At 30.0% G+C, this 71,742-nt stretch overlaps 1 protein-coding gene and 1 pseudogene across 2 annotated transcripts; both read left to right on the top strand.

Moving 5' to 3' along the window:
• Positions 1 to 13,156: 13,156 nt before the first annotated feature.
• On the top strand, positions 13,157 to 46,693 carry LOC147816760 (beta-ureidopropionase-like; annotated as a pseudogene). The gene is made up of 10 exons (XR_015431378.1): positions 13,157 to 13,366; positions 15,502 to 15,630; positions 16,544 to 16,597; positions 25,521 to 25,780; positions 28,207 to 28,301; positions 29,547 to 29,708; positions 32,041 to 32,095; positions 34,463 to 34,577; positions 39,662 to 39,720; positions 46,563 to 46,693. The product of XR_015431378.1 is annotated as a beta-ureidopropionase-like (transcript).
• A 5,864-nt stretch (positions 46,694 to 52,557) lies between these two features.
• Positions 52,558 to 67,053, top strand: LOC147816759 (histone deacetylase 7-like). Its single transcript, XM_087149221.1, has 9 exons — positions 52,558 to 52,815; positions 56,101 to 56,210; positions 56,610 to 56,743; positions 58,066 to 58,116; positions 58,221 to 58,288; positions 58,975 to 59,132; positions 59,739 to 59,794; positions 60,979 to 61,066; positions 65,886 to 67,053. Exons 3-9 carry the CDS (start codon positions 56,661 to 56,663, stop codon positions 65,898 to 65,900), a joined length of 519 nt encoding a protein of 172 aa, XP_087005347.1. The 5' UTR covers positions 52,558 to 52,815; positions 56,101 to 56,210; positions 56,610 to 56,660; the 3' UTR covers positions 65,901 to 67,053.
• Positions 67,054 to 71,742: the final 4,689 nt, after the last annotated feature.

Below are 71,742 nucleotides of genomic sequence, written 5' to 3'. Positions count from 1 at the left end.
TACTTTATTTTAAAATTTTCAGTTTTAACTTTAATTATTAAGAAACGCATGTATCGACACTTTTTCATCTACATAATCTTTGATTTAGAATCTTGATTTTAAAATATGTCGTTAATAGCAATTTGTTCATACTTAGTCACTAGGAAACATCATCCTTAAACGCTAATTACTGAAACAAAATAATAATTTAGGTTTATAATGACATTAGAAATTTTACAATTGCTTATAGATATTTAAATTTACGATGATATAATTTATAGATATTTAAATTTAAGAGAATGTAATTTTTTAAAAACAAATCATAAATATTTAGAATAACTACATTAAAAAATATGTTATGAAATTAGGAGAATTTCAACTATATACTATATATTTTATTTATACTTTTTATTTACATTTTAATTTTCTGTGACTTTATCCATTTTTTGATTTTTTTCACCTGCCTTTCTTTTTGAAGTAACTAGGCGGTTTCTATTTAGATAATGAATTTTTTATGAAAGTTCTTAACGACAGAATAAACGCATTGCTGTTTTTTATTAACTGCGTCATTTCGGAATCCATTCCTTACATAGTTGTTAATTTACTTTAGGGAACACGCGGAAAATTATATTTTTTCCTTTTGTTTTTCTATCAGAATTTTTGCAAGTTGCAATCGCGCAAACTGGCATTTCGACAATAGTTTTAAATTCTTGTAAATTCACTGCAAAAACTGAGGAAAGTCATTATAGAAAATAACAAATGTCTTAGAATATCTCGCAAAAAGAAATGCTCCAATATTAGTTAGAGCTAGTAAGGCCGAACGCTCCGTTCTTGAAGTAAAAGAGCGAGCTTTGCGCCAAAGTGACGTCACTAGAGAAAATCGGAGGATTGGCGCGGCGAGAGTTTCTTCAATGGAGTGAACCAGCCCTTCCATTCTCTTTAGCACTGGGTTGGTAGGGCACTAGGCTCATGTCCAAGAGTTCGTATGCTCGATCCCTGCCTGCTGAAGGTTCCCCATTTTGTAAATGGTGACTGATGCACGTTAAATCTGACGAGTTGCAAAGTCCTCCATGTTCCCATAGCAAATCAATAACTCTGGTTGTACTGATCCAGGAATTTCCTTGTCTTCTGGATTGATTCAAAATTACAAGGCTACAGAGTTGAGCAGTAGTAGTCGTAAACCCGAAATCGAATAATAATTATTTAGGTTTGGTACTGTAAATAATGAAACACAGTTATTCAAACTGAACTCCAAAAACTAGAAAAAAATATCTAGCAGACGTAAAAATTATCAGGCAATTTAGCTGGATTATAAATTAATATTGTTTTCTTTCTCTCTGGAGTAACAACGTCTGAGTCATTTAGTAAACAAATCTAATTATAAATAATCATATTTCATTATCAAAAGGAATTAAGACATTTTATACGACTAAATGAAATTAACCATTTCACAAATCTTACCCCAATTAGGATTTATAATTTTACGTAAATTATTGTAAGAGGCAATTATAATATATTTATTTTATCAACATTGCAGCATTATAAAATCTCAGTTTTAATTGATCTACAAGAAAAATATAGATATTCGAAAAATTTGTGTTTTTTCCCTATCATCTAACATTACAATAAGAAAAATAGGGTAAAAGTTTAGTTTATAAAGAATTAATAATATAAAGCTAAAGGACCAGGACTCTCTATCTCTTTCTGGTGACAGGCAGACCAACACTTGCTTATCCCGTCTGGCCAGTGGACACCTGAAAAGTCTCACATTTTTTGCTAATCAAAAGATCTTTCCTCTTTGCCCTAAATGCCAGCAAAACCAGGCATCACCTGAGCATATCTTGAACTGTTTAGGGCTGGACTGGAACGACACTCATTCTTCTCCCCTTTTAGCTTCCGACTTCCTTATTTTCAACGGATTTATTGATCTGGTCTGGATGGGAATTAGCAACAACAATAACAACAGAATTAATAATTTTGTGCTAATGCTAGGCAGTTGTAATTAAAAATTTCTTTCGTCTATTTCAAAATATCATTTGATTCTATTTAGTAACCGAAAAGTTCATATCGTAGCTAACCTTGCCAAAAGTATTATATACTTCTGTAGTACCAAATTATTTTCAATTAAAATAATTGTTGGCACATTTTGTATTCTTATCTATAAAAGCAGAATGAAATATAATTCCCCATTTTAATTATTTAAGTGGCATGTATTAGATGTTTACCTCACATGCATATGCCATTTCTCAAAAATTACAAGACAAATAATTTCGTCATCTTTTCATTTTATACCTTCCTCCCATTTTATGATGAATTTATTGCATCTGTAAATGAATTAAATGTTTATGTCTTTTAATCAAATTCTGCAAAAATGTACATGATTTTTATTTAAATTAAAATGAAGTAAGAGCTTTAATTCGTAGATCAAACGTACATTCGGAAAAATAAATAAATAAATTTAGATTGAACAAATATTTAAATTTATAGATTTTAAATTAATATTTAAGTCAATTACTTTACTATTCTACCTTTTCAAAAGTATTTAGAGGAGTATGGGAAAAAATTGTCGATTCTGTCATTTCCTTGTCTTTATGTCTCTTTGGAGTTTATTTATGCAATTCGTCCTTTGGCTCTCTTGAATTCAAAATTCTTGGAAATAACAACTTGCATATGTGCATGTGTAGTTTTAAGTAAAGTTTATCATTATAAGTTTAGTATTTAAGCAAAATTTACCCTGACATCATTTTGGCTTTTGTTTCATATTGTTTTGCATTAAAATATCTAAGTTTCATTTGGCATTCTGGTTATCAAAATTATGTGTTCTGTAGTTATTTTGTTATTTTTATTTACATTGTTATTTGAATGTGGCAGAATTCATAGATCTACCCTGTAAGAATATATTTTCATGGAATGTACGGAATCAACGATTCTTTTACTCCTCGGGGGGCTGTTGTCCATGTTCTGGCTACTTATAAATGTGTCTGATAACCCTTTTGGGGAACTATTTTGATTGCTAAAACTAAGATCATAAGCAGAGATAATAAGACAAAGCGGCAACTTGCAACAACTGCAGCTTGTGCTTTGCTTTTTATCAAAGTTTTTTTTAAAAAAAACGAAGAACTAGCTTTTTTTCCTCTGTATATGCATTATTGTAAAATGTGGCTCTGCATTCTATGATGAAATTTAAAATATGGTAGATGCGTACAAACCACAAATAAAAAAAAATTAACCTTTTGTACATCATCAAATATTGATCTAACTGTTTTTGCAGTCAGATTAAAATAACCTCGCCTCCACGTTGGCGTTCGCTGGGCAACATTGCGATTAGAAAGAGGCATTATAAGGACCGATCACGGATCACAGTGGCTAAGAGGTTATATAGTAATAGCAGTAGTAGTACTTTAATTATATTGCACTGGAGCTGTATAATGGGTCCGGTCTGGGGAACATCCCCGAGTATGATCCGAAGGCATGCAATCACAATTTTGATCCTCTGCAGAGTGTTGGGCTCCCCCTCTTTGGTAGCTTGACGGTAGAACAGCTTAATGAAGACCGATACAACACACCCTCGGTTCTTTTGTAATTTGATCAACCTCCCTTTTACTGTCGGCAGCCAATGGTGCTTGACTTCGGTGATTTACTGGAAACAGTGTCTTAACACCGGACCACTGCAGATAACAGGTTATAATAAAGTGGAAGTTTGATAAATTTAGTTCAACAAAAGCAACTCAATAAATAAGCTTTTTGATCCAGCTATATTTATAATAGAGGCACCGTTATTACAGGGAAGTCCTCTCTTCGTATTTCTTCAATTTCTGTCAGTTTGAAAAATTTGCAAATTCGCTCTCCTTTACTTTGGGGGGGGGGAGCTGCTGAACAGCATAAATTGATTTAATGGCTCTTAAATTTTATTAAATCTGTTTGAACTTTTGCTAATACTAAATATTGGCGATCGTTTTTCTACGAGATAGCTATTGATTTTAATAAAAATACTTTCGGTTTCTGAGGTATTATGAACAATATTCATATAATATGTAGTGTGATAAAATTTATAAACAACATTTATTTCAAATAGGCGAATAATTAAATTTTTAATGCCAATAACGTCTGCAAAATGGCAATTTCAATTTTTCAAATAGTTTTACATGAGGCATTATAAAAGAAATAAGCCAACATGAGCTACGATGGCTCAGGGGATAGAGCGTTCGCTTTCTAATGCGGCGAACCGGGTTCGAATCCCAGGTCGATACGAATTGCGCATCCGGTTTGCACCGACCACAGTGCTGACGTGAATTATCCTCGGTGGTAGACGGATCATGGGTTAGAGTCCCTTTGCCGTCGGGCTAACCGTGGGAAGTTCTCGTGGTCTTCCTCTCCATGTACAGCAAATGCGAGTTAGCTCCATCAAAAAGTTCTCCACGAATGCAAAATTTCTCACAATACTCGATCCTGAAGTTCCCTTGTCTTCTAGAATGGGTTCAAAATTACAAGGCTACGGAATTGAACATTAGTAATCGTAAACCCAAAAAATTGGGTCGGCTGTTCGACGGTTATAAAAAAAAACATTTGCAATGTAAAAACATGCGCAACTATGAAGTTATGTAAAAAAGTGTGTACCTTACAATTCAAAATGTTTTAAGCGATTATTAAATAAAATAATTAAAAATAATAAATATTTATTAAAACTTATTTTTTGCTCAGAGTTATTTTTAGATAAATACATTTTTAATAGCGTGGAAAAATAGTCTGCATGTACGAATGTAAAATAACAGTCAACATGTTTTAAACGCTTCAAAAATAGGCGCCCATTTTCAAAACTTGAAAGAATCTTGAAAATGGTGCCTATTTTTGAAGGACTTGAAACGACTGTTATTTCATATTTGTATATTTTTGAAACGAATAAAGTTTTCAATCAAATAATATCTTACAGCTTCAATCTCTTGAAATTATTTATTTAAAATTTAATTAGTTTAATTCAAAAAAATCATTTGAATGTTGAACCATAAAACGCTCATTTAAACCATAATGTGATTTGAGGAGATTATCAAGTTGCAAAACATTCGCAACTTGGATAAGGTTTAAAATTGAACCATATTTCCTTTCAAACTGAACTATAGTTAAGAAGGGTGAAAATGTTAAGAAGGGCGATAATGTGGTTCAGATTAAAATCAGATTAAGGTTCCAAGCAAATATTGAGGATTATATGGTTTAACAAATTCCATTTGACAAATTAAGAGCATTAATAAAAGTGTTGAACAATAGCATTTACAAGAGAAAATATTGCGATATGTGCACGACACCATTATCTGAATCTAATATAAAACCATGACAATTTAGATGCCGAATGCATAATGTTAATAACTCATAGATTAATCAAGAAAACAATATTAAGGCTGACGGGTGGGAAAAAAATAGATGAAAGGTCAAGGGTTAACTTAAGTCTCTCGTTTATCTATTAAAAAAATACAATTCGATACTTCTCCATTTCGGCTTCCATTTCATTCCGGTGCAAGTGATAAAGTGGCCAATGAAAAGTCACCATGTTTTTGTAAATTTAATTTTTTTCTTTTTTTGGTGATGTCTGTTTAAAAAAGCAGTAAAGGATTGAAAAAAATAACTGAATTGACTTGCGCCGGTGAAATGGAAAAGTACCCGTGACATAATACGAATTAAGCTGTTACTTCCAAATAACTGTATCGCCACCTCGCTTATTTTTCAAATAATGCGCATAAAGCTATTTATTTCAATATTTAGTGATGTTTATATTTTAGACTATTTACTTTAATAGTTTTTTATGTGTAAAGTGCATGTTATGGTAATATATTGGGATCATAATATGTTATTTTATAACAGTCATCGAACAGCTGGCCCAATTTTTCTGGTTTTTTCGACTACCAATGTTCAACTCAGTAGCCTTGTAATTTTGAACCCATTCCTGAAGACAAGGAAATTCCTGGATCGTGTATTGGGAGAAATTTGTCTTCGTGGAAGAATATTTTTGATGGAACTAACCATTCTAAGTCATTTTATGAAGATGGATTCTAAGTCATTTTTATCTTTTTGATTATTTACTTACTTCTCCGTGTAGGGACCGTAGGAAACCTATTACCCCAGTAGGTGTTTTGCACCGTCCCAAGTCGAAACCACTCCAAAACAGTGGCCCTTGCAGCCCTACTGGAAATAGTCATACCTCGTTACCATAGTCTCCGCCACAGGTCCAGACGAATGCCTGGGGGAGTTCCTATTTTAGACAAACTATACTTCTTAATGCTTTTCTTTACTTAGTGCATATTTTGACAACTAATTAAAAGCTTTTTGCACACACCTATTATTCAAAGATAATTCCATATAAAAAATATTTTTTACAATTATTTATTTTTTTAATTATTTCTTTTAAATTATTTATTCTTTATTATATACGAAAATAAGTTTTTATATGAATTTTAACATCTTCTTAAAGAAGTTAATTTTTAGTGAAAAAATATAACATTTGGACGAAATCGGTTGTACAGTTCTTGATAAACAAAACTTTAAATATACGACTTTTTAAAAAAATTTTGATATCTCATAAAGAAGTTGACTGATTTCATTAAAATTGAAGTAAAAATTTGTATACCTTGCAATTCAAATATTTTTTCGACTGTTAATTGTAAAATAATAATAAATAATCATTAGAATAAATTTTTTACATGGTTATCTTTGAATCAGCGAATTTTATATGCACTTGCAAACATTTTTAGATTCCCTTAAAAAATTCGGGAGATATCGTGAAATAAACAAAGAGAAAAATTGACATTAAGAGTACCAAACTTTAGACGGCTCTCCTGACCTAATTATCGGGACCATATTTTCCAAATTGCAACTGCCTTCCCCCATACATTGGAGGCCAGGAATCTTATTTCATTTTATAACCGTCATTGAACAGCTGACACAATTTTAAGGTTTACGACTACTAATGTTCAACTCCGTAATCTTGTCATTTTGAACCTAATCCAGAAGACAAGTGAACACCTGAATCAAGTATTAGGAGAAATTTGCCTTCGTGGTGAACTTTTTTGATAGAACTAACCCGCATTTGCATCACATAGACTAATGAAGACCATCCTGCGAAGTAGGCGTGTTCAAATCGTAGTGGGCGTTTCTGCCAAGGTAGGCCTGTTCACATCACGTCCTAAGTTCATCGACAATGTCAACCTTCATCTATGAAAAAGTACCCCAACATAGATTCAAGTCAACATGTCTTGGAATTATATTTTTGTAGAGGTAGAGACACTACAGTGAACATTCAGGCATCTTCTGATACGAAAATATATCAAATTCAACGCTTTTGATTTTAATTCAAGCTTATATGAAAGCAACAGAAAATTTTCGCATTTTTTTCCAGCTTTACTCTTTATTCACCATAAACACCATTTTGAATAGACCATATTGTTGTTTATTTTTTATCATTTACAAATCAATATAAATGATGATGCTTCAAAAACATACATATCAGTCTATATACCAGAAATTTATATGAAAATGTAATTCATTGCTTTACAATATTTTAAACATAAAATTTTAATGCGGTAACAGAATTGTTTGTATTAAACATTCTACATTGTAATGGTTTTAATTAAGCTAAAAGCTGAGATGATTCTGCTCCGGAAAAAATCCGGATTGTTCGCTAACCACGATCCGGAAATTTTCGGAAATCAAAGATCCAGTAATTTCAAAAAAATCCTCGATCGCATTTGTGTATAAAAATTCGTGTATATTTTATTTAGAAATATTAGAGCTATAAGTTATACTTGGCAGCTCCTATATTTGTAAATAGTTTTTTCTCATATAATAATGTGATTAGACATATAAGTAAGCTTATACATAATTATCCATTTAAATTTTGCTGCATATAATTTATTTAAAATTTCATGTTTTGAAAACATCAAAAATTCGAATTTATAATGACGTTAATATTTTGAAATGGGTCATTAATGATTTTACTCAAGAAATTTTCAGGTTTTTTGAGTTGGGCTCGCAATCATCCCTGATTTCACAAGTTTGCATCGCAAGTTTGTTAAAAGACAATTATTTTTTATATTTTACATTGTTGCAGAAAAATTCTGTCACAGACGAATAACTAAGCAAACGTTGTTTTACTAACATATTCTGAACTAATTACAGTACTTATACTCAAACAATACGTTTAAGAAGAGACATCAACTACTACGTCGCTCAACTGCTCATTGTCAATAATGATCTCAATTCATAATATTTACTGACTTTATTAGATATATGATCGTTAAATTGATTCCTAAGCTTTGATTAAGCGGTCAAGATTATTAAATTTACTGAATGTTTCTACAACATCATCCTCATTAACAAATCGCAAAATTTTTCTGTGCTTGCAATTTTCTGCAACGAAGTAACGTTTTATGATAAAATTCAAACTTGTTTATGGTTAACAAAGACTTTGGCCATATTTTTCGATAAATTGATTTGCTAACAAAAATTTTTGGTTTAGCCTACAATTTCCTACTATGGGTTAACGTATAAAAGCGAAGGTCAAACTTGCAGTTTCTAAAACATAAACCTGGTAATATTATAACCCTGGTAAATCGGAACCTGTTTATCATTGACTGATTTCTAACAATGAGCTAACGTTGTAAGGAAAATTTTAAAGTTGCGATTTCTGTGATCTTTTGATTGGTAGTTTTGGGGTAACAGTTTCTTGCAACGGGCTTACATTTTAGGACAAAACCCAATTTTGTGATTTTTATATTTAGGTGGGGAAAAAAAGAGAAAATTTTTCATTTAGCATTTTTTTTTTAAAAATTGTTTTTAATTATTGGTAAAAGAAAATGTTTGTTGAACTCACGTGGCCTAATGGCATTTTTGTATAATCGACTAACGTCTGGTTTCAAAATTCTATTGTGCGGCTAATAGATTGAAAGTTAACTAAAACCTGTTTTGACCTAACGAAAATGTTTGTTTGGCTAACACCCAACGTTTTCTTATGATGAGTTAGTTAACATTTAAAAGCTAAATGAAAACTTGTGTTTGCTAGATCCTTAAGTTGTATGGGCGTTGTATGGTAGGATGACGAGTTGTTAAAATGAGTTCTGTGGTAAAAATTATGAGTTTTTCGGGTCAAAAGTTAGCTAAAGCTTGTTTCACAATAGTTACATCTTTGCTTAGCGGGATAACTTTGATAGACAGAAGTATGAGTTCGTAGAATGAAAGCTGTTCAGTATTTATTTTTTCTTTCAAATAAATAATACTTTTTGTTTTATTTTAATATGGTCCTTGAACAGCCATCCCAATTGTTTGCGTTTACGACTACTAATGTTCAACTCCGTAGCCTTGTAATTTTAAACCGAATCCAAAAGACAAGAGAACTGCTGGATTTGCCTTCGTTTAGGACTTTATAATGGAACTAGCCGGTATTTGCGTTTTATGAAGCGGAAAACCGCGAAAATCACCCACGGTTATTCTGACGGCAAGGGGAAAAATATTATTAATAAATTATACACATAATACATGAATAATGTTGTAAATTAAGCAGTATTATATTTAATTGTTCCTTTTGTAATGCTGATAAGCGTTGTTTGCATTTTTTAGGACGTGTCTTGATATGAAAAAGAAGAAAAGTATTTTCCGCTGCATGAGAGTTCTGGTAAGAATTTTAATTACGTTAATTTTCGTGCTGTTCAAATATAATGAAAAAGGCTTTGTGGTTTGCTTATTTTTTCTAACAATGGGGTAAGATGGTTATAAGTAGTGCTGACGTAGGACTCTAAAATTCGATCTATTTTTTTGTTCGGTCACAAATCACTACATTGAGCTAACATTTGGAAGTAGAATTCTGACTACTGTTTCCTGGGTATAAAAAGTTACGACTTTTTTTGTATTGGTAGGAGAATTAATGCAAATTTTTGCTAAGCTACCAGCTCTAAATATTTTGTAAAAAAAATTTGACGTTAGAAGGCGCACTTCAAATCTGTAGTGTTCAACACGTGCTAAAGAGAGTTTGAATAAACTCCGTGAACTTGAAACACAAAAAAAAATTCGGAGCAGTCCTCGTCTATAACTATTCAAATACCGTGGCAAAAGCAAATATGCAAAATCTGAAAGACAAAAAAAAACTTTAGACAATAAATTTTATCAAACCAACGTGGAACTATGATTTCCTACAGAGCAACTATGATTAGGATGAAACATTTTGCTTACTAGGCAAAACGAAAGCTAAAAATTGTTTTGTACGCTCATTTTTGGTTGGTTTGCCAACAAATTTATTTACAACTGTGGTTTATGGGAGGGGAAAGTTTGCGAAAGTTTGTTTTGGCCATAATTTTAATGGATTAATATATTAAATGAAATTTTTTTGCTGATGATGTTCAAAGACAAAGAAGAATAATGTTTGACGAAAGTTTGTTTCAGCCGTTTCCTTTTAATCGATGAAGGTAGAGCCGAAATTGTTTGTTGGGTTTACGAATTTCAACAGTGGTAAGATAGAAATTTGTAAATTGTTATATTAAATGCTATTGAGATCTTCAATGAGAAAATTTTGTTAGTAACTTGAGAATTTGTCGTAATAGTGAATTAGTTGTTGCATGCCGTATTTGTTGTATCTAACTTTCCCAGAACTTAACACTTTATTTACCAAATTATTATAAAAATTATCAAATGCGTGAGTAACTTTTTTGTCCAATTTATTATTGTTTCTTTTACACCTTTGACAAAAAAAATTAAAAAAATTAAATGTTATTTTCTAGTTTATATTACATTATAAAATTTAATTTAAGTCAAACATTTAATACCGAAAAATCTTTCGAATTTTTGCTGATTTCAGGGACTGACTAAACATTGTAAATGTTTTTTCTCTAATAGCAATAGATTTTTTTCTTTCTCTTCTTAATTTCATTGCTGGTGACTCGCCGTCATCTTCGTCACTGGCAAACAAATAAAACTGGATAAAACAATCAATTGTCAAAAACTTACCAACCCTAACTAATTATGATATTTTTTTAAGTGCTTAAGAATATTTTTTGAGTGCTTGAAAGGTGTTTATTTTTTGTTAAAGAATTTGTCTACGCATCCTGCAAAAGAGATAACTGAAATACATATTTATAAGTTCAGCCTGTAATCAAGTAACAGGGGGGCAGCAATCTTTAGTTATTGTTCTTTGTGGTATTCTCTCCATTCAGCCCTTTATTCACATTAAGTGATGTTTTTAAAAAAGGAGTCATCTCTGCTTACTTTTTAAAAACATAAAGAAATTTTAGATGAAAAATCATCTACTGGAAAGTTTCTACTACTGGGGGATATAACTGTAGAAAATTCTCCTTAAACGTAATGGCATAGTTAAATTTAATTATCATTTTAATTTATAATTTGTTACACGACATGAAGAAGAAAAGTTAATATCGCTAAGAATAATTGAGTAAAAATTTATTTTTACCTGTGAAATAAACATCAAGAAATTAAACTGGAAGATAAGTTTAATTAGGAATAATAAAAGATTGATTTAGCATATTGACTCATTTATTGTAATATAGTCCATTTAAGCAATTTAGTCTATTAAATGTCACTAATAATAGTTTTAAATTACTTTTTACTTTAGAAATAAAAATTGCACTAAAACATAAACAGAGGGACATTTTTTGAGCCAGCAGTGACTGCTAGTTTTCTTCTCCGACCCAGTTTGTAGTTCCAACAGTCTCAGCTCATTGGTTTGGCAAACTGCTGCTGCGCTCATTGAATTATGGAAAAACAGACAGCCTGTCTTCTGTGGCGCCATGGTCAGCCTATCAAACATTGTTTTGCTAGTGTGAGGGAGATTTGTCTTTAGGATTTACGAATTAAAAAGTGCCAAAAAAAAGAGTGCCAATTAATAAGTGTAGGTCATCATGGAATAAAGTGTTTGATACCTAACCATCACATTATTGTCTAACACAATAAGTGTTAGACAATGTTATTGAATATTGAAATGTTAACAACATTAGTTCTTTTATAATGCAATTTTTTCTTTCTTCATTTTCCTGAGCATTTTGTTTCTTAAAGTTTTTAATGTAAATGTAATTTTTTGTTCGTAGTTTTAGTCATTAAATATGCACATAGATAAATGCGATCCTTAAACAAATACAAATATTAGGTGTATCAAAAACATAAAATGTTTTTTTTGTGTGTGTGTGAGTGTTTATTGAAATTTAGTATAGATATGGCAACATTGCGAAACAAAATGGAGCAATAAAGACATTTATTTATATGGCGCATAATTTTAAGAAGAAAAGAAATATTGAAGAATTCGTTTCATTTATGAGCATGGTAGCCAGGTTGAGATATTCCATGTACATTAAAGCATAATAATATTTACAACTTAAACATAAAATACTTTTATAAACTTTTTTGAAAGGAAAAAAGTTTGAACAATCTTATTTAATAATCATATTTCTTTGTTCTCACTGCCCCCTAACTCTTGCGAAGCAAAGCGATATTTTCGAATTTTATTATTGCCATACCTGCCCAGTGTCCTGTTTTTTTAACGAAGACTCCTGTATTTTACTATTATTACCTGTTGACCCATATATTCTAAAATTTCTCTGTATTTTTTGAAGAAATGTATTTAAAATAAATTTTACCCAATAAAATATCCGCTAATGGCAAAAATAATTGTCTTATTCCTCAACAGATAGTGCTTTTGCTAGTACTGCAGCATGTTGAGTGTTATTAGTTTAAGTTCTCCTTGCAGTCAAGCTAACTGTGGGACATTTTCGTGGTTTTTCTCTCCGTGTAATGCAAATGCGGGTTAGTGCCTTCAAAAAGTCTTTCATGAAGGCCAATTTCGCCCAGTACTTGATTGATCCAGGAGTTCCCTTGTCTTCTGGATTGGGTTCAAAATGACAAAGCGACTGAATTGAACATTATTAGCCGTAAACCCAAATTTGGGTTGGCTGTTTAGCAACTTTTATAAAATAATTTAGAAATAATGGTTTAAAAAAATCTTCCTTAGATTAAGATTTATATACATATTATTTTACTAAATATAAGTGTTTATATTTTGAATTTCTCTTTTTGACTTGCATGATTATGCATGATGTATCAAAATTTTACTCGTCCCCTAGTAAATGTCGCTAGTAAAATCTCTGTAATTTTATTTCTTCAATATTGGCAGGTATGTATTACATTCATGTGATTGATCATTGTTTTGAAAGTATATACATTTATTTTGCAGCTGCTGTGAAGTGCTTGGCTAAGTTTGGCGCTCACTGTGAAGAACTTCTCCCAAATATTTTAGTTTTTCTGCAGAGGAACCTCCTGGATTGTAATGATTAAGTGAGAGCAACCTACTATTTAAATATCTTATATCAGAAGCAAAAAGGACTTTACTCCCAATTCATCATGAACGGTACATCTCTTTCGTTCATTAAATTTATAAATGAAGCTTTGAAATTTTTATTTACAATAGTTTAGTAAAAGTAGGTATGAAGTGATGTTTTAAAAAAACTTAATTTTTTAGCATACAATCAACTATGCCAGAGATGGTTTCCAAGTGGAAAATATGTGCAGTTTCCTAATTATCCATTATTTAAATATGTTCAGCTGTTCCTTTTTTTCCTCTTGGTTTTTGCCAGCAATTAAAACTAATATAGTTAGTCTAATATAGCTCACACAAGAGCACAGTAATTGTGTTTCCTTTTAATATATTGTGTATAATGAATGGTGGATATCGTTTTTAAAAAATGCTTAAAGGTGCTTATTTACGATTTTTGTTTTTAAAAGCAATTAAAACTGCCTTTTTCATGAGGCAATTTAAAAAGTGCTTAATTTTTCCTTTTCGAAGAGTTTTTTTCTTTACTGCTTTTCGCTGCGTTTTATGTAAAAGCATATAATCAAGAAAAGAATTCTTTGTCAGAAACTAGTTATTTTATCATGATCATGTAAAGTCTTTGCAAATTATTTTGCATTTTGTTAATGTGTTTAGTGCTTAAAAATATTTTTGAGTGCTTAAAAAAAGCACTTTAAAGATGCTTATTTTTTGTTGGAGATATGGCTAACGCACCCTACAATAGGTACAAGGAATTTTTGTTTTTCTAGATTTGAGTGGTAACCCGGGTAAAGTTTTGAAATTTATATTTGCAATAGTTTAGAGAAAGAATACTTGAATATATAGGGTTGTATTATCGAAAAAGCGCAAGTTTATAGTGTAAAGATGGTTTCTAATGTGAACAGTTTCCTATTTATGCTATATTGTTTTAAGCTGATGTTACTGAATTCACGTAAATGCTGATTGTCTTTTTTTCACTTATACATGAAGTACGCATCTGTACAGTTTCTATTAAAATGAAATAATTCTTAAATACAAAAGTATGGTTGAAGGCATTCTATAGGGTAAAAGCTAACTGTTGGTAGTTCAGTCCATGGGGGTTGAATAAGTCACATTAAGGTTCATTTAAACTAACAATGTGTGGATTTGTAGTTTAATGGTTAGGCTATCCGCTTTCCCCTGGAGAAGTTGTGAGTTCAAATTTCAAATGAGGCATTTGATTTTCATCTCTAGATTTCTGTTCTAAGAACTATTTGGTATATTTCATTCTGTTTACATAAATATATTTTAATTTAAATTATTTAAAAAAAATTTAAATTTTCAAAAGCAAAAAAGAAGCTAAGTATTCAATTTTTATTTTTTTTATCAAAATAAATTGATTACTTTTTTTACAAAAATATTGTCACTTAAAATTTTTTGATAAACTAACTGAATTTTTTTCAACTTTATAATAAATAATTTAAATTTCTTATTAAATCTAATTATGAAAATGTAAACAAAAGTATGTTAGACTAGTTAAAAAAAAAGAAAAACTATTTATTACATAACTAGAAAATCATTTTATTAAAAATACGAAATTTATTTCGAATGCATTCTGATTATTTGAAATTCAATGGATTATAGTTAAGTAATAGTTATTTTTTTCTTTTTTAAACAAGCCTGATAATATAGTTTTGTTTATATTTCCATAATTAAGTTTAATGGGAACTTAAATTTATTATAAATAAAAGAAAATTTAGTTATTAAAACATATTTATTATAACTTTCTTTTTAAAAAAAATAATCCTTATATTTTTATTAAAAATATTAAACATCGATTCATTTTTTTTGTTCTTACAAATTTAAAGTTTTAAAAAAAATTATTCAAATTCAAAAATAACTTATAAATTGAATAAAATATACTAAATAGTTTACCATTTGCAAAATAATATTTGATAAAATTCTATCTCCTCAGTTGGGACACGAACCCCCGACCTCTCTCGTATAACTTGAACAGAGTACCATTTACACTACAAACCATAATGAGCTGGAAAGTCCGTTAGTTTAAGAGTAACTGAAACTATAATGGGGTGTATTTTAACCTAAGGGCAGAGCTGGCAGCTAATTTTTACCCTGTCTAAGGTTTTCAACTATGCTCTTTAAATGTTCCAAATAATTACAATAACAAGATGACTAAAGTGCTCCCTTTCATTGCTCATTAACGTATTTCTTTTCAGGCTTGTCAGTTTCTATTGTTGGTTAGGAAGAAACTTTGCATTAGTGCACGATAGAACCTTCAGAATTGCCTGTCGATATCAAAATTGTGCCCGTGGCTACTCAACCATTGATAGAAGATAAGAAAGCTGGTAAGTTTCTTTTGACTAGAATTTAAGTTTATGTAGTATTATGTGTAAGTGTATGCAGGGTATCTGTGCACCTGGAAAATCATGAGAAATCATGGAAACTCATGAGGTTCGTTATTGAACAAAATTTGTCATGAAATGTCATGATTTTATCTATTTTTGGAGAAAAATCATGGAAAGTCATGGTTTTTGGTCGCCGAAAAATCTAACTTTTGAAATAGAATTTACCTCCATCCCCTCCAATTTCATGGTGTTGTGAATATCTGAATTTGTTACAAAATCCCCACTAACAGTCATTTTTTATTAAAATATAAGATGTTTTCATCATGTTCATTCAAAATTTTGGTGTTCTTTCAAAAAGAAAATGAAAGAAAAAATATTTCTAGAGCGAATTATCTTTCAAACTTCTGTGATTTCAGAATTTTTGTCATTCTTTAATTTTTTTATGTTATCAATTCAAAATTCTAACTGAAGCAAGCCAGTGATTGCCGAATTTTTTTAATTCCGAAGCGCGAACATAAAGAACAGAAATTAAGTCTTTCTTTTCTTTCCGATGAACAAGAAAAGTATCCTTAGAATATAATTATGCAGAGAAAAAGAAAAAAAAATCCTTATGTATTTTTTCAACTATTTTATTGCTTCAACTCTTTCTTTACTCTGTTTTTTAAATTTAAAATCTATATATATGTAAATGCAAAGTACAACAGTTTTGCTTATACCTACCATTTCAATTAAAGTTATTATAATGCTTTTTTAAATTTATTGTTGTGTTTTTGTCGGAGAAAATAGTAACATTAAGTTATGAAAAACTCTTCGAATTAGTCATGGAAAATCATGAATTTGAAAGTCTAAAGTGTTGCAGATATCCTGTGTATGTAAGTATTAATATTTGATATTGTTGATTTGTTATTTTCAGATGCTCCCGTCATTGGGAAAAAGATAAAGTTGTTACTTCACGTCAAGATATGAGGTATTTATCCTTCTCTTTATTTAGTTTAACACTATTTTTTGAAACTCTTGCTCCAAGAAAAATAAAGCTACAGTATCAGTTCCTTAAATTTTATACTGCATGTGACACGTTCTCCGGTTATTCCGACATTTGTGCCTTTATTGAATTATTATTTCCACTGCAAGCGATGTTGAAAAAGTCAATAACAATTAATAATTCTGCATACAGCCTGATGTTTATTTTGGAACCCTACTGTTTTGTAGGAAAATAGCTCTCTTGTTTGTTTTCCAGATAAAAATTGTGTTTTTGTAGAACGTCTGGAGTATACATAGTTTCTAAGCTCAATTTTATTTTTTATTTTATGACCGTCGTTAAACAGCCGACTCAATTTTATGGGTTTACGACAACTAATTTTCAGCTCCGTAGCCTTGTAATTTTGAACCCAATCCAGAAGACAAGGGAACTTCTGGATCGAGTATTGGGAGAAATTTGCCTTCGTTGAGGACTTTTGATGGAGCTAACCCGCATTTGCGTTTCAGGAACAGGAAGACCACGAGAACCTCCCACGGTTAGCCTGACGGCAAGGGGACTCTAACTCCTGATCCGTCTACCACTGAGGATATTTCACGTCAGCACTGTGGTCGGTGCAAGCCGGATGTGGAGTTCGTATCGACTGGGATCCAAACCCGGTACGCCTCATTGGAAGGCGAACGCTCTATCCCCTGAGCCATCGCGGCTCTCTAAGCTCAATTTAAAGCGTAAGTCGGTGCACCGGTATAGCAGCCATCATCTTGATGCATCGGAGCTCTGATGAAGCGGCCAACATAAAAAGACGCTCACTATGAAACGATATAAGGGTTTAACTTTTATTTTTTAAGTTTTTATTGTATTTTTTAACGGAAAATTTCAGATAACCAATTGGTCTATTGTGAAGTTTTTAATGTATATTAATTAATATATATACCTGGTAGCATGGGTATATATGCTATGGTGGACAATTTAAAACTTGACAAATAATAAAAAATGACATTTTTGAAATCTCGTTGAAAAGTGGTAATAACTGCTTAAAAGTCAGTTAGATTTAACGACAACACCAGAAAAAACTCGTGAAAAAGCTATTATTTAAAATCACGTGGAAAAGCGTAGAAATAACTATTTGAAAAAATCATTCATATTAACGATAAAGCTTACAAAGAAAGTGTCGTGATAAAAGATTATTTAAATGTGTGATTCAACTTCAGGATTAATAATATTATCACATTAAAAATTTCAAGATTTTTGAAACTTTGCGAAAATACGCTGTTATAATTACCGAATAATCCTGAGATATTCGATGAAATCGACAGAAGTAAATCGCGTCAAAAAATGATTTATCAAATATGCGATCAATAACTCACTAGTCAAAATATCGTATTAAACCTTACGGGATTTTAAAAATTGTAACGACATAGGTAGCTGTAACCGCCGAAAGAACGATAGAAACGTCACTTGAATTTACGATGAATTTTTTTTATTTAAAAAAAAAGCTAGTTTAGAAATGATTACTGAAATTTAAAATTCGTGTATCATACTATCGTTTTAAAAATATTGGGTATTTTTAAACTGAGCTGAATTCCGTACAATAACCACACAAAAAGTGATCGAGAAATTAAAAAGATTTTCTATAGAATCTGTGAATATTGAGCACGTCAAAAACTGATAACTCAAAAGACCAATTTAAAATTTTCAATATTTTTTTAAAACATTTTGGAGAAAAAAAATTTTTTTTTTGCATGCCTGCCAAGTCTTCTGCACACTTGATTGACCCATCTTCACTTGCTGTTTGGTGAACCCCCTCCTCATTGCAATACATGCAACGTTTTCTATCGCATTTTAATTTCTTGTCCATGTTTTAACCGTCATCGTCTTACCTTTTTTGGTAGTTCTATTTTATGCATAAGAGATTTGTTAAATAAAGCTCATCATCCTAACGTCTTTGCATTTCTCTTCGCGATTGGTATTTTATATTGTATATAATTGCTTTTACCCAGTTTTATTCGCATTGTATTTTATTACAACATACCGTTTCAACCAGTTTTATGCAATTTTAATCAATTTACACCTTTGTCTGATTTTATTGACTTCTGAATGTTTTGCGTGTCATGTATAGTTTTAACAATATAATGTATTTTGGCAAAATAAATAAGCTTTATCTTACATTTATTGGAGAAAAAATCCGTTTGTTTGGCGCAGCGTGTCCTTCTTTGGACCTTGTGCCATGAAATCCTAAATTGAACGCCAAGTCTCCTGTTTGAGGACTCCTGTGTTTCATAACTGTTTCCTGTTTATCAGTATATTCTTAAATTTCTCCGTATTTGTTGAAGAAATTTAAAAAAAATTTTGGCGATAAAATATCTGCTGGTGTCTTCTCTCATTCCTCAACAAATAGTGCTATTGCCAAATAGTGCAAATATTAATAGTTTAAGTAGTTATAAATAATGGTTTAAAAAATCTTCTTTAGATTAATATTTATATCTATCTATATTATATAAAACGCTAATACGTACGTATGTATCAATAAAACCGGTGATATTTCTTTTCTCGCGTTGGCAACAGTTTTCATTTTTAATTGATAGGCTTCGGCGCGCAAGAGCACGTAGTGAGCATCATATGGCAGATCTATATTATGTAAAACGCTAATACGTTTTAATTGATAGGCTTCGGCGCGCAAGAGCCCGTAGTGAGCATATCATATATCTAATCGGGTGAATTCTCACCGAATTATCAAAAAAACTCTCACAAAATTATCTTCATCGAAGCCGATGCTTTACATCCGGCTTTCAGTACTATTTCATATTGTTTTACAACACATGGTTTTAGCCCTCTGGTGGGAAAGACTTTAAAACAAAACTTACGAAAGTTACTTTTCTCAACAACTGAAATTTAGAATAGTGTGATTAAGAAAAATATGTGAACTGTTTGCTATTTCAAATTAATATTGAAATGCACAGGTTTAGAATTTTCCACAGTTAAAGTTTTCGGAACTTCAGTGTTCAAAAAAGTATGCAAAAGCTAGATGTTAAGAACGTATCCAATGCGCGAGCAAAGCGAGCATCGGATTGCGAAGCAATCCGAAATGAACTGCGAAAGCAGTTCCGGGGTTTGGTGAGCGCCAGCGAGCAGGGGGCGAAGCCTCCTAGTATTTTTTACTTCACTAAATGTAAGTGTTTATATTAATTCCAATTTTGAATTTCTCTTTTTCAATTGCATGATTATGCATGATGTATCAAAACTTTACTCATAGCCTAAAAGAGTGTAGCCACAAAATCACCGTAATTTTATTTCTCCAATGTTTGCAGGTATGATTGTGTTCAAAAGCTTTCGCAGGCTGCACATACGCAGTCGGTGGGCCGCAGATTGTGCACCCTTATGGAAAAAAAATCATCCAAATGTATTAAACTTTTCCAATACTTTTCAATTCATTCAAATGCTTACAAATGAGCTGCGATGGCTCAGGAGATAGAGCATTCGCCTTCCAATAAGTTAAACCGGGTTCGAATCCCAATCGAAACGAATTCCGCATTCGGCTTGCACTGACCACAGTGCTGACGTGAAATATCCTCAGTGGTATACAGATCATGGGTTAGAGTCCCCTTGCCGTCAGGCTAACCGTGGGAGGTTCTCGTGGTCTTCCTCTCCATGTAACGCAAATGCGGTTTAGTTCCATCAACAAGTCCTCCACGGAGACAAATTTCTCGAGTATTAGAATTAGATAATTTTTTTTGTAATTCCTAGAATATTAGATGTTCGAATAATTGTATCTAGAACTGATGTTATTCATTCTTGAACTATTCCTTCATTAGGAGTAAAAGTAGATGCTATTAATTAAATCAGTTATTTTATATTTTTAATCGAAATGGGTTATTTGTAAACAATGTTCAGAGATTTGTGGGGCTAATCATAGATTTATGCCTATTTCAATAATTCCTCAAATTGAATTTATGAAAATATGATTATGAAATAGTGAAAAAATTAATTATGTAATGAGTAGTTAAATTAATATTAGTTTATCAAACTAAAGATGATTTTTATTCCACAATTAATACCTTTATATTGAATTATATCTTCTTTTATTTGTAGTTTTGTTATTATTATTATTTATAAAAATTTATGGTAATTATTTAAATATAAGAAATTTTTTGTATAATATAAAAGGATTATAAACAGAAAAAAAACCCACATGATATTGATAAATTTATTTTCTGTGTCGGATCCGACATCATATTTTGGTATTTCAATTAATTGAATAATTATCATATTAGTATACATAATTATATTTACTAGATTTCTTAAGATTTATTGAATATATTCAATTAGAATAAAGAAATTTTTAGCGAATGTAAGTGAAGTATTTAAGAAAGTAGCTGATTAAAAAAAAAATAGTGCGTGGAGTCCCTCCGCGCGGAAGAAGTGAAACTTCGTAATGTGGAAATGAAAATAGGAAGGGGTAGAAATTGATTTTTAGTGAAATCATATTGTTTCTTTAAGACAAACTTTATTAACAATGCTTACAATTCACAATTGATCGCATCTTTTAATTATTATTTTCGAGTGGAGAAATATCCAAATCTATAACATTTACAATAGGATTATGATAACTAAAGTAAGATACGAAATGTTTGAGTTCTATTTTTTCAATATTTCCTGTAAAAACTGCATCAATGGTAGTTGGTTGTTGGATCATTCCTACCATTTATCATTTCCAATCCAAATTTGTCTTTAAGGAAACTTCAGGTAACGAGAAATTCACATTAAAATCTCCTGCAAGAATCACAGGCCGCTCACAATAATCAACTTCTTCACCAGTAACGTCTGCCAGAGCTTGTGAACACACAGTGGATAGTGGCAATAAAGATTTTGCAATAAATAATTTAATATCCCTCATGGCTGCATTTGGTGAAATGTAAATGGCAATTAGAAAAGAGAAAACCTAACAATCAATTGATATTCTGAAGAGACGCACCTTGACATAACCTTAAATCCGTCGCATTGTCCGTGGGATTGTTTTCACTCATTTTTTACAATTGTTATCCACTAAGTTTGAAAATAAAAAATACTACCCTATTAAATTATATGTGTATCAAATCAAACTGAAATATTTATAGAAAAACAGTACTTTTATGACTTTTATTATTTTTATGCTAGTCAGAACCAAAACAATATGGAAATGAATGAGGGAAAACTGAGTCCTACCACGTGATTTCCCGGCCAATAAAAATGTAGCGTTAAACGTTTAACGCAACCTTGTTGGAAGTCGCATAAGAAGTATCACTTCAAAAATATTCTGAAATTATTTGTGTAAGATTAATTAGCTTTATGTATTATATCAAATTTGATAGGTTTATTTCCATTTATTTTTACTGGAACGGCTCATGTTATATTTACAATAGGACAAGGAATTGTAATATGAATAAGCTATTTTATAATAGGATGATTTAAAAATTTTATTTGTAATGCGGCTCATTTAGTTCCTGAAGAAAGTCCTTTGCTTTTATAGCGTGTATTGATATTAATTGAATTGATTAGACATTTAATACGATCTTTTACTTTACCTATTCGACTAACTACTAATATAATAGCTGGTCACTTAATTATTGGATTGTTTTCAAGAATCAGATTATTAGGGTCATTAGAATTAATTCCTTCCTTAATTTTTCAGAGATTATTATTATTAGAATTTGGTGTAGCTATTATTCAAGGATCTGTATTTAGAATTTTGTTATTATTGTATGCTTTTGAATATTATTAATTATTGGAAAAGCATTATCATCCTTACCATACATTAAATATTTCTCCTTGACCATTATTTATTGGAATTAGAATTTTATCGTTTATATTAGGAAAGGTAAAGATATTAATATATATGTAGAATATAATTTATTAATAGTTAGATTTATAGTAAGAATAACAATTTCGATTTTACGGTGATGAGATGTAGTTCGTGAAAGAACTCATTTAGAATATCATTCTAGAATAGTATTGAGAGGACTTATATTAGGGATAATTTTATTTATTATTAGAGAAGTATTTTTTTTTATTTATTTCTTTTGATCATTTTTTCATTCAAGATTAAGACCTACTATTGAAATTGGTTCATTTTGACCTCCTACTGGAGTAGAAACATTAAATGCTTTTCAAGTTCCTCTATTGAATACTGTAATTTTATTGACTTCAGGGGTAAGAGTAGCATTATGTCATCAAGCTATTTTAAATGAAAATTGAATTATAGCTAAAAATTCTTTATTAGCAACTTGATTATTGGGAATTTATGCAAGGGTTTGAATATATAGAAACTTTATTTGGAATTAGAGATTCTGTATTTGCCTCAACATTTTTTATGGCTACTGGATTTCATGGATTTTATGTTATTGTAGGGACTTTATTTTTAATTGTAATATGAATACGATACGAGTAATAAAAATTCATTTTTGTAGAAGACATCATTTTGGGTGTGAAGCTGCAGCTTGATATTGACATTTTGTTGCTGTAGTGTGGTTTTTTTGTTTTCTGTAGTATATTGATGGGGTTCATAAATAAATAAGTATATTATGTACATTTAATTTCCAATTAAAAGGAGAATATTAATAATATTAATTATTATAATTGTTGTAAAAATTTTAATCATAATTGTATATATATTATTTTATATCATATAAAATAAATTATAGAATAGAATCATCTTCAGGATATGAATGTGGATGTAATTTTATATCTAAGACTCGAGTTTCTTTTTCTTAACGATATTTCTTAAATGGTATTTTATTTTTAATCTTTGATGCAGAAATTGTATTATTATTATGTTTTCCTTTTTTAATATATAGAATGATATTTTCAAAAATATGAATTATGTTTGTATTTATCCCAATTATATCCCAACTACTCACCACCAAGCAGGTCACCCACTAAAAGAAGAAAAATTTAACAATGAAATAAATCGAGATGCTTACATTGAATAAAGTATTTCTAAAATCGCATTTTTGAGAAACGAATTAAGTAGTTTCCTTTTTATTTTCTTTAAATATGTGATGATTTTAAATTTAACGCTCGAGATTTATTGTATTAGTTAGTATTTCACCATTGTGAGAAGAGTCATTAGGTAAAAATGCCGTTCGACAACCACTTTCGGCGCGTTTTTTTTTAAATCGCCAAATTTGAGAATATTTACTTGAGTGATATATTGTATTAGACTTTTCTCAGAGAAACAAATTAGAAATAAATACAAACAAAATTTTCTTATTTTTATTTAATTTGTGACATTTAAAGTAAAAATAATGATACCTTATATTGTCACATATCAATTTAATATTGATGAAAAGCTTTATAACACGATAAATTACGAATAATTGCATTTTAATTACGAATAATGACGCGATAATTTACGAATAAATGCATATTATTGTATATTCTATCATTACTTTTTTCTCTATAATTGCATATAATTAAACATCTGATCCCAATGGTGGGGTTTAATCACAATCCTTCAGAGTTATCAAAAGTTTATTAGTTAGAATGTAATGAATGTAAAATTTACCAAATTTGCTCAAATTTAAGATTTCCTACCTCTATGAAACAAAATATTAAACGAAGTGGTTACTCTTAAGGAATTAATATCAAAGTTTTACACAATGCTTTCCGGTTCATTTTACTTCAAATTTCATTGCAAGAATTGGAATTTATTTACCGTTGAATGCGGATATGAAAAAAAAAAATCCAAACCTGTTTGAAATGCCCTAAAATGCGTTGAAAATGTAAATATAAGAAACAACTCCAATACTCATCAGGTTATAAAACTGGTTTTGATGTCTGATTCGTAAGATTTCGATACCGTTTCAATTTTTCTTAACACAATTATCAATTTCGGATTCCCCATACTAGGATACTTTGGATACTCCCCCATACTTTGGATAAGGGTTAATTATACAAAACACTGCCTGCAAATATTTTGACTCATAAGTTAGGAAATATTTTTTGCGTAGGATCCTAACTAAAGGTCACCATGTTTTAGCTACAACAGGACAATGGCAAGGTAGTAAATGAAAAAAATTTCCCAGAAGGGAACAAACTCAAAAGGTAACATTTGTAGATATCTTAAGTCAAGCCACAATTTATAACTATATTTTTTGCTTTATTTTAAGCCATTCAAAAGCAAAATGTCCCCGTATGAGAAGTATACGACATAACTAATACATTTTCAGCGCTCAACTTCATTGTGTATTTGATACCTGAGGGTTGTTTATGTAGATCACTGTTTATAAATTTGTTTTGTAAATGAATTCCATGATACTAGTGCTAAAACACGATAATATATTATTTAGTCTGGTCCTGAGTTACTTATACTACTTATGAATACGTGATTTATGTAATGAACTGTAAGGGTTCATTACTTATTGAAGAATAAAGCTTAATTATCTATTTAATCTTAAGGGTTCATTATTACAGTTTATTTGATATGACACATAAAACAATGGTTAAAACTGTCAATTGTCAAAAACTTGCCAACCCGGGTTTTTTTCTATAGTGTGAATTTGCTGACTTGTGAGATAAATTTTATTTCAGTTATATCTAATCACAAATTGTTCAAAGAATTAAGATTGGGAGAAAAAAAACACCAAAATAGTTCCCAAGAAATACGAAATACTTTTTTTGTTTATTAAAGCAGAGGTTTGTCAGAAATCTCAGGCAAAAAATAAGCCTTCATTCAGAAATAATAAGTAGTATTGGTTATGATAAATAGAAGAAAAATACGTAAAAATGACATACTAATGGTATGTACAAAAGTAGAGGAAAAGTATGTACTACAAATGTATTTCCTCAATTGTCTAAAAAAATACTTTAAACATTTTGAGGTATTTTTCAGTATTTTTTCTTTTATTTATTTAATTTTAATTATTTTTGAATTTTTCAGAAAACTAGAATTTTCTGAAGGTGTTTTAGCTGAAACCACTAGCAAAAATCTTGAACTGAAAGGTTATGTTTTTGATGCATTACCTGAAGATCTCCGAGTTCCCCGTCTTGTTCGAGTTGGTCTTGTACAACATGCGATTGTAGAACCTACTACTGCACCAATATCAAGACAAAGAGAAGCCATTCATAATCGTATTCGGGAGATTGTTGAAATAGCAGCACAGTGTCGAGTTAATATTATATGCTTCCAAGAAGTATAGAGTAAGAGAATGCTTTTTTCATATTTCAAGAATAGTTTATTAGTTTACAGTTTATTAGTTTAAAAGAATAGTTTTTTTTTATTATTTGGAACATTAATCTCAGAGCATTTTAATATAGAGTGGGAGAATTAAGGTTCTTTTTTCAGAAATAATGAAGTGTTAATTTTATGTGTTACTTAATAGAAAAGCAATTTAATAGAAATGATGGATTCATTCCAATTTGATCCGGTAACTTGTACAATTTTTAAATGAGAACATGTTTTTCAACTTTTTTATGTCAACAAAAACTCAATCTCCTTTCATTCTAATAACTTTGGTATATTCATTTGAAGTTTTATTGTCTGTTATTGAGTTTTCCTATACTTAGCTTATATGCTTAAAAAACATATTTTATATATCTCCCAATTTAGTTAGTTTGTTAAAAAAAGTCGAAAGAAAGTTTTTGATGTAAAAGATTAGTTGAAAGAAGTAGGGAATTTCAATTAATTTATAGAGAAAAAAAATCCCTTTTGTTCATCTAGGGCATAGGTCACCAAACTTTTTTGATCATCGGCCCCTATATAATTTTTCGAAATCTCCATCGACCCCCATAAAAGTAATTTTCTGTTAATTAAGATAAAACTCTATTAGATACTGTGTTTGTACATTTATTTTATGATTTAAACATTTATTAAAGTAATAGTACATTGTGTAACAATAGTTTTATGAAAAATATATTAATCTTGAAATTTAAATACCTTAATATTTATTAAATAATAAGTAATTATAAATAAGTGGAAATAATAAGTGAAGTAAATACAGATTTATTGCTTCTTAACCAATGAGATGAGTGTGCCTGGTGTTTTTTTGCAAGGTTCGCTATATTGGGTTCAAAATTGGTCAATTTTAATTTTAAATCCCCTCGTAACTCCACATTTAATTTATTCCTGTACTTTGTTAAGATTGAATTTACGTGACTGAAACCGGCTTCAACCATATAGGAACTTGGAAAAGCTAGAATAAAAAGGCTGAGCTATTTCATAAAGTTCTACATATTTTTGCATCATATTTATATTTGTTCGAAATTTACTTATTGTTAAATTTTTAAAAAGCGTCTTTGCTTCAAGATCCGATAATAATTCAGCAAACTCATCTTGCAGGTTGATGTCCACGTTTTTGATGATGCGTTTATTAATTTATGTTCTATGAAGAAATTGATATTAAGTCAATTATAAAAAAAATTCACAAATTTTACATACTCAATTAGATATGTGTGATTTACGTATTAAGAACTGCTTTTTCTTTGACCCCCAATCGGCCCTTCCGATTCGGATCGACCCCCATTCGACCCCCTGGCACAGATCGACCCCCACTTTTGTTAAATAGACCCCTGGGGGTCTATATAGACCACTTTGGTGACCTCTGATCTGGGGGAATTCATTCTAAAAGAAGAACAAGTTGATACAAAAACTGAACGATATAGTTTGTGATGCCACACTAAGCATTGTATATTTACTAGGTTTTAAAATTTCGTATATTTTTTTTAATCATTCTTAATCAAATTTTAATTAAATTAAACCAATTATTTAATTTTTATACATTTTATAAAAAGCTAATATAAAATAATCTTATTCTTATCAATCAATGTAACAGCTAATTTTTTATTTCAAGTCTCTGATAAATCACCAACCATGGATCTCTTCAAATGACTGTCCACTGGGAACAATTCATTCACTTTAATTTTGAATTATTAGTAGTTGAATCAGAGGCTTCGGCCTCCTGATCCGTCAAATAGATATCTTTACAAAGTATTCTTGACGCGAAGAGAATAATTTTTTTGATTCCTTTGAGGGACTTCTTTTCTTTATTTTTATAATTTTAGAATGTGGCTATGTTCAATTTAAGTTTTACATTATAAATCAATTTTGTCTAAATGATTTTATTAATTTTTCTGGGATAAATATCCTTACATTGTATCCAAATTGAAATGTATCTGAAACGGCCATAATACTTTAATTCTACAAAGAAATTACCTCCCACTAACCCCTATGAACTAGGAATTTGAACTAAACTGCTACTACATAGTTATTAATGTTTTGGGATTATATTTCTGGTGTCATAAAGTCATTTTTGACGATACAAGTGTCATAAGCATGTTTGGTTTGAATTGTCAAAAATTTGTTTAATGATCTAAGAATAGAAGGCAAAGGTTAGTCAGTGGGGAAAAAAAGATTATGTCTATAAACAGTATGAAACTGTCAAGCACGAAAACATACCAAACTTATGCATAATCTAGCATACATATTTTTTTTTTACAAAAATCAAAATTTATAAACATTAAAAAATTTTATTGTCAAAAATATTAATATTTTGTGGATGTGGTAATTTTCTGAATATAAATTATCTGAGTAGTAAACTAAGTGTGATACAATGTTTAATATTTTATAGCAATGCCCTTTTCCTTTTGCACTGGAGAAAGATATCCGTGGTGTGAATTTGCTGAAAATGCAGAAAGTGGTCCTACGACACTCCTTTGTGCAGAGGTAATTTATAAAGGTTTTAGTTCTATGAAAGAAATGAGTATTATGTTTTTTAAATGTTCAATACACATATTTGATTTTTAAACAGTTTATCTTGTTTATTTAACTCTATTGAAAATAAGTTATTTTTCCTCTCCATGTGTATATAATTGGTATAAAAAAATAAACATATAAGTAGTAAAAGTATTTTTTTTTTCATAATGACACTTTTGAAAATTCTTCCACTAATCAACCATCAATAATTAGGTGAATATCGAAGGATTTATGAAATTTCCATAAAGGTTTACTGATAGGATGCTAATTAGAAAAAAATATATGAATAATTTATGAAGCAAACACATTGACATATGAATAGTGTAATATCGCACTCTGTCCAAAGAATAATTTCTCAGAGTCCCAGACTCCAACAAAGGAACGTCTTTTCCCCACAGCCACTTCGTGCTAACTCTCACATATCTTTAAACAAGTAATAATATAAATTTACTCAAAAAAATATATAAATATAATTAAAAGAAAATTAAATAAAGTTGTGTGTTTACAGAGCAGTACTTCATCAGGGGACACACTGTCTGTAAACACACAGGAGCCTTTCTGTTGTTAGTGGCAAAGCCAAAACTAACAGTGCCCCGAGGGCCCCTAATGAAAATTCAAGCATAAAGAATAATAATAATAATAATTACCACATTAAATAAATATCTACCATAATAACATTCATGAAAAACTTTGTAATAAAATCACCTTTACTGAAACAAATATACAAAACATTTAAAAGACATCAAAAAAACCGCCCCCAAAACACATAAAAACAGTTACAGTTAGTAAAAGTGAAGAAGAATTTCCTTATAAATTCCAAATCAGCTCAAAATTTATATTGTGCTGACACCTAGATAAAAAAACAAATTAAAGAGCAATAGAATCCAAGTGCCGCCATCTATCTAAAAAATCCCAACAATTTTGAAAAAGAAAACATATTCCCAATAAATTTTGTAAATGAAAACAAATTCCAAAAATTTCAAGATGCAAATCAAATTGTTTTTCAATTGTGTCAAATTGTTTCAAAATCTTTAGTCACTACATCTACACTTGATCACTGCTCCATCACAACATGGAGGCATGACAAATAGTTTAATATAACACGACAATATGACTAATGTGGTTTCACAATATACTTGTTATAGTTAACATATTTAACATCCCAAAATAAGAAACTATTTCAATATATTAATTGTGTTTTTTTATATTTTGTAGTTAGCTGCAAAACACAATATGGTTATTGTATCTAATATTCTTGAAAGAGATGAAACTTATGGAGATACAATATGGAATACTGCTGTTGTCATTTCAAGCTCTGGAGCATATTTAGGAAAATCTCGCAAGAATCATATACCACGTGTTGGCGATTTTAATGAAGTAAGTTTTCAATTAATAAAAATATTTTTCTTATTTATGTTATTAAAGAAAAATTGTAGATAGTTTGAGATTATCAGTTGAAAAAAGTTGTCTGTTGTTATAAAAAAAAGTTGCCTGTTGTTGTTTTATTATCACTGTGTTACAACAACAGCAAAAAATGCTTCAATTTATGCATAGTTTCATGTTTAGCAAATATTTCCTATGAGCAGAGATTCGGGCATGTCCTACATGCTCCAATCAACTAGACTACTTCAGTCACCTTCTGAAATCTCACAAGAATTGACTGTATAAATTACATTCTTAAACTTGACAATTCAAGTTATCTTGTTTCTTAATATAATTCTGGTTAGAAATATGTTATTTAAACATATTTTAAGGAAATATTTTTTTAAAAAAATTAAATTTAAAAGATATTTTTTTCAATATGAAATTTAGTCAAAGACTATTAAATGTGCTATCATAAATTTATTCTGTGATTTAAAACAGTGTCTGGCATTTTGTTAAATTTATACCTGAAGCATTTGATTCCTATAAGCGGATGATCACTAATAGTATAACTAATTTGCATAAGAACAGAATAATATTAGTTTTGCTCTACAGTATGAGCATAACTGTAAAATAGGATTCAGTTATTCATATTTGTGCAAATTTATAAAGCTTAACTTTCCTTTGGAAATTTCAAATAAGTCAGTAGCTAAAATTTAATGTTAAAAGAGTTGAAGCTAATCCTAGTAAAAGTCAAAGAGAACCTTTTCTATTTATCTGTCAGAATAGGTATAAAACTGAAAGCTAGTCCCTATTTTGATTAGAAGAAAATTCCTCATATCCTGACATCAGGCCCTTCTGCATTCTGACAAACCCTGAACCGCATGTCTAGAGAGGTTGAAAATAATTTGACGTATAAGGGCAAGAGGAAAAGAACCTAGCGTTGTAATAAAACACCTGATAAAGGAAAATTTCCTTGAAAGCAGACGAAAGGCATTGTAGTGCACCTTTCGACTTAACAGCTTTATTTCACTTTTCAGTTAAACAGTTTTATGTCACTCTTTGATTTGATGGTCCTGCATTGGACTGATTGTAAAGACACGGTTCCCAGTAGAACACCAAAGTCAAGCATGAATGGCTTCGGTCAGTAAGCGGGTGGGTGACAACTTTGATCAGACTGCTTAGGGACCGAGGGTGAAGGTATTGGTCCTCCTTAAACTGTTCTACCATAAAGTGCTTGACCTTGCACAGTTCGATGGGCTACCAAAGCAGGGGAGCTATCCACTCTGCAGAGGATCAAAATTGCGATGGCATGTCTTCAGATCATTCTCCGGGATGTTTCCCAGACCGTTGCCAATAGCCCATTGTGCAGCTCTTGTGTGACGTAAATAAAGTACCTGCCTTTGTTTTGATTTAGATTTCTTGCTGTCATGAATCTGTTAACAAAAAAAATTGAATAATGCCATAATTGATTTTGTACTTGTAAATTTGATGATAAACAAATGGTTCCACTAATAAGTTTATAAGCTGACAAGGACTTTAATTCGCTAACTTAAAATTTAATCTTTCAAAAATCACAATGGCCAATTATCAATTTTCAAAACCTCTAAGAAATCATTGAATATTATCCTCTTGAATTGTGAAATATTAAAATAATAAAAACTGAAAAATTCAAATAAAATTATTAATGATTATTATTCAATGCTAAATTATTATTTATTAAAATGTCATTTTCAGGCTTTGAAAATTCATTCTACTTAAGGAAAATTGACAACACTTGTATGAAATTAATTAATATTGATGACACTAACTGGAATGACGCTAATTATATTTTGAAATGCTTTACATTTTTAGTATAATTAAGGTTAATTTTATATGCAATTTAATACCTACTTACAATCCGTTAAAATTATTTTGTGCATACTTCCCTTCTCTTAATGGTTACAGTAAACATTACCTATATCATATGTCATAGATTGCTATTATTATTTGAGCTAATTTTTGAGACTCTCATTTTTATGTCAAAAAGTAATTTTGATAATAAAATTTATGATAATAAAATTCATGATAATTCAACATCTGACACCATGAGTATCTTAAGAATTGCACTAATGCTCATCTTATAACAAAAATTTAATATTTAAGGCTTTTGACAGTTTTAGACATAAATTTTTGGATTAGAATTTTGGCCATGACAGTTTAAATCATGTTTAAAACATTAAAAACAATAATACGAATGAAATAAAATTAATTACCAACACTATTATTTGTAATTAACCTGCTAAGGGTATTTTTCTATCTCAACAATTTTATGTTATATTTTCAATATATGCGTATTTTGTTTTAGTCTACTTATTACATGGAAAGTGACTTACGGCATCCTGTATTTCAAACTCGTTTTGGTGAGTATGGATAGTTTTCTTTTAAAATATATGATAATGAGTTTTTAATGTACACTTTTGTTTATTCCTCTATTCAACTAAATTTATCCAACCTCAACTTTAAATTTTAAGTCTAAAACGTGTAAGCATAGGTTTGATCCCCAAAACACATTGATGACTCGATTACACCGCTTAGAATATAGATTAGTCTCACTAGTCTGGTTTTACAATCCAGCTTTGTGCATTACATTAGTTGCAACCTCTCTTTGGGTTTTAAATAATTTTTTTTAAACTTGTTTTTTTTGTCGTTTCTCATAGTTTTTGGAAAAGATTATTTCAAATTTTTTTTATTTTCTTAATTTTATTTAACTCTATATATGTGTGTAGTTAAGTGCTTATAATAATTTAAAGCTAATCTTAAATATGATAGTATGTTAATTTTTATATTTATTTAATACTCAAAAGTAGAATAGCAAATTTTTTTAGAACCTTTTTACATTTTTTTATTAGTGATATGATTTATTAGTTTCATTACTCATTTAATATATTTTAATTGGAATTGAAATAGGCAATCTTTATACAAAAATAGCGCTTATAGTAGTAAATATCTGTGGTTAACAAATGCCAGTCTTTGCTCGTATTTAAAAAAAAATTAAATTACGAGAAAAAAGCAATTTTTTGCTTTCACAATACCTAGATCTATTTTTATGTTACAGTGTGTTATAAACCTACATTATTGTTAAAATCAATGTTTCAGTTTGTAAAACTTGCTATTTATGAAACAAATAAATCAGAATAATAAATATTTAGAATAAGTTAAAAACTCTTCCAAATTCTTAAACAGTTGTAAAATATTTTAAGTCTAATTTATAATGAATACATCCCAAGCCTGACATACTAACACAATGTTTGTAAAATGAAATGCTTAATTTTTATTTTAAATTTTCTTATGATTGTTTTTTTATTTAAGCTCAGAAAAGAATTACGAAGAAAAATTGAAAAGTAATTTCAAATTAAGAAAAATGTTTGTTGCTAAAGAATTAAGTTATTTCTTAAATTGTACTGCATAAAATTAAATGATTTAACAAGAAAAGCTTACACTGTCTGCTTAATTGTAATAGATTTTTTTTTCTATTTCATCAGCATCGACGTTTTCAATTCTGTTTTAGCTTTTTGTTTGTTTTTAATGTTAATTTAAAAAGTATTTAGCAGATTTTTTTTGTCTTTTAGTGATGGCAATTTTTTACACTCTATTTTACTTTATGAAAATTTAAACTTGTGTTTCTAACATAATAATTTTTTTAAATTTTTAAATAAATAATTTTATATTGTATTATTTAACAGCATGACGTTTTAAGATTTAAAAATTTTTATGATTGCTGAACTTTTTAAATTGAAAATTCAAAAACCTTAGCTCTAGTATTTCATAAATGCATAGAGTATAAAGAAGGAATCTTGTGTAAAAGTGTATCTTTGATTTTAATTAAATCCCTAGAAAAAGTATGCTTGATATTTATACTTAATAAATTTTATTTCATATTTTCTCTCAGAAAAGGAAACTGTGAAAAAATGCACTATTTTTGATTTACTGAGATTTAGACTTCAAATTATATAAAAAAAAATGAACAATTCAAACTTGTATTGAAATTTTTTCATGGATATCATTAGGAAATTCTGGGGAAATCGATGCAAGTTTAAACTAAAAAATAATATCAATATCACTGGGGTACAAATTTTTTGTTGCATTTATACAAATACTTGATCTTGCCTAATTTGGGTGTGGGAATTTCTACTCTGAAATAAGTTTGGTGATTGAAGGTAAATATTTTTTTAAAATCACATTTTTAGTTAATTTTTTTTGTTAAAATGTTCAATTTTTAAGACATTGTATGTAATAAGGAGTCATGTAAATGTGAGGATGATTTTCTTTGGCAGTTAGCATACATAATCAGGATTAAAATTGCATAGGCACTTCCCTATTATGACCTGTTCAAAAGTATACAAAGAAACAGTTTATAATAGAGTAGCACTCCAAGCGGAATATGATTTTCCCCGGCATGGGTTCCTATGCAATGTTTATCCAGATGATGTGTCCTATCTCCCTTAGAAGTTTGTCACAACATATATGTGACCCCTTGTTTATTTTTACATTTGAATTGTACATTTTGCTAAAAATGTCCATTTAAAAAAGAATTGCTTGTAGAGAGAATCCGATTGCTGATTTGAAACTGGCGTTCTGAAAAATCTCATACAACAAAATTTTTTTTTTCCTTATTGTAATAAGCTTATATTAAAATGAATCCGTTGTATTGCATCTATAAGGAAGATGGACTTCCTAAATTATCCTACAACTTATGAAACAAATTATAAAATTGACTTCGTTTTCAGGAAAAAATGCAATCAACATCTGTTATGGAAGGCATCATCCGCAAAAGTGGATGGTTTATGGACTTACTGGTGCTGAAACTATTTTTAATCCATCAGCTACTATTGGAGACTTAAGGTAAGCTAAACACATATTTTTTTTAGTTTGCTGTCAAAAGTAAAAGAAGTGTATTGATAAAACTTAATGTTTTAAGAATATGCATGTCCTAAACATTCTAAGTGAAATTTTTAATAAAATATTTTTCTAAATCAGTATTCTCAAAATATATTACGGGTTTTAATTACTATTGGTTATGGTTACTGGTAATGTCTTTTATGATAACTGTTATGTATTAAGTAATACAGCGAATAGTTGATAATAATACACAATTAATAATATATAATGTGACCAGAGATTTAATAATTGTTGTATTCATTAGTGTATTTTATTCAGTATCATTGATAGGCACTTTAATTAAACTGCAATTTTATGGCGTTTTAATTTTTGATAAACTCCCTGAAAACAGAAAGTTTTTGTTCTAAACATTGGAAAGCAGCACCACTGCTGCAGAGATATTCGTTCCCTTTGACCAGAGATGAATTATCCCAGCTGTCTGCGGCTAATTAGTGGAAACCATTAACAGCGCAGTCGCAAAAGTTGAGGTGACATTTCATTATCATTCGAAGAGCTTTTTTGGCTGCTAGAACATAACCATCTAGATGGTTATGGCTAGAACCAGGAGAAAACAAACAAGCTCATGTTGCGGGGCGGCATATGGATTTCTCCTGGTTGACTATAACGTATTTTTTTAACTATAAATATTTCTTTTTTTCCCTTAAATTTAATATTAAGTGCCTTTTCGTTTATATCATGTTTAAATTATATATGTATTAAATATTCTCGAAATGTTATGTGCACCAACCTTATCACTAGATTATCAAAATTATGCTATCTTGATTTTTACATAACTAATAAACTTAGTAACTCTAATAATGTTGACTATCATTTCAGCCTGAATGAACATCTTTCTAATAAGGTCTTTATAAAGCAAATATTTTTGTTTTGTTTTGGATTTAACATCCTAGTTTTTACTTGGTAGCTTAAATCAATCTTTACTTGTCTTGTCTTTTTGCTTATGTTGTATCTTAAGTTTTTATCTATACAATCACAATACTAATCATAATAAATAGATACAACATAACTAGTTAATATTTTACTTCTTAAAAAATTACTTTCGAAATTTCGTTAATATTCTCTCTTGTTGATTAATCTTAAAACAATAGTATAATAATTTTTAAGGTTTTATTTATTTAATTGCATGTTGTAAATGAGTAAATTTTCAACATTTCTAACTCTAAAATAAATTTAAGTACGGATATTAATGAATTAAATATTTTTTGTAGTGAGATAAGCTAATTTTATGCATTCACATTTCATAGTTTTGTGTATAACTATTTATGAAGCCATGATTTGTGAATTGGCAGATTTGAAATAATGAAATTATATATAACTATATTTAAATTGACGAGTTTCACTAAGCAGGCTTGCTGGTAGTGACCAGTGGCATTAGAAACAACAACAACAATATAAATTTTAATTTATACTTTTAGAAAAATGTTATCAGAAATACATATTGTGAAATTGTATGTAAAAAAAAAGAAAGAAAAGAAAGAGTTTAATTTTTTATATATTCCATTCCACTAACATACCTGCCAACTTTTGATCCCTTCCATTATGATTTTTCCCAGTGGTAGTAAAAAGGAATTAAAATTTCAATTGTTAGTACAAAAATAAGTTGTATTTCAAGAAGCTTCAGCTGACAACCATGATAGTAACACATATTAACATATATGCTTAATTTCTTTAAGAATACTGGTTATGAAAATAATTTAAAATATTAATTTATAAAAGAAAAAATAGTGTATATTTACTACCACTTTAAATATAAAAATAAAATTTTACGCCAAATGCGCAAAAGCTGGCAGGTATGCACTAACATATAACAAATTGTAAATTAAGATTGTTTCAAACTTATTAAATCAAATAGAAATTATTTATTCTTATTTAAGTTTTTTTTTAAATTAATTTTTCCAAAATCTATATAACTTTTGATTTAAATTATAGTTAAACTGCAAATTTCAAATTAAATTTTCGAATGTTTTTTTTTCTTCATTTTTACATCAAATATTAGAAATCAATTACATCAGAATACATTGATCTTTCTTTTCTTTTCTTGAATTGTTTTTTTTCGCATAAAATTTTTAACAACTTTTTTAAAACAAAACATAATAAGACAAACAATTTTGATGTAATAAGCTAAAAATGTTTTTTTTCCACTTAATTCAAAGCAGTTTGCTTAAAAAGGTTTAGCCCAATTTTCCCACCAATTAGTCTATTTATTTTAATCTGTAAGAAATTGGTTTCTCACTATGTTGCTCAATTCAGAGAAAGAAAAATTTCTTTTTCTCTTAAAGAAAATTTCTTTTTCTCTTAAAGAAAAATTTCTTATCACTCAAATGCTAGTTAATGCTACTATTATAAAGCACCAAATTGCTTCTTCCTTATCAAGGTTGCTATTAAACTTCTCATTCATTCTGATGCAATTTTCTCCACTAATGTTTTTATAAATCTGTTTCTTACTATATGTATACATTTATACTTATTTAATTCATCTTAAATAAGATTTTTTTAAGGCTTATTCTAAATAAAATTAAATGCATCATTCTTTTAACAAGAATACATTAAGTGGCAATATGGTTAAAGTAATTGTGATCCAAGGCATATTTATATTATTATTTTTTCTCTTATCCACAGTTTGTTAACATGTTTAAATATAATGAAACTTTCTTTTCCAATTATTTCTTTTGTTAAAATCATGAATGATTTTGAACAAAAAGTATGCATAATATCTTCAATTGATGTAATATATTAATAGTTAACCCATGTGGTCCATAGAGACATGATGTGCTGCTATTGCCAATAGCTATTTTACTTGTGCATTGTGTTTAATGTTTATATTTAATTTAATTTGTATTTATTTCTGTGATATTTATTATTCTACTTCCTTAATGTCAGTTGTTTAGTTACATTGTAATATCGTTATAATGGTTTTAATTAAAATAGGTTAAATACATTTTATTTAATTAATATGTATCACTTTCAAATTTGATTTATATTTATGAATTATTCATTTTTCTGCTTTTTTATTAGTTTTTGTTTATCTACATTGCTATATTATAAAAATGGTTTCCATAGTTTAAATTATATGTTAACTTTTAAATTAATTATTTTTTTTTGACATTTCTTGGTAAATTATATGAGCTCCAATGTATAAATAAATGCTCCCAGCATTAAATAAAATTGTCTTCAAATATAAGGAGTCTTGAATACACCACTGGGAATTTTTTTTGTACTTAAAATTCTCATTTTTCTTTAATAGAATCTAACAAAGATGGTAACTAAAAATTAAAATTATGCCCTGTGCGATGATAACTGAAAATTGTAAATATTTTTTGCTTGTATGGTGTTTCTACTAGAAATTTATTGCATCAAAATCGTTATTATTTATAATCGTTATTGTAAATTTATTCAAAATCGTTAATAGGCAATAAGTATAAAAGTATAACCTCTTCGATTCTTTTGGAAAATTTTCTTGGTTGTACACATTTTTATTTATGTATTACAATCGTATTGTGTTAATATGCTGGAATAGCCTGGTATTCTCTTGTGTAAAATCAATTTTAATGTTATTCGTGTTTTGATAGAGGTTTCGTTTCTCTGATAAATTAAATCAAACAAACAGTAATTTATGTAAACCAGGGATACAATGAAATTGCGTAAAAATTTTTAAATATTTATCTAATTAGAAAAAATAGTCTTCTTTAATTAATTAAAAACTTCATGTTCCAACATTCTATAGCTGGTACAAGAAATTTCAAAATTACTAAAATGTTCTCCAACATATTAGACATAGTATCAATTATATCATAAAAATCATTTTTAAAAATTTAGAATACATTTTGAAATAAAGAACTTTTTTTACATGGTTCAAAACATCATTTACAAGCATTAAAATTTATTCACCGCCCCCTACGCCCTAAACATGCTTCCAAACCACCTGAAAATAAATTATTCAATCGTAAATTAAATCGAAATGGCAACAGTATCTTAAATAAATCAGTGATACAACGGAATTACATAGCGAATTTTATGTATTTCAAGAATTTCGTATAATGAAAAGTGGAGTAACTATGGGACTCTTTTTTTAATTTTTTTCTTTAATACATAGTTTAAATTTCAATATAGAGCTCTGAATTTACAAAGTACATTTGAAAAACTTTTTCCAATATAATAAATAAAACATTATGGAAAATATTTAAATAGAAAATTCTACATTTCCAATTTTGGTGGAACTTGACATTACTAACTCTGATCGTAAATTTTAAGTAAAGAAATATACTTCAGATATATTTTAAGTAGCAATAGCCGTTACTGAAAAAAGATGGAACATTTAGAAGGGAATAATGTTATATATTCGAGTGGTCTGCAATATTTTTTCGAATAAAGTAGTACAAGACTAGGTACATGATGAGAAAAGAGTCGAAACCTGTAGATTATGTCTTGTTACAGCATCTTGATTTTAGTAATAATTTAGTTTTAAAAACAATGTTTTTTTTCTCAAAACAATTAGTAAGAGAAGCAATTAATCATGTCGAGCAAGTATTAAGAAAATCAAAATTGAACATAATTGCAATTGAGCAATTTAAAATTTTCTTTTGAAAATTTTACTACCGAGTACAGAGGTCAGTACAATCCTGGAATCCACTAGCTGCATTTTGTATTTTTAAGATGGATTTTAAAACTGAAAAAAAGAGGATTTTTTTTATCACTGATATTTTTTTATGTGTTCAGTGTTTTACAAAAATTATTCTAAGGAATACATTAAATCATTCCTGTTTGTTGAAAAAACTAATTTGTTTTAGCATTTGATTTCCTTAAAAAAGGCTGTAAGTGCTGAGGGGACTAACTAGAGTCGGTTTCATAAAGTAAGAATTTCCTCATGACATGTAAAAAATTACGTGAACTCATGGACTAATACCAGGAATTATTTTAATTACGCTATTAATTTAGCGCTTTGTTTGAAAAATACGACTTTGAAAATGTCTTGTATTGTTAACAAAAAGATTCTTATTTAAAACTAAAGCTTACTTTTTGTCTTTCAGATTTTATTCTCTCGAATCCATTCAGCAATGCAAGAAAGTTCCTTTGAATAATGAACAGGGTAAGATTTTTACATTTAATTACACTTTTTTAAATACTTATAACTGTGAATGCAAATTATCTTACAACAATGTATCATTTTGACAATTCAAAACACACTTTTAAAAACTTGATGTGTTCAATTATGTCCAGACTATCTTACAACAATGTGACATTTACACAATTCAGAACTTTTAATACTTGATGTGTTGAATTTATGTCGATGGCTTTATAAACATGGGTGCCACTCTTCAATCCTGGGGATTCAGCTGTTGCTCGCTTATTGTAATTATTCAGGTTGCTTATATTCAGCTGTTGCTCGCTTATTGTACTGCTCTTTTCACTTTTTCCAAGCATTTTGAAATGCTGACCAAAGTTAAGATTATTAACTCATTGGGATACTCTAAGAAATTTGTTGAGCTTATAGATTAACATTTTAAAACATCCTTATTCAATAATAAAGAAAAATATTCCTTTTACAACGATAATCTTTATCATTAATTACTTATATTCATTATCTAATGATAATTTCAATAAGCTCAAAAATTTATAGCCATTTAATGAAAAATGTTGAGCTCATATAATTAACAAGAATTATTTTAGGAGGTCATCAACTCAGTGTAATTCAATTAAAAATTCTATTCTTGAATAATGCAGGAATTCCTCACTAATCACAGGTTTACAAGTTGCCTGAATAATTACAAGTTTTGGAGTAGTTTATAAAAAATTATAACTTATAAGAAATATTCAAATTTTTGACTCGAATAAAAATATTGCTATGTTAATATTCCTACTTAAGTAATACTTATTGCATACCTTCCTATTTGATAAATTACATTTTCAATTCAGGTGTTACTTTTTTAATAACGCAAATACTAGACCGTTGAATTAATGTATATGAAAAAAATACTTATAAAAAATCGAATACTTATAAAAAGAGAAAAATAAGAATGCTTACAAATTTTAAGTCAGTTATCGGTTTTCGATCTCTGCTCAGCACTATTTACTGATTTAATCTTTAAACTATATCGTTTTCATACGCGCTGAGACAAGAACAAATTTTTTTTTAAATAGAAACCAGTTTTTCACAACAAGCTATCTATATTAAGCAGTAACTAAAACATTTGGCTCAGTTCAGACAGTACATTATACACTTAATTAATAATAACAATCATTGTAAATGTAATTCGATTGTCTCCTTAAAAAAATTGAGGCTATTTTGCAATGACAATTGACCAATTCTTGAATTAGCTTCACAGCTCTTTCTGACAAATCATTCACTACTTTGACAAAAGGGAACATATGTCTCAGATTCTTGATAATTAGGGATCATTATTCCATTCGTTAATATCTTTTCTAACCAGTCGGGGCCAAATCCCATGCTGTGAACAAAAACCAGGATAGTTAATCTTGTAGTAAATATTCTGTGAACACCTTTTCAGATACTTTTCTATCATCTTTTCTGAGGACCAAAAGTTTCAGAAGAAGGGTTAAAATTTGGGGAACTACAAGTTGATACTCATATTAATTAATCAAGATATAAATATTAATATAATCATTTTACTATTACTAGAAAAAAACTCTTGATAACAACGGTTGGAAGCTGTGTTACAGTATATAAGAAAAAAAATGCATTACTTGTTATAATGTTACGGTAAATGACCGAAATTTGTGATTTTTTGTAACCGTCGTTGAACAGCCGACCCAATTTTTGCGTTTACGACTGCTAATGTTCAACAACACAGCCTTGAAATTTTGAACCCAATCCAGAAGACACAAGGAATCAACTATTGGGAGAAATTTGCCTCCTTGGTGGAATTTTTGATGGAGCTAACCCTTTTTTGCGTTACATGGAGTGGAAAACCACGAAAACCTGCTTCGGTTAGCCTGACGGCAAGATGACTCTAACCCATTATCCGTCTACCACTGAGGATATTTCACATCAGCACTGTGGTCTATGTAAACTGGATGCGGAATTCATATCGACCAGCTATCGCGGGGATTCGAACCCGCTGTTCATCTCATTGCAAGGCGAACGCTCTATCCCCTGAGCCATCCCGGCCCCGAAATTGGTGATTGTTGCCTTCCATCGGTACATGTTGATAACACGTAGTCACTTTAGTAAATGTCCGAAATACACTCTAGGTCTAGTTATGTGCCATTGCCCGGTATACATTTCCCCTGTATGACATACATCAATGTTTTTTGTAAGATCAAGTGCCACTGCCTAGTATGCATTTGCCCGGTACTGTGAACACTGATGTTTCTCCTAATCTATCCTCAGCAGGTATTAAAATCTGGAATAAATAAAATAATAACAATGAATAAATTAATATTAAATAGGGTATAACAAGTATTTCGGACATTCACCAAAACGACTATGTGATTGTTGATATTCACCGATGAAAGTCGACATTCGCTTGACTTCGGTCATTCATGGGGACAATATTGTTGTCAACTTCCGCTTGCAATAGAAAACTTTTTTTAAGGGTATCAAAACATTGTCATAAGCGATAAAAAAAACGGTCCAATTTACACATTGATCAGAAGTTCTAAATTAATATATGAATTTGTTCAATTATGGTAAATGTCCGAAATCTATATTAGGCCTAGTGTGATGAGAAAAATTAGACTTTATAAATATGGGTATGTAAATAATTAAATGTATAATATGTAGCATAATCTATATCAATAAAGGGTTATAAATGAATTTTTATTCATGTGATAAAAAAGTTTTATTTAAATTCCAACGATTCAATATCCAGATCATTTCCGAAAACATTGGAATTAAAATCGAGAAAAGCAGGTTTTTTTTTGTCAAAAGGGTAAACAATAGTATCAGTAAAGGCCTGTTTACACGGTCCAATTTCTTGAATCCGAGAAATTGGACGGATTTCTCTGTCCAAGAAATTGACACTATCCAAGTTCTTGAATGTCGCTGATTCGTTGAAAGAAACACTTGCGCATGCGCATTGTTCATATTCAACATTATAAAATAATACTTACATAAGTTTAAAATTACTAAATAAATTCAAATAAAATCATCATAACTCAAATAAACCGCAGCAGATCAATTTATTTGGACTAAAATATATGAAAACAGACAAGAAGATGACATAATTTGCTGCCTGATTGTTGACGTCACAAAACCTAAGACGCTGATTGGTTAAGGGAGAAAAAACGTGGATGGAAAGTAGAACATGCTCTACTATCGTCCAAGAAGTTGGACCAAATTCTTGGATGTTTGTTTACACGATCAAAGCTCAAAGCAAAACAAGTTTCCATCAATATCAATCAATCTCTGTCCAAGAAATTGGATCGTCTAAACAGGCCTTTATTTCGTTTTTGTTTTGTAACTCGTTTTTTTTTTACTCCTAAATAATAATTTGCTACTTCAAAGGCATTGGTTTCGTCTATGACATAATTATAGAATTATTATTGATATATTAAGAGCAATCATTATAAAAAACCCTATATTGAATATTAATATTGTTTAAAGCAGAATCATTTTTGTACAAATTCCGTTACTAAGGTTATTATAGATGATGCGCTGATTCGAATATAACTAATATCAAAAACCTTGTTTATAAACTCACAAAATCTTTTATCGAATACGATTTATTAAATGCCTCTGAAATTATAGTCCACTAGAGTTAATTTGGCAGTGTTTGCAATATTTTGTTTTTTATGTGTCTGTAAAAAAATAAGTGTATCAATATAAACTAATTTCACATAGTTTTTGTGTGATGCGCATAATTTTTTACATATTCCTTTTTTTCTGTTACCCATGCGCAAACAAATCCAACAACTTTCATTTATTTATTTGATTTTATAATTATTTTTAGAAAAACCCATTTTTTTTATTCTAAAATAAAATAATTGAATTGATGATTGAATTGAAATAGTTGAATTTTCACAGACTATTATAGATTCATTAATAATTATTAAACTTAATCTTTCAGCTAAATTTGTTATTTAATAATCTCAAAATGTAAACTTAATTTATAAACTTAATTGATGTGGTTTGAGGCCAAATACAGACCTTGGGGGCTCAATGTACACCAACAGCCGAAGGTTAATTGGAAAAAATCTACTTAATATTGTTACAAATTATTTTAATTGCTTTGCAACTTAATTTCACTGAATTTTAAAAAGAACGCAAAAACTATTATATTAAAATTCCAAAATGCAAAGATATTAATTCATGTTTTATTGAATATTTCATTTTTTAAAAGCATTCTCATTAAAAAAAAAATTTTAAAAATATCTACTTTACAAATAAAGTAATTTTTATAAAGTTAACAAAAAATTATTAAAAATTCAAAACCTACTACATTTAAATATATATTTTTGAAGGCACAGTGTGCCAAAATTTTAAATGCTTTAATAATCGAAAAAACTAGAATATATGTCGTTTCTAACTTTTATCTTTAATTTGCTTTTAATTGTCCGTTAATTATCTTTGCTTTTCTATTATCTTAAAATTCATATTTTTATAAAATTTATATCGAAGTTTCGTGTTCCATTGGTGTAACTACGGAATATTTAGATGTTATCTATATACATAGTGTATCCCGATTCCCTGTGAGGGTTTGGAATGCTTATAACAAAAAATATATTATCAGCACGTTAACGAAGTTTGTTTTATCTGACAAGGAAACACCACAATTTTTTTAATCATAAATATGCAATTTGAAGCTTCAAGTTTTAAGTCAAATTCTTGTTGCGCTCTCTGCAACATGCAACGATCAATGGTCGCGAACGCGGCTGTGTTTATATTCATTGATATGCTGCAACTGTAGTTAATACCACAATTGCAAGAAGTTATGCGTTCCTCATTTCTCACTGAGAGAGAACACCCTACTCAATATCAGACAGACGTTTATGATTTCCTTAATAATGAACATCCTAGTAGTTGGATAGGACGGGTCAGATGACGACCCCCCCCCCCCGAATTTTTCCAGGGACATCCAGACTTAACACCCAGTAATTTTTATGGGTCTATATCAAATAGTAAGTGTTTGCTTTGTGATTAAACTGTGATATGATAAAGGATCACAACCGCATTCGCTATTATAGATATGTTACAGATTGTTGTTGTCTTCGTTTCCATGGATCTTCAGATAACATCAAAGGTCTAGACTATAGCGGCCGCCAGCTTCGGCACCTCTTGACTGTAGAGAACAGCTCTTAGATTGTCCTCAATTGGTACCCATCACAAATTTCAAAACATGCGTGGTGAGGGCGTGTCACTCGAAAATGTGTTTTGCTGCCAACATGACATCCGGGCAGTTTTCTCTCTTCTATAAGTGAACTCAACAATTCTTTCACAAAATCTTCCTCGTAGTTTTCGTTTTCTACTATGCATTTCTTAAGTTCGAATAATTTCAACGTTCGCAACGCCCATTTCGGTAGCAATAGTCAGCAAATCTTCTTTCCTGCCTCTCGCAAGGAAAGTAATCTTTTAGTTAACAAAATAAACAGTTCGAAATTGAATATAATTATTCAAATAGATCCATAAAAAATCCTGTGCGACAGTGTGGTACCTGCGGTTACTGAGTATGGACTTATTGAATAGTCACCAAGATTAAACTTAATGACATTTATTAAAAATTAGGAAAACAAAACATAAACAAATGAGCTTAAGCCGGATAAGCTTGCTCGTTGCCGGTTAGAATATTAATTACTCCCTTTAGGAAGGAGGGAACTACCAAAAGCAATGCGATGGCAGCTCTGAATTAACACAAATAATAGTCAAAATGATAATGTTACAATCGTCTGATATTACAATCGTTAAGATGTTTTAACTGTAAGGTTAACAAAAGTTTATTCAGTTAACATAGTGCTAACGTTTTTACAATAATATACCGTTTGAAGGTTAACAAAAGTTTATTCAATTTGCATAGTTCTAACGCTTTCTTACAATAAATTAACGTTTAAAGGTATGTATTAAACTTGTGTTTTCTCGAGCATTAACGAGGAAACATTTGTTCTGGCTTTAACTTCTTTTGGTATATGGATTAACGAAAACTTTTGTTGAGCTAATGATTCCTTAGACTGAGTAAAGTTTAGTGGACAAAACTCAAACTTTCATTTCTAGGTCAAAAGTAAGCTAATACATTATTTGAACGCAACTTTTTTTTCAGTTGGAGTACTAACGATGATTTTTTTTTTGGACTAACGTATAATTACAATGACCTAACGTTTAAAAAAGTTCAAGCTTGTTATTTTCAAGTCATAAATTAGCTGAAACTATTTTGGCCGTAAAACTTTTTTTACCGGTGAACTATGAAAAAATAATTTACATTGCGGTCACAACGACGTGATTTCAAGCTTAAGATTCCAAAATTAGTGGGTTATCATTTGGAGAAAAAATTTAACTTTCATGGTTAAAAAGTACAGAAATTCTATAAATTGAACTTTAGCCCAACAGAGTTCAACTAGGTTTGAAATTGATCTAGAGTATTTTAGTGTTGAAAGGCGACGGTATACAAACATGAATAGTTAAAACTACAGTATTTGTTTCTTCAACTTGTTCTAACTTGCAATCAATGAAAGATTTAAATGAAATTTTTGTCTCTTTTTTTTTCTTCTTCCAATTCTTAAGTTTTCGACCCTTTAGTATTCAGGCCGCTGTACCATTGCTTAAAACTAATGCTAAAGCTTGACTCTACGAAGTGTGTTTCCATAAATTCAATTTATATTAATAAATAAATTTCAGATTTCAAAACAAAAATGCATAGTATAAATTCTTCATAAGAAGAGGCGTAAAAAATTAAATTTACACCTGGTTAACAAGCTAATGTTTATTTTAGCTTCCAAATAAACATGTGAGATAACACATAACATTAATTGATTGTGTAGTCTCAAGTCGTGTAAGTCTCAGTCTGTGGTATTCTCAAGTTGGTCTCAGGTTGTGTTCTCAGGTTGAATCAGTCTCAGTTTGTGGTTGTCTCAAGTTCAGTCGTTTCACTCAAGTCATGAAAGTTACATGACTTGAGTCGTGGAGTTGAAAGTCGTGAGACTCAAGTCATGAAAGTTTCAAGTGGTGGTAGTCTCAAACCGTAATAGTCTCAAAGCGTGTAAGTCTCTAATTTTGTTACTCTTACTACGTGTCTAGGTAGTCGCAAATCGATATATAGTTTTGATCAAATATTGGAACTCTTGTGTCTTATGGTTAATGTCCTTTCAGTAAGCCAAGTCACCATTTTTAACATCGTGCTGTAGGGACACCAATGAATTTTATAACAATAGAACGAGTAACAGTATTTTTTAGTTGTAATAAATTCCTTCTCATTCCTTTTTTCATTCATTGCTCACTTAAACAGTAGAAAAATGTATTCCCCTAAAAAACCATTTTTGTCGTAATAGGAGTAATTTTTAAATTGTTATATAAATATTTTTGGTATCTTCAATGACAGAATTTTGTCATTACATGCAATACTTGTTGTATCGAACTCTTACAATACTTTATTTACCAAATTATTAAAAAATTATCAAAAGTGTAAGAAATAATTTTGTCCCATTAATTATAGTCTATTTTATACTTTGACAAATATTTTACTTTAAAAAATAAAATGCTATTTAAATATTTTCCCCACCATTCTTAATATAGATTTTAAACAGCATTATAAAACTTTCATTAAGTCGAACACTTTGTCTTATAACTAATTGAAAATATTAATGAATCAATAAAAAAATATGAAAGACTTACTTACAAAATTGATCGAGATGGAAAACTGATAATTGTGGAATGAAATTCAGGAAACATAAAATGGCGTCCTAGAACGAATTATCAACATCTAAAGAGTTATATTGGTGATGTTCAACGAGTCGAGTGTGGTCAGCTAGATATGATAAATGGAAAATCCTATTAAACGGGCAGACAAAAGTTCCTGTGGGATATTTTGCTCCGTTTTAATGCTTTATGGAAATGATATTAGTTGGGCTTAAACGTAAGGAATGTACAGTATCGAAAACTTATCATAAAAATATTATTTTTTAAATGATTTAATAACTTCATTCAAGTCTTGATACTTTTTTGAGTTTTACCGATCTTGTCTTTATGATAAAGAAGATTAAGGCATGATAGTGTTTATTATAAGGATGGCATATAATTGGCAGGTATTTTGCGATGCACCATCGTTCTAGTAATAATGTGATTTGATGATTCTTTTCTGACAAATTGAGGGGGATTATAAGCAATGCTAACGTACCATTTTGTAATAGCCTACGCAGGGAAAATTTATACTTAAAGTTTCTGAATCATAAATTGTAATTTATAAGTCAAAAGTTAAGTGAAACTTAGTTTTGGTGGTATTTTTTACAAGTTTGCAAACAAAGCAAAATTATGGGTTTGGTGATTTTTTACGATGAGCTTTCGCTTGAAGGGGAAATTCAAACCTTCTAATTATAGGAAAACTAAAAATTACTTTTTCTGCAATTCTTTCTGGTAGGTAATATCTTGACAGCGGATAATATGCAATTGCATACGCGCATATGCAATTGCATATTTTAGCACTTTTTGCCATTTGTGCATATAAATGCATAAAAAGGTATATTTGCTCTTATAAATGCATATTTTCAGCATTTTATGGCTTTTCCCTCCTAAAACCATATCACTATTCTTTTTATGTTATCATAAGGAACGCTTTAAATTTTGTTTTGTCGTTCTTTATCATCTGAAAGGGACAGCTGGATTGATGTTGCGGGGGGTGATTGCAATCACGTGAAAAAGATGCAGAAATGAGGTGTGTGTCGGGAAGGGGGTACAAAGGGCCCACCCAAACAAACATTCGTCATAGAAACCTCAGAAAGGGATGGTCAGATATTTTATGAAGGGATGTCTTTTCCTGGAATAAATAATTGTCAATCTGTGTGGGAAAAATAAGGCTTCTGTGGTAGGTAGAAAATTACCTCCCTTTCCTATGCTTGATTAGTTAAAAGGTGGACTGAATACATTTTCGGAGAGAGCTGCTATTCTAACATATTTCGATAGTCCATTTGATAGATAGATAGTTTCGACATCCATCAGTTGAATACGTAGTTAGTGAAGCTTCGAACGTGATTTTTGACTGCTGAATTTCATAATATGCCCAAAATTAAGTCTACTAAATCAAATTTAATGAAGACATGGATTTCGGACTATGGGAAGGACTTTACGACGGATGGGGAAATAGTATTTCGTGTGATTTGTCAAAAACACATTTCCTGTGAAAAAAAAGTACCAAATTGATCAACATATAAAGACTAATGCTCACTCCGCGAAGAAAAAGCAGAATACAAAAGGATTTGTTCAAAGTTTATTAACTATTCCTGTTCAAGCAGCTAAAAAGGAAAGTGATTTTTCTAGTGATTTATGCAAAGCCTTAGTAAGAAGCAATATTCCTTTAAAAAAGGTGAATAATCCAAACTTAAAGCAGTTTTTAAAAAAAATATTGTACCAATCAGGTCATTCCCGATGAATCGACTTTAAGAAAGAAATACCTTCAACCGATATATAACTAAGTACTGGATGATATTCGACGAGATATTGGAGATGGCCCTATATGGATTGAAGTCGATGTGGACGACAGATAAGTGCGGTCACTATATTGCTCATTTTATTTCTGGAAAAATGGATAATATTCCTACTCGACCACATCTTCTAGCAAGCAAAGCCATTGAAAAAATCAATCATTCAACCATAGCAAGGTTTGTCAATGATTCTATCAGATTATTATGGCCTGATAGAGAGGGTTCTGAAGATGTTTTGATTTTTGTCAGTGATGCTGCTCCGTATATGGTCAAATCTGCAGCAGCAATGGAAATTTTTTATCCCAGAATGCTTCATATTACATGTTTGGCTCATGCTGCTCATAGACTGGCTGAGACTGTTCGAGAAGTATTCTCCTCTGTGAATGATTTAATTTCTAGTATCAAGAAAGTTTTTCTCAAGGCACCTGTGAGCATAAAATTGTATAAGGAAGTGTATCCTGATTTGCTCTTACCTCCACAGCCTGTGATAACTAGGTGGGGTACATGGATTGAAGCTGCACGTTTTTACGCTAACAATTTCGATGCAATTGACAGTTGTAGATGCAATTGACAGTTCCTGTTCTTCAGTTTATGTCACAAAAGAATTACTACAGGATATCTCTTTGCAGAAGGACTTGGCCATAATTGACACTCACTTTTCTTTCTTAAGCGGAGCAACCCCTGGCTGAGGCCATAGCCGAAATTGAAAAAATTCAACAGTGCATCAATGCTCTTCCAGACTCAGTTGGGAAGAAAGTAAAAGAAAAATGGTGTTTCGCTCAAAACAAAAATTCGGGTTTTACAGCAGTGAAGAAGATAAATGATTTTCTTAATGGAAACGGAACTGAACTTCCAGAGAAAGTAAAACCAATGAGTACGAAATTGTACAAGTTTTGTCCAATGACATCGGTTGACGTGGAGAGGTCGTTTTCTGCTTTCAAAATGATCTTTGATGACCGACGACATCAATTCACCCTTTAAAATTTGGAAAAACACTTAGTTGTGTATTGAAACCAAAATTATTCACTTTATAAAATCTTTCCGGAAAATGCAATGATTTTTCTTCTCTCATTTATCATACTTCAGTTTTAGCCTTTTTCTTCAGAAATGTGTAGAAAAAACAAAAAAATGTTTTAGCTGTGCTTGTTGGAAAAAGTAAGTAGTAGTATTTAAATAAGTTGAACTTTTAATTTCTATTTTAAATGCATATTTCTAGTTTTAAGAGCATATATTCAAGTTTTTTAGTGCATATTTGCATGCATATTTTGTCCGTTTTTTAGTGCTTATAATCCGCTGTCTACTTATAACATACCCTCCAAGTTCTTTAGACGTTAAGTTGTAAACACCCTCATTACTTGACCCTTTGCTTACGGTAAACCACGTTGTACCATCGCATGTGGTCCACATATTGTACCAGCCGTAAGCAAAGGGTTAAAGAGGTCAACAGTGCACAGTTCTTGTTCACTTCTTTAAAACTCTCACTTTAGGCATATGTCTCTTTTGCTAAGGGCAATACAATGGTGAATTAAGTTTTAAGTTAATTTAAATAATGAGCTTTCTTTCAATTTTATTTTAAAGCAACTTCTATTTTTATCATATTCTATACTGAATCTTGAACATTTTTTATCCACTCTACAGGAAATTGGTAAAAGTGCTGTACCAGCTGGTTCTGAAGTACAGGAAAGAGATATTTCCACCATAAGACTAGGAATGCCTCTTGCATCAAATGTCTTACAGTCTTTAACATATTACCCAGCATTACCAGGTATACTCTCTAATTCTTAAAAATCTAGTTGTCCAAGTAGCAATTAATCATGCAAATATTTTTTAAACGTAATAAATTTTTAATTTTAAGTCAAATTGAAAGATATCAGCTTCAAACTATTGCTTTGTTTTACAATAACTTTGATTCTTTGTTAACTTAAATGCAAAAATACTTCGTTGAAATCGATGTATAGTATATGTTTAAATTATAATAAATATATTAATGTACGTGAAAATTTCTATATTTCTTTTAATTTTTTTTGTTGTTAAACTTAATCTGTTTATAATTCTTGCATAAGTAAAAATACATTAATACATTTAATTTATTAGTTATAAATGCTTTAATATACAGCATGTTACAAAATTTGACTCACAAATTCATAGGGGTGATATTAGATATGAAAAGGATAAAAACGTAACACAGAACAAGGGATTACCAACCACGTTAAGAGGGAAATGGGATTTTACAGTCTACAACGACATAAAAACGATTCTCGAATGCACATGGAGATGACACCTATGCTTTTGAAGTCTGCCAAATCAATGACAAACCGTACTATTCTGTAGTGTGTCCACAAGTCTTGCTTAAACTAGTGATTGAATTTGACTTCATATGAAAAAGTCGCATGGACTGAGAAATAGGTCACGCTTGCCCCATTCACGATTTCAACCCTCTGAATATCGTTTGCTGCACCATGTTCTACAATCAGTTTTTATTCTATTAGTGTCCTTTATTATCCCTCTGAAATGGTTAGTTGAATTTTTAGTTACTCTGTATAAACTTTATAATATATATTCTTCTAACATTTTTGTTTATAGAAATAAAAATAGATATATTCAAGCATCTGAATTAATAAATATATGTATTTTTTAATTTTTTTAAAATATTTATTTTTATAAATAAAAATGTCTTTTACAGTGAGACTTCACATCTACAACAAGTATCCAAATACTGGACTGGCATCACAAGTATCCTACCACAATCACTGATGCACAAAGGTTACATAGGTATGTTTGTATAATCACTGGATTAACTTAGAGTTCATGGTTCATAGCGTTTTTAAAAAGACCTTAAAAGTGCTTATTTTCGTTTTTTAAAAGCCCTTGCTTAATTTTCACTTTTCGAAAATGAGATGTTGTCGATTTTTGCTGTGTATTATGCAAAAGTGTGGTTTTCACGTTGTTCTATTCAGAGTTTTCACAATTAATTCAACCACCATCCATGCCGTTGACCCGTAACGTATAATAGCGCCAAACATGTTACATGTTTGATGAAATACTTGGGACTGACTACTGAGTTGGGTTCGATGGGATTCTTGCACTCTCAAATGCAACTCTGCTGCATTTTGAAATTTCAGGCTTCATTTTACACCTACTGAAATCGAACCAAAAAATCTATCTATCTTTTCATGGTGGCTAATATAATCAAGAAAAGAGTTCTTAGTCAGTAACTAGTTATTTTATCATGATCATATAAAGTCTTTGAAATTTATTTTGCATTTTGTTAATGTAATAGTGCTTAAACTTTTTTTGAATGCTTAAAAAGTACTTTAAAGGTGCTTATTTTTTGTTGAGATATTTCAATGAACTGGAATGTATTTCAATCTGTTAGTTTCATGAGTTTATTAAACAATCTACCTCTATTTCAATTCTAGAACCATTCAAAGTTCTCTTGGGAGAACACAGTCAGCTCCACTACCTCTTGGTCATCCAATGCTACAATTACAAGCCATACTTTTATCACCTCAACAAAATGAACAATATGAAAGGACGAAACGTTACGAAACAATACGAAAAGAGACTCTGTGAGCAGCAGCAACATAATCTACTCAAACAAGTAAGAGGTCTTCTGATTGATTTAATTTGCAACTTCAAGAATTAAAATATTTTTTGTCTAAAACTTTTGTACATTCCTTATCAGTTTCTTTATTTTTAGTTCCAAAATAAATACTTTTGGAACTTTTTAAAATTGTTCTTCTTTTTCTAAGTAAAATCTAACTTGAATTTATAAAATATATACTACTATTAACAGGTTATGGAATATCAAGAAAGAAAAAAAATGCTTTTGATGCTTTTCTTTTCTTCCAAATAGTTAAATTTTTAAGAGTGTAGTTTTTATGTCGTTATCCCTCTCTAAATAAAGAAATCATTTCTAAATTATTTCTGTCCCAAACTTAGATTAGTCATCCGTCATCATCACGCTGTTGCTATTCAGTCTCAATTACACAATATTTCTCTGTATACACTCAACTGCTAATGACAACGCAGGAGCTATGTATGATCTTAATGTAACTGTCATGGCCAGCGATCAAAATCCAGTGAACTTAATACAGCTCTCCAGTCTATTCACAAAACAGCAATGAATCAACTAGTGGTATTGTTCATCGATTCTATCACAGATAAAATTCTGGTGAAGGGGTAATGTAGTGTGTCTACCACTACAATTATTTAATTGCAGTTCACTAGAATATATGACATGTTAACTCAATTCTATGTTGGGACACCATTGCATGGATGAAAGTTGACATTGTCGATAACATTTGTCTTTATGTATTATGTATCTAGGTGAAAATGTTATAATGATTTAAAATTATTCTCCATACAGAACACATTGGTATATAAAGAATGGGAATATTTTGTATGTAATCTGTCACCTCAATTACAATTTCCAAGGGGCCAAATGATTTTAAACTTGCAAATTTTTTTCAAAAAACATGTAGAGGTTGGTTACGAGCGATACCCTTTGAGTTGGTCCCCCTTTCTGCTTTTTTTTTCAGTTTCTTGTGGGCCACTACTTGAAAATTGTCAAGACTTGGCGAATTTTCTTCCATTAATCACGATACAGAAATCTTTCCCAAAAAATTATTGATAAATACTCTAGATCAGTGTTTCCCAACCCTTTTTTGTGCTGTGCCCCACTCAAGCCTTTCTAAAATTCTTATGCCCCCCTTTGTGACATACACATAATTTTTAATATTAAAGAATTGAATTGTTCATATAAGAAACTTAAAGCCTCAAGTCTCCCCACTGTGTTATATCCAGGCGATTTCCTTTTTTTTTACCAGTAAATCATTTACAGCACTAAATCCACATTCAGTTAAATATGAAGATGGAAACGGTAACAATAGTTGTTTTGCATATTTGGTTGAATTTGGGTACTTGATTTCTGTTTCCTCACAAAGCCATGCCATCACTCCTTTTATAAAATAAATAGTTCTAACTGATTTATCATTTTGCATTTCTGAGAGTTCTTCTTGATACTGCATACTTCATATAACAGACAAATGCACTGACATTGACTGCATCATCCGTGTTGAAAAATCTATTTGTTTTAAATCAGAAAATCATTCTTTTAAATCAGCCGATAGAATTTTCAGATGATCGACAATAACAAGTAAAACGGCATCATTTACTTTTAATTTTTGGGGACAATTAAACTGATCCAAGTTTTTGTTTTCAGACTTAACTCAATAAGGGTAATGAAACCAAATATCTTCGTTTTTGTATCAACAAGAGTTTTATTTGTTCCTTGAAGTTGCTTATTTATATTTAGTTTTTCAGAGATATTGGCTAAATAACTCACAAATTCCTTCGACTATTAACAGATACTTCATATCAGGTTTGTCGCTTAAAAAATCACTAAGAGTATCAAGCAGTTTCATGAATCTTTTCAAGCAGTTCCCTTTAGTGAGCCATCTTAGTTCAGAGTGAAGTAAAAGTCTCACATGGTCTGCATTTTGTTCTTCACAAAACAGCTTGAAGAGGAGCTCACATTTGGCATTAGCTTTAAAAGCATCGATACACTTTATTACTGAATGTAAGTACTTCATTTAGAGCAGGCGAGATGTTTTAAGCTACCAAGTTTTCCCTATGCACAACTTTATTCCCTATGCAATAACACAATGCACAAGAATCATTTCTGGATTCTCATCTTTCATCAATTTTAAGTAGCAATTTTTCTTGCCCATCATATTAGCTTATTATATAATATCATTTTAGCTTATTATATAATATCTTTGGAGGTAGTGGTGCTTTCTAATCTTTTACATATCAACATTTCTTCAGCAAAATGCCCTTTATCAATATATTTTACGTAAGTTATCAATACTGCCGCACTGTCTATCAAAGTTGATTCATCCATTTTCACTGAGAATTTTCTTGTTTTTAGCTTGTCAACAAGTTTTTTTTCAATATCTTCACTCATTTCGTCTATTCTTCTACTAACAGTATTGTTATTGAGTGGCATAGCTTTTACATCTTTTTCAAGAACCGTTTTAAGAAATGCTGATATTGACGGTTTTATTTAATTCTCTCCTATAGTATGATTTTTTCCAAGTTTAGCGATGAATAAAGAAATTTCATAACTAGCCTCAAGAATACAATTATGGGTTGAAGTGTGAGCAGTAATTAAAGACTTTACTGTTGCATTGCAGGCATAAAAGACATAGTATGGTATTGATTTCTATCACTGAATGTTGCGAAACACTACAGAAGTTGCGACGGGCCATTCAGATGCGAACGACTGCATTGTTTAGCGAAATTTTAAAGCGCCAAGGGGTCTACGCGGAGCCTGCCATATGCCGCAGGGAGGTTAGTTAACTTGACGACGCCAAAAACCCAGTTGATATTTTGGTCTCATCAAACGAGTTTATAATATTCATTGACCGCAATTATTTAAGAATTTGCTTTTTTTCTTACAATGTTGGCACCGAAATCTAGCATTGTATTTAAATGGCCCGGAGCAAATAGGTTAAACTCTTGTCGAGTCCATTTTCGAACTGCCCCCCTTAACAATCAAATTACCCCCCAGTGGGGCGTGGGCCCCACGTTGGGAAACACTGCTCCAGATGCAAAGCCTGCTGCTTTTAATACAAAGCATGAAGAATATATCTGCTGTATTAAAAAATTTTGTAAAAAGTTTAGAAATGAGAGCATATTCCTATTGAAGCTAATTGATATGTTTAATTCATAATTTTTCCGGTTTCACAACTAGATGACTCCAATGTTTCTATTTTTTAACTTCATGAATTGAAAACAAATAAAAACAAAAATTTTATAATTAAAGAAATACATACTTCAATATATATGTGTAAAAAAGCTGATTTTAGTTGATCATTTATAGGTACCTATACATCAGGCATCATTTGGGAAGGCCTCTGTCTCGAACCTCTTGTTGCTGCTCTTAGTCCGATTGGAAGTCTTCAGGAAACGCAAGCTCCTTCTCCTCATCAGGTGCAAACCTCTTTCTTCAAAGAATAACTTTATAAAAATTATATTAAAAACATTCTGGCTACTGCAGAGTAATACTTAAAAGAAAGAAAAACAAGCTATTGAAATCAGATGAATTATTAACAAATTAGATCAAGGGTGGATTAAAATTATAAAAAAACCTTGGTTATTTAAGATTGAAGCTGAAAACTGGTTATTAATGAAGGGCAAGTACATTCCAGTAACTCTATTTAAACTGGCTTTTGATGATTTTAATCCCTCCTTCATTCTGATTGACTTTGTAAATGATTTGATTACAAATTTGTTTTTAATCATTTAAGTATTTATTTGGGACCCCTTATTGTTTAATAGTTTGAGCTCTGCTTTTTTTAAAAAAAAATACTAAATTTAACTTTTTAACAGGTGTTGTGTACGACAGTTTTATGTTAAAACATCAATGTGTTTGTGGTAGCAATGCTCATCATCCTGAACATGGTGGTCGCCTACAAAGTATATGGGCAAGGTTACAGGAAACCAGTCTTCTTAATAGATGCGAGGTAAGAGGCAATTTCGAATATTAAAGAAATCTCATTTATATAAAACAAATAAATACATAAATTTTATTTTTGTCCATTGACATTTTCATAATCTTACAATGCCACATTTTCATAATTATGCAATTATTTAATGATTCGATGTAAAATTAAATGGTGCAACAAATACAGATAACCAAATCCCATGGCTCAAAATAGTCAAAAGATCTCAACTTAATTTTTTGTCATGTTCACAATATTTGCATTTATTTTCATTTGGTGTTTTTAATAGCCTTTGTCTATACTAAACAAGTCTTATCATTGCCAAAAATACAAAAGTAAACTCATTGGATATCTAATCAATCAAATTAGCTCAAGAGAAAATTCTAGTGTAGATAAAAATATAAAAAAAGTCTTACCTTAAGGAGAATCCACATATATTAGGAGGTTATTAAGAAAGACAAAATGTTCTGTGATAGAACTCAAATAGACTGAGTGTCATAAAAAATAGACTCCTATGAACAAAATACTGGTCATATTTAAAAAATTGCCTTTATTGAAGAATTTTGTATTTGGATATTTTGTATTGCATTCTAATTATTACAGTTAACCATATTTTAATTCCTCAAAAGTATCCTTAAGACTTAGTATATGGAAACAAATAGAAAAGTATTAACTTAATAAATAGAAAAATATTAACAAATGTATGCCATTTTTGGGAGGGGGAAATGTAATTATTCATTTTTTTTTATATATATTTTTTAATGCTTCCGAAAACAGTTTCACTTTTGCAAGATGCTGAAGAGCTTAAGCTTTTTTAGCAACTTCGATGAAAAATATACTAAAGCATTCTTGAACGAAATTTGATAGCTATATTTTAAAATATGTTATTTTTATATCTCTAAAATCTTATATCTCGCTATATGATACATAAACTGTCATGTTAGTTTCTTTTAATTATAAGCTAATTATTAAATTACTGCAATAACCAGACATTTATAAATAACATTTTCCTTTGCCTAAATGAAATAGAATTGCTGAGGTATGTAATCATATAAATTTTTAATTATTTCAAAAAAGGATGTTATTGTGATTTAAAGAAGACTGAAATAAAAGATCATTAGAACTACAGAGGTTATAAGTTTAACAAGCTTATATTAAAAGAATTCAATCACATTGTAAATTTATGAAAGTAGGCAAAATATAGGCAATTACATGTAATTAAATTTCTGTAATACTTAATGACATATATTCTAATTGGAAATATTTTATGTTATAAAATAAATTCATATTCATTCTCAGTGTTTAAAAACTTTTAAATGATAACTTTGTTTTATTCTTTCCAGAGAGTCAGATCCAAGAAAGCAACACCTAGAAGTAATCCAGTCTTGTCATAGGTATGCTTTGAAAAAATTTTTAATGTGCATTTTTACAATTTATATTAAATCCTAAATTTACAGTTTATTAAAATATTACATTTTCTTTTTATTTGCTTGTTTAGTGAATCATATACTCTCTTATTTGGGGCCAATCCTTTGAATCGACCGAAACTTGATGCCAGCAAATTAGGTATTAAAATGTTTTTTGTTTTGATAACAGTTTCATGATTATTCATTCATACAAAGGTTTAAAAAATTTTTTACGTTATATTAAAACTAGATTACAATATATGGAGAAACTAAACAGTTTATTGTTGTAAAAACTTTTTTTTAACAGTTTTTAAATTTCACCGAGATATACATTAAGTTTAAATTTTAAAATAAAAAGAACCAAATCATCCAATTCTTTTGTCTGTTTCAAACAATTTCTTGTTCATATTTAACTTTCATTCAATTTTTTATCTTGTTAAGTTAAATAAAGATAATCATGAAGTTGAAACTTAATTATTTAAGCACTGTTTTACTTCTCTAATAACATTCTGTATCGGCAAACTATATGAGTTTAAAATATAAATCTTTTCTTTTTTTTAATAAAGAACTACTTAACCTCTAACTGCATGGAAATACATTTCTCAGTTTAAATAGGTATAAAATTAAAGATTTTTAATTCAAGAAACTGAATAATATAATTATTTTATTTTATTGAAATTATTGTTTGTAACCCTTTTAATTTAAAATGAAAATTTTAAAAAAATGTTTAAAATCTAATTTTAATGTAATTTGAAACTTTTCTTTTACTTCAAATGACTTTTATAAGTTTATAATTTAATGATAATAGTAATTAAAAATAAAAATTTAATAATTAATCAATTGCAGCTGATCTTCCAATGAAGAATTTTGTGATGTTGTCTTGTGGTGGCATTGGTGTAGATTCTGGCACAACCTGGAATGATCTACACACAGCAAGTGCTGCAAGAATGGCTGCTGGATGTGTTGTTGAATTGGCCATGAAAGTAGCAACAGATGAAATAGAGGTGTTATTAATATCTATATTTTAATGCTTGATAGTTATGCAATACAATGATAAGCTTTTTATCAATCATCATACAGAAAAATGTTACTAAATAAATAACCTTGAGAAAATATTTTGCTCTTCTACATCTTTTAAATCAACTAATTAATTTGTTCATTACTTCTATAAGAATAATTTTGTTTTTCTTACATTGTTTCTTTGCATATTTAATTTCGTTTTCCTTCAAACATTACTTTTTTCCAAGACTAAAGCTTTTAGGGATACTTTAAGTCACTAAAGAACAAAAATTACTGAGGAGTTGAAGACTTTAGCAATAAAATGCAGTAGCACAAATAATTTCATCATTACATATTTTAACTAAGGGGAAAAAGCACCAAACCGTTGGTTAAAACAGTTTGGGGAAAGAGAGTAACAGATTTAACAGTAACAGCACTTTTTAAATGAAATACTTATTTTGATATTTTAAAATAATTTATATAAGAAGCTTCGAAGATCAATTGATGTTTTTTCCAAGTATATTTTCTGTTTAGTCTTTTTTACAAGATTTGTACATAAATCTACAAATAGTCTACTTTTTTTTTCAATAAAATATTTTATTTATTTGTAGAATGGTTTTGCTATCGTCCGTCCTCCTGGACATCATGCAGAACATCAACAAGCAATGTAAGTTTTTCCTTGAATGCTTTTTATTGAAATATATATGCATATCGTATAATAATAACGTATAAATATATCATATAACAATATATAGATTACAATAAAGATATATTTTAACAGAAATAAATTGCATTTATCTTTAACCAAAATATATGCAGATATCTAATTAACCTGTAGCAATATTACAGTCATCACTCTAACAAAGATAATTTATCGTGTTACATATTTTCTATACAATAAAATAAACTTTAATATTTATAATTATTTTAAAATTATCGTCTTAAATTCATGAAAGTATCAGAAAGAGTACCAGAGAGAGAGAGAGAGAGAGAGAGAGAGAGAGGGAGAAAAGTATCAGAGTGATAAAAAAAAAAAGTTATGCCATGCATGAAAATCTAGGGTTTGGTCTCTAACTTAAAAAAAATGCTATTAAAATAAAGGGATAATTCATAAATTAAAATTATAAAGGAAATATAATTTGAATTTAAGTGGGAATAAATTAATTAGGGGGATTAGGGTAAGAGAGCAATTCTCATTTTCACATGGAGCCTTCTATTCAAGCCAGGAAAAACAGTGGGATTGTTTCATGAAAAGAATTTTTTACAGAAATGTTTCTCAAACCTTCTAGGAAATAAAAAAAAAGCAATTTCATACAAGACTATGACTTCAACTAGTAATATGGTAATTGTCAACAAATTCTAGATACTGGTGGACTTTTTAAAAATAGCGTATATTAATCTTGAAATACTTTACTTTGCAAATAGTTTTGAGAGTTCATCATGTTTTGTTTCTTGCACTTTTTTTTATCCAGTTTGTAACTACAAAAATAATTCTTAAATTTAGCAAAAAAGATTAATGCCCTCATAAAAAGTTTAATAATGTATTACTATATTTTAATTAGTTTATCAATCTATTTTCAATGTTTTACTAAATTTAAATATACTCAAAACTGCCTGGGATATATTTGTGGAAATTGTTTTAATATTTTCTTTCACAAAGCTAAAGCATTTTTAAAAAAGCTATAGCCTAGTTATAGCATTTTTAAAAAATAAATAAATAATAGTAATTAAAACATTTTCATTTACATTGCCCTTCAAAATCTTTAATATATTTCTATATTATTAAAGTAGAATGAATCTTCTCTATAAACTAAGATTAAATTTTTACACCAACATTCTTTAATATTACAGGGGTTTCTGCTTCTTTAATTCTGTAGCAATTGCAGCGAAACAGCTAAGAGAAAAGCTGAAGTTTGAGAAGATACTCATTCTTGATTGGGTAAGATTTGTTTGTTAAACTAATGTTTTAGAAAAATATCTTTGTTGTGCTTATTTTAACAAGAAAAGTGAAGCATCCAGGAAAGATCACCTCTATGTAGCGATCACATCTATTTGTGACCACTTTTGAGAATCTGAAATTATCGACAATTTATTCAAGCTGCTCATCATTCAGCGATAAACTTTATTGGTTTTTATGACATATGAGTTTACATAACATATGAGTTTACATAACATATGAGTTTACATAACATATGAGTAAAGCCCGAATTTTGACGAGATCGGCACTTATTTATTTTTTGCTTTACATTTTTATTTTACTTTATAACCGTCGTTGAACAGCCGACCCAAGTTTGCGTTTGCGACTACTGATGTTCAATTCCGTAGCCTTCAAGTTTTGAACCCAATCCGGATGCCAAGGGGTATTGGGTGAAATGCGTCGTAGCGGAGGACTTTTTGATAGAACTAACCCGCATTTGCGTTACATGGAGAGGAAAACCATGAACACCTCCCACGGTTAACTTAACGGGTAGGGGACTCGAACCCATGATTCGTCTACCACTGATGATTTTTCACGTCAGCACTGTGGCCGGAGTTCGTATCAACCAGCCATCACTGGGATTCGGAAGTGGTTCACCTCATTGGAAGGCGAATTCTCTATCCCCTGAGCTTCCATGATTATTTCTACAACTAATGTTATTGACATTTTTACCACGATTGTTGCATTGGATATTGGATATATTGAGTGAAGTATTGATTTGCCTTCGTAGAGGACATTTTGAGGGAACTAACCCGCATTTGCATTACATGGCGAGGAAAGCCACAAAAACCTCCCACGGTTAGCCAGACACGATCGACCACTGAGCATATTTTAAATCAGCACTGTGGTTGGCGCAAGCTGGAGCCGAAACTTGTATCGACCTACCATCGCTGGGATTCGAACCCGGTTTACCTCATTGGAAGGCGAACGCTCTATCCCCTGAGCCATCACGAGCCATGTTTTGCGTTTTTTGACACTTCTGCTAGTTCAGTGCATTTTTTGAAGTTTATTTTTACATTATTACTAGCTCATTTTTACAATATTCACTAATTTTAAGACCTGTAGACAGTTCTAGTTGTAATAGTTTAGAGCCTTTATTTATTTACAGTTTGTACAGAAGTACAGTGTGTTTAAAAAAATGAGAATGTTTGTTTCTGAATTCGATTTCACAGCGCATCAAAATAGTTAACTTTTCTTTCGTTATTTTTGAATTAGTGAAAAATGCATCTCATTTCATTTTAATATAAATGTTTGAATACAATTGTATGCTACTCGTATATGAAATTTTAAGCTAGATGTATTTCAGATTTAATTCTTGTATTTAACTCTTGTACAAGGCAGAGATGCCAACTTACTCCGGACAGCAAATATATATTTTGAAGTGGTAGTATATCAATTGTGATTCTTGGTTTAATAAATTCAATTTAGTAGATTTTTATCCACCACTATTTATAAATAATTCGTAGGCTTATATAATTCACCAAGTTATAGTACTTATTTCATGCGATACCTTTTAAAAAGCAATCAAAAATAGTCAAATATTTGCAAAATTAGCTTGGTAATTATTTACCGTTTTTTTAATTATTTTGGCGTGTCCGGAGCAGTTGGCATCTCTGACAAGGGATTTTTTAAATAGGAAAAACTAACGCAAATTTTAATATTTATATGGGTCTGCCTGCCACTTTACCACTTTCGTGAATAGTTTGTTGGCATTTCTACGTTAAACATCAGAAAAAAATTGCATCCCTTAAAAACGAAAAAAATTTCCTGAAAAGCGCAAGTTCTACCTAATTTCAAACAATAAAAACCACAAGTTTGAATTTTGACTCCATATTTATAGTCTTTTTAATACATCGTTAATCCATACGTAAACTATAAAAAAAATTTTAAGTAACAATTTTATGGCAAGTGTTAGCTAATATTTGACCTAGAAACTTCAAGTTTGAGTTTTGCCTCGAAACGCTGAATCCTTGTAGATGATTATTAACCTTAAAAAAATCGTTAACCAGAATTTTTTTTTGAACCAAAATGAAAATAAAATTACGGCTAAAAGCTTTTATGAGTTTTAAAAAGTATCTAATATTTTGCAACGAAATTTAAGATATTATCATGCAATGCTTGCTCCTACTAGGACACTTTCAAAAAAACTTTTTTGTGCACTAAAAATTCCTTTTCGCCAACTTGACTTTTTGAGTTGACTTAATTGTTTGAGGGTGGTGATCTCAAATATGCTGATTAATTATTGCAGACGATATTTTAAGTTACAAAATGAAAAAAACATAAAAACGCACTTTCTCTAAAATAAAATACCTTTTTTTCAACGGATTCGGATTTCTGACCCCAAAAGGAAAGTGGTCAGGAAAGCGATCCAAAGTTTGTACCCCTTAATATTAATTTTACTTTTTGTGTATTTCGCATGTCTCAAAAACTTTTTAAGCGAATTAAAAAAAATTTGCTCACAAATATAAAATTCGTTCTTCCATGGATAATTCCATGTAAAAAATAAATGGTAGAAAATTTTTAATATTTTATTTTTAAACATTGCTTATTAATATAGTGGGAAATTGAATTGTAAGGTATGTAAAGGTTGTAAAGGCGAAAGGTTGTTTGGGCGAAATCGGCTGAATATAGAAATCAAATTATCGTCTCCTTTTAAAACTATTTCGATTTCTCAAGAACTATATTCAGCTGATTTCCTTTAAATTTTGTATTTGGCTTTGAAATAGCGTAAAGGTATTATGTATTTAACTATTTAGAATCTTTTAAACTATCATTTAATAAAATAATAACAAATAACAAATATTTACTAAAAATAAAAATAATAAAAATATTTTTATTTTGGGAGTCAAAAACGCGAATCCGTTGAAAAAAAGGTATGTTTATTCAGAGAAAGTGCGTTTTTATGTCTGATTTCGTAACTTAAAATATTGTCTGCTCAAATTAGTATATTCGAGGTCACCTTCTCTAACAATTATGTTTGGGTCCTTGACCGTGAAAATCCGATCATTTTGTCAAAAGTTATTCAAAGTGGTCCGTTTTTTTCCAGCACACATAGCTGCCAACCCTACTGGATTTTTAGGGAAAACTACTGGAATTCGCGTGATTCTCTCCCGAATAAATTAAAATTTTCTCGTTTTTGACGTTTACTGAAATATCCCTATGTTTAGGGAAATATTTAAAAAAAATCCCTATAAAAGGAAAAATAGTATTTCATAGGATCTGAATCAGGCTGATTGAATAACAAATTGCTTTTGTTTGTAAAATTAACAACACACACAATGTACCCCTTCACTTTCCCTTACATTTTGAAATGACGTAATATTTTTTTTATAACCGTCGTTGAACAACCAACCCAATTTTTGGGTTTATGACTAATGATGTTCAACTACGTAGTCTTGCAATTTGGAACCCAATCCAGAAGAACTCCTGGATCAAGTATTAGGTGAAATTTGCCTTCGTGAAAGACTTTTTGAGAAGGACCCGCATTTGCGTTACATGGAAAGAAAGACCTCGAGAGACGGGTATTCTAACCCGTCTACGAAAATAGGAATAACATTTTACGCTTAAGTAAAGTTCGTCTTGTAAGCCTTTTAAATATTAATTCTCCCCCATTTAAATATTTATTCTTGTCACCAATTTATTTTTTTAAAACTAATTCATTTTGATTTTTCTCGACTTCTACTAAATAAAAACTGCTGAAACTAATAATAAAAACTGTTGAAATAATAGGGAGGGTTCATGACAATCAGTGTTCAACTAATTAGCCTTGTAATTTTGAACCCAATCCAGAAGGAAAGGGAACTACTGGTTTAAGCATTAGGAGAAATTTTCCTTCGTGGAAAACTTTTTGATGGAACTAACCCGCATTTGCGTTATATGGAGAGGAAGACCACGAGGACCTCCCACGGTAAGCCTGGCGGAAAAAGGACTCTAACCCATGATCCTTCTACCACTGAGGATATTTTACGTCATCACTGTTGTCGGTGCAAGCCGGATGCGGAATTCGTATTGACCAAACATCGCTGGGATTCGAATCCGGTTCACATTATTGGAAGGCGAACGCTCTATCCCCTGAGCAATCACGAGGCATTTGTTTCAAATTTAAAACACTTCTGCTAGTTTAGGGCATTTTAAAAATTTATTTTTACATTATTACTAGCTCATTTTTACAACATTCTCTCATTTTAAGACCTGTAGACCGTTCAAGTTGCAAATAACTTAGAGCCTTAGTTTATTTATAGCTGGTACAGAAGTAAAGTGTGTTTAAAAAGATGAAAACATTAGTTTCTGAATTCAATCTGACAGTCTATCAAAATAGTTAACCTTCCTTTTTGGTTATGTTTGAAATACTGCAAAATATATCTCATTTTATTTTAATATAAATGTTCTAATACAATTGTACGCTATTTGAAATTTTAAGAAAGATGTATTTAAGGTGTAATTCTTGTATATTTACAAGGGAACTTTTTAAGAGGAAAAACAAACACAAACTTTAAAATTTTAATATAGATATGGGTACAGATATTCCCGAATTTCGTCCACGTTCAGAAGACCACTGTTTTCTACTCAAGTAAACGAGGATTTTAAAACTGTCTATTCAAATAGATGAATAACGGAAATATAGATTTTCAACCAAATATCTTTTCATTTTTTAATTAATAAGGAAAATTTGATACACAATCTAACTTCAATGGTGATGAAAATACTATTGCTCCATTTGTGCATTTTTTGTTCGAAAGTTCTTAAAGGGTGTAATGAAACTTTTCTCGTGTTGTTCTAGGCAATCCCACTCTGACGATGGATCTCCAGTTTTTTTTTCTCTCTCCAAGGATACAGAATAACACAGGGATTCAGTGGAAATTAAACCAGTTTGAAAAATTGAAAAAGACTGTTAAAAGTGAGAAGAAATTCTACAGAAATGGCAAGTTGTTTTCGAATCGCATTAAGGAAAAACTTGCAGAGAGAATTTTAAAGACAACTTTCGTATTTTGCTCAGAGTCAGCTGAATCTGTGCTTAACATTTATCTCATACGCTTGACACGATGGAGCCGGATATGTTCCGCCATTTTGAGGTTATAATAACTAAAAAAGTGATATATTATGTATTATATAAAATGATATATTATGATGATATATTGTGTATGCTAAACCAGTTGATGTAAGTAAAATATATTTTGTGTTGGTGTCATCTTTCACAACGAAAACAAGAATGCTTAGGTAAATTGGATAAGTAAGTAATTCTCTTCGGTAACACATTCTAAGTTCTTTCTCAAAGATTCACTCAAAGACTTTTTTCAATGGTATACCTGCAAGTGTCGTAGTGTGGGTATTTCGATCCGCATTGGTTATCGAAAGGTGGAATATTTTACGCTGTTCTTTCCATTCTATTTCGAATTAGTCATCTTCATCAAGTATCTCTTCAGTAACACATAATAAGTTCATTCACAAAGATTTAAATTCTTTCACTATATACTTACACAGAGTAGAGTATATGTAGAACATAGACTTATTCATCAAAGTTGCCAGGTACACAAAACATACATATAACATCGTTATAATAAAATACATAAATAAAAAATGCAAGATAAATAAAAGTAGACTAATTCGATGTGCGATACGGTGCGGTAGATAATTAACATTCTTACTTATGTAGAGAAACTTAACTTTAATACGCCCTTTTGCTCATTAAGATTAGTTAGTGCTCATGTCATTAGTTCACATGTGTGGGTAAGTTAGGTCTTCTAGTACAAGTACTCAATTGATCATAGGTTTAACAGTGAACATATGATAGCAATAAACGGTCAATAGGATTAACATTAGAAAGTGATTTAAAAAGTTAACAGACGAGGTTTAAATAATGATCAAATAATGTGCGGCAGATTACTAATAGATGGTAGTTTCAGCAACCGTTAAAGAATTAATCGGTTTAAGTGTCTAACAAAAAAGTGGTTCAGTTAATAGGGGGATCGAGCTTTGCTTTGATATTAGACTTGAGTAGAAATCTCGAGTTTATCAAAATTGTTTTAGAAACATTTCACATGATAATAAGAACGCTTAACATTCGATTGATCATATGTGAGCAAGATAGAGTATTAATAAATAGTTATTTGATTAAAGTTTAACAAATGAGACTCATTAAAATGTTAGTTAGTATTTGGAACGGTTTAATGAACTGTCAAAATTACAGTAGGCACAAAAAATGATGAAATTAATAATCAAATAATTGAGTGCAGATCAAATTATATCAGAATCAAGTACAGTTGATTAATCGGGTGCATCATTATGGATTATAGGGAATTTAAACAAAGTAATGTTAATGTACAATCGAATATTCATCTTGTGATACGAGTAACGATACGAGTTGGTACGAGTAACTATAACTAATTCTAGTTTTTACGTTTAACAAAGAACAGTGGTTTATAAAAGTGTTTAAAATATAGCAGGCTCGAATAATTATCAAATTATAGGTAATCATATAATAACATACAAATAATAATGATTAAATGACAGTGGGTTCGAGCAATAATTAAATTATAATGACTGCAACCCATTAAATGGTTAGTGCTTTCAAGTATAAAATTAGAAAAGTGTTCAAACGAATAGTCTATCGAGTGCGATACTCAAGATGGTAAGTTAGAAAACTCTTATTAGTTACTAGACTGCAGATTAACGAAAGAAAGTTTGTAGATAAATGTAATAACAGAGAGATCGAGTAAGGTACCATGGATAGTAAAGTCGATTAAGGATCAAATAATAGTGCTTTCCTGTACTGTTGAAATGATAGCAGATTCGAACACCTAAGCCCACCCGGGGGAGGTGTGTGTTTTGTTGTTTATAGAGACAAATAGTCACGTAAATCCTTTGAAACATCAATATCTTTCCTATAAATAAATAGGGCTTCTTTTTCAAAGTAAATTAAAAGTGCAGGCACAAGCTTTTATTATTTATTTCGAAGCTTGCATAAAATGAAGCAATCCTAACCAGATATAACTAATAGCTGATAATAACAAACCTTCAAGGATTATGGTACTGATCTATAAATAGAAGAGCGCGAGAAAGCCATTAGCTTGCCAGCGGCTAAGACGATGACGCCTCACCAACGATGAAATTAACAAGAGAAATAAAATTTTCTTTCGCTAGGCGAAATGTTTTTAAAAAATTCGTTAATGTTTAGTTGGTCCCTGTGATCAACAGAAATTACCCGTCGAACTAACCAGCATTTGCGTTACACTGAGAGGAAAATCTCCCACGATTAGCCCGACAGCAAGACGACTCTAACCCATGATCCGTCTACCACTGAGGATATTTTATGTCAGCACTGTGGTCGGTGCGAAGCGGGTGTGGAACTCATATCGACCAGCAATCGAATGGATTCGAACACGGTTCAATTCAATGGAAGGCGAATGCTCTACGCCCTGAGCCACCACGGCTATGGTTGAATTGCGAAAAAGTTAAATAGAACAATGTGAAAACCACGCTTTTGCATAATTTGTGACGTAAATCGACTAGGTAAAGGAAAAAAATCCAGTACCGACCACAGTGCTGACGCAAAATATCCTCAGTAGTTGATGAATTATGGATTAGAGTCCCCTTGCCGTTAGGCTAACCGTGGAAGGTTTCCGTGGTCTCCATGTAACCCAAATACGGGTTAGTTCCATCAAAAACTCCACCACGAAGGCAAATTTCCCCCAATACTTGATCCAGGAGGTCCCTTTTCTTCTGGATTGGGTTCAAAATTACAAAAGGCTACGCAGTTGAACATTAATAGTCGTAAATCCAAGTAATTGGGTGGGCTGTTCAACAACGGTTATAAAAAAAATATGAATTGCCTATTCGAATGCAATTTTATTTACAGTTTGCGTTATTATTAACATTAGAGCTTAGATTCTATTACTTTATTCTAAAATTACTATAATAAAATAATAATAATAAGTTCAACTTCATATTTTCAATGTAAAATTAGATCTAAACTTTTACACAATTTACTCTATAAATATTGCATGTGAGATTAAGTTCCATACGCAAAAATTTCTTTTAATTCTCTGGATATTGGAATAAACTAAAGAGAAAAAAAAATTAGACGAATGTTCTATTAGGCGTTAGTTCACTTTGACGACGCCCAGTGGCTGAGTGGTAGCGCTCCCGAGTCGCAGGTCCTGGGTTCGATCCTCGGGCCGGGCAAGGTTGACTCTGCCTTTCATCCCTTTTCAGTGGGTCGATAAAATGAGTACCAAGCATGCTTGGGAACTAAACACTGGTTCACTTTGCTTAGTCTGTTTTACGTTTAATCACGTCAGAATAATTTGAGTTGAATTATAGGGTCGCACTTTCAAAATAACATAATCAAATTCATTACTTTTTTGTATTTAATTCATTTTACAATAAAAATTTTCTTATATTATTTATTGAAGTTCAAATCTAAAACAAAAATAGCTTTATGTTGCTAATTAAAATCTTCCTTAAATTCTTTCATAGTTGTTTCAGCATTATTTTTTTTGTAATATTTCTAAAATCTGTTTGAAGTCATTAAGATAATAGCTTTTGAATCTTCAGCTGAAGATAGTTGTGGCATCAGAGCTATCGCTATTTCCCCCTTTTTTTCTTCAAATAAAAGCTTTCTTTTCTTTATGATAACAATAAACACACAAATGTCTTCGACAAGGGTTTTCGAATTCCACGTTATAAGCACCGCTTCGATTTGTATTAAAATACATTTAACAGACATGTGATTGCCGGACAAAAAAAATTATCTTAGATTTTTTGCTCCTTTTTTTGTATATAGAAGAGAAATAAAAGACTTATTTTTATGCACGAAAGTAACATGCATGAAACTTAAAAAAAAGTTTTATTTAAAAGAAAAACAATTATTTAATATTTTTTTCCCCTCATCAATGCATTAAAAAATATATGTATTAAAAAAAAATATTACATATTTCTCCTTTTTCTCAGTTTGCGAGTCGTCATCGTATACAAAAAGTAATAAATAAATAACGATATGTATTTATGACGAAATCGGACGCGCCACCCAGGGGTTCATTAACTGTACATTTCGAGATTCTCGTTGGCAATAAATATTTTTAAAATATCGAGATTTCAAAAAAATAAATGAAAATCTGTAATGCTGCTGAAAAATTAACTGAAATAAACATAAAGAATTATCGCGATAAAGAGTGAATCAGTTGCATCATTCAAATTTCCTTATCATAATAATATCGGGATTTTAAAAAAAAAATCATAAGAAAATCAACAGCCAAAATAAAAAAATAAACCAATCAAAACACAGCATGGATTTAGCTCAAATTAAATGAGTCAAAAAGTGATCAGTAGTTATTACTCAGTCAGTGTGCGTAGCCAAATCTTTCAACAAAAAATATGCACCTTTTAAGCACTTATATATTAAGACATTTTTAAGTACTCTAAACATTAAAAAATGCAAAATAATTTTCAAAGACTTTACATGATGATGATAAAATAGCTAGTTTCTGACAAGAAAAAAAAAAACTCTTTTTCTTGATTACACTAGCCGGAGTCATTTTAATTGATGCCTAATTTTATTCATCGATACACTGTTTGCATAATGCCAGCACAAGTGGCATTTTCGCAACAAGAAAATGACACAGAATAAAATTAAAATCGCTTGTCAAAAATCATGGACCTTCAATAACATTTTGAAGTTAATGGGAATAACCCTATAAGAACCACCAACCTACATTAAGAACCATTTTACTGTGGAACAGGGGGGGGGGGGGCGCTCCGTGGCAGAATCGTTGCGACACATCGACATAATTGCAGAACGTTAGAGTTCTGGCAGAAAGATTCTTCCTTCGGGAAGTAAAAAAATTTGGTCTTCTTTTCTGTAGAAATTTTCGTTCTATATTTTTTATGCAGTTATTACTATTGATTCCCTCATAGCTTTTAAAATCCGATACTTTTAATACGATATTATTGATTAGAACCTGAATCTCGAAATAAAAACATGCATTTAGTTATCCCTTTTTGAAGACTCCGATTTTTTTCGGTAGTTAATGCTACGGTATTCACGATTTTTTTTTTAATGTGATGATGATTTACAAAATGCGAAAAAGGAAATAATAAGTGAGTTTTGCCCCTACAAAATACGAGAAAATTGCCCAGAATATTAGAATTAAAAAAATATTACATATTGATTTTTAAAATGTTTTTTATTTTATCCTAAAAGTTTTTTCGTTTTTTGAAGTTGACGCTTCTGTTACTAGTATCATGTATATTTGTTATTTTAAAATTATCGTGCAGAAAGATATTAGAGAAGTATGTCGCAGAAAGCCCCAAAAAATTTTGCCACATGGGCTCCCTAGAGGTTTCACTGTATAATACTTAAAATATTAATTATATCTTCATCTATATATTATCCTAGCAGCACAGTGGCCTACTGATAGCATACTAGTGGTGCAATTCGTGCATACGATAATTCCTTTTCTTCTTATTTTTATAAAAATAGAAAAAACTTTTAAATACACAAATGGGCGACCTTTGTGCTAAAATACAAACTAAGGTAAACAACGTTTAAGAGCACAAAAAATATTTATAAATGTAGACAGCTGTTTCGGATGCTGAAAGGGCAAACTTCATCAGTGCAACAGAAAGGAGAGAAAACAGGG

The sequence above is a fragment of the Parasteatoda tepidariorum genome, chromosome 1 (genome assembly GCF_982258835.1).
Source record: "Parasteatoda tepidariorum strain Cologne lab strain chromosome 1, Ptep-v5.0, whole genome shotgun sequence".
NCBI classification, from domain to species: domain Eukaryota; kingdom Metazoa; phylum Arthropoda; class Arachnida; order Araneae; family Theridiidae; genus Parasteatoda; species Parasteatoda tepidariorum.
This window is presented reverse-complemented; position numbering and strand designations above follow the sequence as displayed.

Coding starts and splice junctions, on each gene's coding strand:
- LOC147816759 (XM_087149221.1), top strand. CDS start 56,661: ATGCTCATCATCCTGAACATGGTGGTCGCCTACAAAGTATATGGGCAA. Junction 56,744..58,065: donor GTCTTCTTAATAGATGCGAG/GTAAGAGGCAAT, acceptor TATTCTTTCCAG/AGAGTCAGATCCAAGAAAGC. Junction 59,133..59,738: donor TAGCAACAGATGAAATAGAG/GTGTTATTAATA, acceptor ATTTATTTGTAG/AATGGTTTTGCTATCGTCCG.